The sequence below is a fragment of the Carcharhinus amblyrhynchos genome, chromosome 19 (assembly GCF_965287045.1).
Source record: "Carcharhinus amblyrhynchos chromosome 19, sCarAmb.v2.hapA, whole genome shotgun sequence".
NCBI lineage: Eukaryota > Metazoa > Chordata > Chondrichthyes > Carcharhiniformes > Carcharhinidae > Carcharhinus > Carcharhinus amblyrhynchos.
Window position 1 is genome coordinate 8,301,476 of NC_137342.1, and position 72,089 is coordinate 8,373,564.

General features: G+C 44.8%; 1 protein-coding gene across 6 annotated transcripts; it reads right to left on the reverse strand.

The window, feature by feature from the left end:
• Window positions 1-1,770: 1,770 nt before the first annotated feature.
• LOC145355298 (solute carrier organic anion transporter family member 1C1-like) lies at window positions 1,771-60,287 on the reverse strand. 6 transcript variants are annotated; one of them, XM_080207218.1, is made up of 15 exons: window positions 60,188-60,287; window positions 58,858-59,016; window positions 51,241-51,382; window positions 50,990-51,122; window positions 41,835-41,962; window positions 41,592-41,738; window positions 41,319-41,417; window positions 35,525-35,767; window positions 31,903-32,067; window positions 29,120-29,315; window positions 25,734-25,899; window positions 23,943-24,121; window positions 15,602-15,666; window positions 9,806-9,923; window positions 1,771-3,068 (listed from the first exon to the last, which is right to left on the reverse strand). In XM_080207218.1, the coding sequence occupies exons 2-15, from the start codon at window positions 58,924-58,926 to the stop codon at window positions 2,843-2,845; spliced, it is 2,076 nt and encodes a 691-aa protein (XP_080063344.1). In that variant the 5' UTR covers window positions 58,927-59,016; window positions 60,188-60,287; the 3' UTR covers window positions 1,771-2,842. The 6 variants fall into 6 exon arrangements, with proteins under 6 accessions (XP_080063344.1, XP_080063339.1, XP_080063342.1 ...); XM_080207213.1 differs by having other exon boundaries at window positions 59,981-60,287; XM_080207216.1 differs by having other exon boundaries at window positions 60,124-60,286.
• Window positions 60,288-72,089: the final 11,802 nt, after the last annotated feature.

The window sequence follows — 72,089 nt, forward strand, 5'->3', positions numbered from 1 at the left end:
TGGGTGACTGTTTAGAGTTTGTATGTTCTCCTTGTATCTGATTAGGTTTAATGTGTGGGTTAGGTTGATTGGCTATGCTACATTGCCTTTTTGTGTCAGGGGGATTAGCAGGGTAAATACATGGCTTTCCAGAAATAGGGCCTGGATGGGATTGTTGTCAGTACAGATTCAATAGGCTGAATGGTCTCCTTTTACACTGTCAGGATTCTATGATATCACATGCCTGTACTGGGCATGAGACCATTCTTTTGACAATATTTTTTCTTTAATATTTCATTTCTGTTGGACTATATTTCCCACAGAGTTTGTATTTCTTAAGGAAATATATATATATATCCATTTAAATTTATGATTGCTTTAAACGTTCACTATTGCTCAACTATCACAAGTCTCATTCCAGTGCTCCAGTTGATTTTAACAAATTTGTCTCTTGTGCCTATGCAGTTGGCTTTGCCCAGGCATTCAGCAGTGAGTTCAGGATGCATTTATAAAAGAAATTCAGGTATGGATAAATCCTGTCACAACAGCTGACAGAATTAGAATTCAATAAAAAAAATCTGGAATTAAGAATGACCATAAAATCATTGTCGATTGTCAGAAAAAATCTATGTGGTTTCACTAATGTCCCAGCTCTGGTCATCCAGATTTGAAACATTGGCTCTATTCTCTCTCCACAGATGCTGTCAGATCTGCTGGGATCTTCCAGCATATTCTGTTTTTGTTTCAGAATCTAGCACCTGCAGTATTATGCGTTCATCCATGGATCAATGGAGTCAAAATAAAGATGTTGAATGTTATGGCGTGTCAATGGTGGAATGAGCTAAATGGCCTTGTCTCATGATTTTTCCTAAATTGCAGATTTAGGGAACTTGTTTATGCTCTTTGGAAGGAGTAGTTTGACAAGGAGGAATACTAGAAAGGTCTGACGCTGGGAAGTTGTGAAGAACAAAGGGATCTTGGTGTATTTGTGCCCAGATCTCTGATTCCGTCTTTATCAATCGGGATATAGATTACAAAAGCAGAGAGGTCATGATGGAGTTGTATAGACTTCAGTGAGACCATAGTTGGAGTACTGTGTGCAGTTCTGGCCACCACATTATCGGAAGGATGTGAATGCACTGGAGGGGATGCAGAGGAGATTTACCAGGATGTTGCCTGCAATAGAACATTTAGTTACAAACCCAGAAAGATACACCAGCATGGAATGGGAGAGCAAGAGCAAGGTATTAATACTCTTGGGGCAGAAAATCCTTAATAGACAGCATGATGGCACAACACTTAGCATTGCTGCATCCGGGAAGCCGGGTTCAATTCCAGCCTTGGGCAACTGCCTCCGTAGAGTTTGCACTTTCTCTCTGGACCTGTGTGGGGGTTCCCCCGGATGCTCCAGTTTCCTCCAGTCCAAAGATCTGCTGGTTAGCTGGATCGACCATGCTAAATTGCCCCTCAGTTTCCCAATATGTGTTAGTTAGATGGCTAGCATATGAATGGGGTTATGGGCATAGGGGTTGTTTTCGTTGGAGCACAGGAGACTGAAATATGACCTGACTGAGGCGTTCGAGATGGAACGGCGGTGGAGGGGGGATACCTCATATCCTTTAAAAAGGACCTGGATGAGTACCTGGCACGTCATAATATTGAAGGCTATGAGCCAAGTGCTAGCAAGTGGGATTAGGTGGACAGGTCAGGGCATTTCATGCATCTGTGCAGACTCTGTGATTCTCTTTCAAACATGTTTTAAATAGAAATCAGTTTATTTGTTTAGGAAGCTGACAGGTAAATGATTTCAGGGAAAATACTTAGGTTCAAGAATTAAGAACAATGCAAAAGATAAATATTTCAAAAACAGATAGAAAGTAGTTTCGCCATTCACCCTTCCTCATTCTGCTTGAGAAATGGGGGGGATCTGGGGTGGGATTTTTCCACCCCGCTCGTCCCAAGACTGGAAATTGCCCCTTGCATGGCGCTATCCGTCCCGCTACAACTTCCATGGCCGGTGGGATGGGAACATTCTACCTCTGGTCTCTGTCACTAAGGCCTGTTATAAGGGTAGAACTTGCCTGCAAAAGAGTTGTCAATCATCGACGCTAGCCAAGTAAGTGTGCTGTTAATTCAGGTTTTAAAAAAGATATGTATAATAAATTGATCCGATTGTTGGAAGACCTTTCCAACTCAATGAAGAAATCAATACGTGAGCCAATCTTATTCTAACCCAAAGCACATCAAATTGTTAATAACACTTGGCTGGCATCAGTTGTCCTCTCGATGGCCAACAACGCCACTCTGGCCCAAGACACTAAAAAGGCACATTCTACATTTGCCGAAGATTGATTTGAAAACACCGTGGGAAAAAAAATTGGGGATCTTCAGCAATATCATAAGAAAATAGTTTTGTGGTGAATCCACTGTACAGTTTACTGCAGGCACCATTCTCCATGGAAATTTAAACTGTGTGCATGGTGTAGCAGAAGCAGGCAATTGATTAGACGACTACCTGACACTGCTGGCGAAAGGAAGATCCCAAATTTCACTTCCAACGTGTTTAGGCAAAAGGTAAAATAGTTTTCAGTTCACAGTTACAGTTCCCTCAGACACAACTCATTAAAAAAACATAATTGATGGAAAATGTCCTACCTCAGTGACAACTTTACTCCGTCCTCAAGACATTTATTTAAAAGCACAGATAATTAATATAAATCTGAGAAATTTTAAAAAAAGATTATTGCACTTAGATTTTATAATTAACAAAAATAAAATCTTTTGCTTTCTTTTACTAAAATGTTTGCCTCAAAATTTGCAGCATGGTTATATTTTATTTTACACTTGGCTTTGAAGTCCTTGTTCAAACATTGGATTCTTTGTCTGAGTCATTGGTGGGTATTTTGATGGAAAGATCTCCATTGTCTGGCCCATGTTCCTTGTCCTGATCCAGGGCCATTTCAGTCCCACGATTAGCTTCTGCGCAGTGGCCCTTGGCAGGAAAGCGTTTCAGCAGTTGCATAAAAATAAAACAAAACACCAGCAGGCCAGCTCCACGCAGTGACATTTGTAAGCCCAGAAAGATATACCTGCATGGGATGGGAGAACAAGAAGAAGGCATTAATACTCCTGGGGCAGAAAATCCTTAATGGACAGCAGGAGGGCACAGCACTTAGCACTGCTGCATCTAGGCAGCTGGGTTCAATTCCAGCCTTGGGCAACTGCCTCTGTGGAGTTTGCACTTTCTCCCTATACCTGTGTGGATTTCCTCCGGATGCTCCGGTTTCCTCCAGTCCAAAGATCTGCAGATTAGCTGGATCGACCATGCTAAATTGCCCCTTAGTTTCCCAATATGTGTCAGTTAGATGGCTGGCATATGAGTGGGGTTATGGGGATAGGATTGGGCTAAAGTACCTACTAACCCTGCATCCAGGGATCACAGCATCATGGAATGAACCCTGATGACTCAAAAGTTACTGCAATGGGGCAAAAATACAGCCATACTTTAGAACATAGAACAGTGTACCACAGTACAGGCCCTTTGGTCCTCGATGTTGTGCTGAGTTATGTCCGAAGCTATCCCACTCCCTATCATTCTGGTCTGCTCCATATGCCTTTCCAATAACCGCTTGAAAGTTCCTAAAGTGTCCAACTCCACTATCATAGCAGACAATGCATTCCACACCCCAACCACTCTCTGAGTAAATAATCTTCCTCGGACATCACTCCTATATCTCCCACCATGAACCTTATAGTTATGCCCCCTAGTAACAGCTACATCCACCTGAGGAAATAGTCTCTGCATGTCTATCTATCCCCCTCATCGTCTTATAAACCTCTATGATGTCGCCTCTCATCCTCCTGCGCTCTAGAGAGAAAAGCCCCAGCTCCCTCAACCTTTCCTCATAAGGTCTACCCTCCAAACCAGGCAGCATCCTGGAAATCTCCTCTGCACTCTCTCCAATGCTTCCACATCCTTCTTATAGTGAGGTGAACAGAACTGCACACAATATTCCAAATGCGGTCTCACCAAGGTCCGGTATAGTTGCAGCATAACCCCACGGCTCTTAAACTCAAAACCCCTATTAATAAACGCTAACACACTATAAGCCTTCTTCACAGCTCTATCCACTCGAGTGGCAACCTTCAGAAATCTGTGGATATGAACCCCAAGATCTCTCTGTTCCTCCACATTCCTTTGAATCCTGCCATTGACCCTGTAATCTGCATTCAAGTTTGTCCTACCAAAATAAATCACCTCACACTTATCAGGGTTAAACTCCATTTGCCACTTTTCAGCCCAGCTCTGCATCCTATCAATATCTCTTTGCAGCCTACAAGAGCCCTCCACCTCATCCACTACTCTGCCAACTTGGGTGTCATCAGCAAATTTACTAACCCACCCTTCAGCCCACTCTTCCACGTTATTGATAAAAATCACAAATAGCAAAGGACCCAGCACTGATTCTGCTGGTAACTGGCCCCCAGTCTGAAAATTTTCCCTCCACCACCACTCTCTATAAGACAGCCAGTTACTTATTCAATTGACCAAATTTTCCTCTATCCCACACCTCCTCACATTCTTCATGAGCCTACCATGGGGAACCTTATCAAACGTCTTACTAAAATCCATGTATACCACATCAACTGCTCGACCTTCATCTACACACTTAGTTACCTCCTCAAAGAATTCAATCAAATTTGAGAGGCAGGACTTATCCCTCACGAAACTGTGCTGACTATCCCGGATTAAGCTGCATCTTTCCAAATGGTCATAAATCCTATCCCTCAGGACGCTTTCCATTAACTTACCAACCACCAAAGTAAGTCTAACTGGCCTTTAATTATCAGGATCATTCCTATTTCCTTTCTTGAAGAGATGAACAACATTTGCCACTCTCCAGTCCTCTGGCACTATCCCCGTGGACAGTGAGGACCCGAAGGTCAAAGATAAAGACTCTGCAATCTCATCCCTTGCCTCCCAAAGTATCCCAGGATGTATCCCATCTGGTCCAGGGGACCTATCCGCCCTCAGGTTTTTCAAAATTGCTAATATATCTTCCCTCAGAATATCTACCTCCTCCATCCTATCAGCCTGTATCACACTCTTATCCTCAAAACCATGGTCCTTCTCCTTCGTGAAGGCTGAAGAAAAGTATTCATTCAACGCCTCACCTATCTCTTCTGACTCCATGTACAAGTTCCCACTACTATCCTTGGCTGGCCCTAACCTCACCCTGGTCATTCTTTTACTTCTCACGTGAGAGTAAAAAGCCTTGGGGCTTTCCTTTATCCGACCCGCCAAGGAGTTCTCATGCCCCTTCCTAAGCTCTCCTAAGCCCTTTTTTCAAACTCATTCCTAGCTACCTTGTAACCCTCAAGCGACCCAACCTTACATACACTTCCTTTTTCCTCTTGACAAGACATTCAACCTCCTTTGTGAACCATGGATCCCTCACTCGGCCATTCCCTCCCTGCCTGACAGGGACATACCTATCAAGGACACGCAGCTCCACTTTTCATTTGTGTCCATACCTGACAGTTTCTGTTTCCATCTTATGCTTCCTAATTCTTGCCTAATCGCATCATAATTACCTCTGCCCCAATTATAAACCTTGCCCTGTCATGTGGCCCTATCCCACTCCATTGCAATAACGTAGGACACCGAATTGTGGTCACTATCTCCAAAGCGCTCTCCCACAAACAAATCTAACACTTGGCCTGGTTCATTACCCAGTACCAAGTCCAATGTGGCCTCACCTCTTGTCAGCTTATCCACATATTGTGTCAGGAAACCCTTCTGCACACACTGTACAAAAAGTGCCCCATCCGATCTATTCTACCTATAAACTTTCCAATCAATATTTGGAAAGTTAAAGCCACCCATGATAACTACCCTGTGACCTCCACACCTATCCATAATCTGCTTTGCCATTTCCTCCTCCACATCTCTATTACTATTTGGGGGCCAGTAGAAAACTCCTAACAACGTGACCAATCCTTTCCTATTTCTAACTTCAGCCCATATTATCTCAGTAGACAGATCCCCCTCGAAATACCTTTCTGCAGCCGTTAAACTATCCTTGATTAACAATGCTACTCCGCCACCTCTTTTACTGCCTTCCCTACTCTTACTGAAAGATCTATATCCTGGAACTGCCAACAATCATTCCTGGCCCCGTTCTAACCACGTCTCTGTAACGGCCCAAGTACCAATCCACGCTCCAAGTTCACCTACCTTATTCCAGAAGCTCCTTGCCTTGAAGTAGATACACTTCAACCCACCATCCTATCTGCCTGTACACTCCTGCGATCTTGATCCCTTCCTCAGTACCTCACAACCCTCAACACCGGCTTCTGGACTACAGCTCATTTTTCCATCCCCCTGACAAATTAGTTTAAACCCACCCCGAAGAGCCGTAGCAAATGCCCCTCCCAGGATATTGGTGCCCCTCTGGTTCAGGTGCAAATCGTGCTGTTGTACAGGTCCCACCTTCCCCAGAATGTGCTCCAAATGTCCGTGTAAATGAAACCCTCTCTCCTACACCATCCCTGCAGACACATGTTAAGCTGCACTCTCTCCCTGTTCCTCAACTCACTAGCACAAGGCATTGGCAACAAACCAGAGATGATAGCACACTTTGTCCTGTCTCTCAGTTTCCATCCCAGCTCCCTAAATCCCCATCCCTTCTTCTACCTATGTCGTTGGTACTGATGTGCAGTACGACCTGCAATTGATCCCCCTCCCCCTTAAGGATCATGAAAACACAGTCCGAGATGTCATGGACCCTTGCACCCGGGAGACAACATACCATCCGCGGGTCTCTTTTGCTGCCGCAGAACCTCCCATCTGTCCCTGTAACGTCCCCAATTACTAGTGCTCTCCCCGCTTCCCTTCTGAGGCACAGGGACGGACTCAGTGCTGGAGATCCGGTCACCCTGGCTTACCCCTGGTAGGTCATCCCCCCTCAACAGTATCCAACACGGTATACTTGTTGCTGAGGGGAATGATCACAAGGGATCCCCTGCACTGGCTCCTTCCTCCCAGCCCATCTAGTTTCATTCTTTGGAGTATCTCAATCCTTGAAGCTTTTATCTACGATCACTTCTGCCTCCCCAAGTTCATCCCGCTCCAGCTCCAGCAGTTTTTGAGGAGCTGGAGATGGGTGCACTTCCCACAGGCAAAATCAGCAGGGACCCTGATGGTATCCCTCACCGCAGACATTCTGCAGGAATAACATTGCACTGCCTTTGCTGTCATTCCCCTAGATAAAAAAAGATCTTGCCTGATATTCCCTCACCGTCCTCCCCAACCCCCCTTAGGTTAGAGGAATAAGTGAAAAAAAAGAGAAAGCTTACCTGCTCTCACTCCAAGTCTTTTTTTTTAAGGTTAGAGGAGGGGGGAGGGTGGGAGGCTCCACAATGTGTAGAGTTTCAGGTTTCCTCCCCGTTCAAAATCACTGGGCGAAAAAAAAACTACCCAGGTCTCACTGGGGCCTATTTCCGGTTTTACATTCCTGGCTGCCTTAGGGAAAAGAACTCCCAAAAAAAAAGTAAGGTGAAAGTCCCTCTTACCGACGAGCTCTCTTCACTGAATCACCACTCCAACTGCTCCTCTGGAACAATGAGGTCGAACTTTATTCAATAAATGTACTCAGGTCAGGTTGGGTCTTAGCATAATTAAGTGCCTCACAGTTTATTTGTGGAGAGGAGCATAAAGAATTTGAATGTCATAAGAACATAAGAAATAGGAGCAGGAGTAGGCCATCTAGCCCTTCGAGCCTGCCCCGCCATTCAATAAGATCATGGCTGATCTGTCGTGGCTCAGTTCCACTTTCCCGCCCTCTCCCCATAACCCTTAATCCCCTCTCTTATCAAGAACCCATCAACCCGCTTCTTAAAAATATTTAGTGAGGCAGCCTCCACCACTTCAACGGGCAGAGAATTCCAGAGATTCACCACCCTTTGAGTGAAGAAGTTCCTCCTCAACTCCGTTCTAAACCGCCCCCCTTTATCTTGAGGCTGTGCCCCCTAGTCCTACTGTCTTTTTTGAGCGGGAAGAGTCTCTCCACCTCTATCCTATCCATCCCATTCATCATCTTATACGTCTCAATGAGATCTCCCCTCATTCTTCTAAACTCTAACGAGTACAAGCCTAGTTTATTCAGCCTCTCATCATAGCTCAACCCCCTCAACTCCGGTATCAGCCTAGTAAACCTCCTCTGCACTCCCTCCAAGGCCAAAATATCCTTGCGTAAGTACGGCGCCCAAAACTGCACACAGTACTCCAGCTGCGGCCTCACCAATGCCCTATACAGCTGCAGCAAGACCTCCCTACTTTTATATTCAATCCCCTTCGCGATGAAGGCCAGCATCCCATTCGCCTTCCTGACCACCTGCTGCACCTGCAAGCTGGGTTTTTGTGACTCATGCACAAGGACCCCGAGGTCCCTCTGCACCGTCGCCTGCTGCAGTTTTTCGCCTCGTAAGTAATAGTCCTTCCTACCATTTTTCCTACCAAAGTGGACCACCTCACACTTGCCAACATTAAATTCCATTTGCCAGTTCCTGGCCCATTCGCCCAGCCTATCTAGATCCTTCTGCCAACCTTAGCCCAGACGTTAGCAAACCTCTAGTTTAAATCACACGCCAATTTTGTGTACATTTTGTAGGCTAACACTTCGAGGGATGTGCTGCATTGTCTTTCAGATGACGTGCGTCACTGAGGCCATACCTGCCTTCAGTAAATTGAAAGGTGTCCTGGCACTGTTCTAAAATATAATCCAGGGAAGTTATCCAGGGTGTCTGGGCCAATGTTTATCCCTACTGTAATAACTGAACATCTTGCTTCTTGACCTTTTGGCTGAGATCAAGTGTAGTATCGACATGCTGCACTTGGTTGAAGTCATTAGGTTACATTTTAGCTTCATTTGAAGCAATTTTTTCAAGTGGCTTCTCGGCCTTTTGGCTAAGATGCAAATGAGATCAAGCCTTGGAGGGGGAGCTATACCTACTCCAATCAGCTTGGATCATGTAGATCAAGCCCAAGACAGGAGGTGAGAGCCCTGTCTTGTCAGCTTGGATTGGGAATGTCTCAACTCGTTGGGACTCTGAATTGGATTTGATTTGATTGGACTGAATTGGAATAAAGAATAAAACGAAGCTGAAACAGATTGGTCATTATGAATGGGATGGATAGGATAGAGGTGGAGAGACTCTTCCCGCTCAAAAAAGACACTAGGACTAGGGGGCACAGCCTCAAGATAAAGGGGGGGCGGTTTAGAACGGAGTTGAGGAGGAACTTCTTCACTCAAAGGGTGGTGAATCTCTGGAATTCTCTACCCGTTGAAGTGGTGGAGGCTGCCTCGCTAAATATTTTCAAGAAGCAGGTTGATGGGTTTTTGATAAGAGAGGGGATTAAGGGTTATGGGGAGAGGGCGGGAAAGTGGAACTGAGCCACGACAGATCAGCCATGATCTTATTGAATGGCGGGGCAGGCTCGAAGGGCCAGATGGCCTACTCCTGCTCCTATTTCTTATGTTCTTATGTTTTTATTATCACACTGCTGTTTGTGGGAGTTTGCTACGTGTACTTAGGTGCTTGTAAAGTGATTCTGGGCATTCTGCATTCAGGAAAGGGGAATGATACGTAAACGGCAGTCTTTCTTTCTATCTAATAACCCAGTTGGAGGGCAGATTTTTCCTGCTGGTTTCACTTATTGAATTTATAAGCCAAACTCTTAATTTCTCCCTTTAAAGACAGTCTGGATCATTGCACCTTGGACCTCAATCACATCCATTGCATTGAGCCAGCAACCCATTCTTACCTGAAAACATCAGAGTTGTAAATCCTGCAGGCTCCTCGCTCCCCACACCTGTTAGTTCCCCATTTCAGGCATGTTTTGTCAATCAAAGCTCCAAAGTAAATCGGAGCAGGGATTCCAGCTGTAACAGGGAGGAGGAGGCAGTTATCAATCACTATTCCAGCCGTACCCTGTGACCATTTACACAATTACGCTGAACTGCTTCATTTCCCCAAGCGCAGATTGCCATTTTCCCAGCTCATATTTCCGTTCAGTCCAACCATTGGCTATTTTCAGTTTAAAATGTATTATGCACAGGATGCTGGAGCCTTCAAACCTTTTCTTGTCTGGTTGATTTTTTTTCCCTACCTAATGGAATAGTTTTGCTGTTGAACACAATTCATTTTTCACCAAGGCAATGGGAACATTCAACCCTGTCAATTTCATTCAGTGCCACTTTTGTTCTCCCACTCCAGCAACCTTGGGAGACGCAGAGCACAAACATAATCATCCCTGCGAGCACGTTGTTTTGCTTATGAATGATGTTAACCAAGTTTAAGGCTTCTTAGTGTCTTGAAAGTTCTACGCGGGAAATGGATTGGTGTCCAGGGGTCACAGCTGCTGGTTGTGTCAAGTTTGAAGCCCAATGTAGTAGCATGGCCCTTTAAGTGGTTGGGGGGGGGGGTCATTTCCCGAGAATCACATGACCAGACCAGATACGATGGAAGGTGAGCCAATCAGCAGAACGACAGATACCACAAGGCAAGAAGAGACTTGCATTTAGAGCTGGAGAGTTAAGTGAAGCAGTCACATTGTAATTTAGTCTGACCTTGTTTAGTTTATAAAAATTTATTTATTTATTAGTCACAAGTAAGCTTACATTAACACGTCAATGAAGTCACTGTGAATATCCCATGGTCGCCACACTCTGGCGCCTGTTGGGGGTTCACTGAGTGAGAATTCAGCATGGCCAAAGCACCTAACCAGCACGTCTTTCTGGCTGGGGGAGGAAACTGGAGCACCCGGAGGAAACCCATGCAAACACGAGGAGAACTGCAAACTCACCCAAGCTAGGAATCGAACCCAGATCCCTGGCAGCAATGCTAACCACTGTGCCATCATATATTGAATATATGTGGTACATATTTTGCTCTTTGTTTGGTAACAAAGCTTATTGTTAATTCAAGTCACATCTGACTGACCATTTCCCATGTTGTGTTTTCTATGTATCTGCACCGAGCTATACTACTGGCTCTGCATCCTAATTAAAAGCAGAGCTCAGATAATGCCTGTGACCACGGGGTGCAGAGCTCTGCTTTACCAGCATTCAATTTTTGAACAGGATTGTGGGTGTTTTGCCAAAGTTGCAAAGGACAGGTTATCTATAATAGAAAAAAGTTTCTAAGGGGGGTCAAACAACTGCAAGGTTGAATATTGCTGGAAAGGAAGATGTGTTAAAGGGTTTTGTCTCACACTCATTAGGACAAACACAAGAATGCCAAATTTCAAACCATCACTATAACTTGAACATAGAACATAGAACATTACAGCGCAGAACAGGCCCTTCGGCCCATGATGTTGCGCCGACCAGTTAAAAAACAATGACCCTCTAACCTAAACCAAACCCTTTCCATCCATAAACCTATCCACGGATCTCTTAAACGCCCCCAAAGTACAGCAGGATCAAAGGACACCAGAGGCTTGGGGAGCCTATAGTTCCCTGCTGTTTTCTCCAGAAACACCTCAGCTAATTACAACCAATCAATACCCTTTTCTCCTGTAGTGTAAATTGTTGTGATTGTTCAAAATTTGGCATTCTTGTGCTTGACCTGTTGAGTGCAAGATAAAAACTTCAGCAACATGTTTCCCTATTTAGTGCTAATATTCAAGTTCTATCCTTCAAAGCAACAATTTCAAAGTTACTGCTTTGGATATATAGGGGAGTCGATGAGTGGTATTATCACTAGGCTATTAATCTAAACACTCAGCTCGTGCTTTGGGGGCCTGGGTTCGAACCCTGCCACGGCAGATGGTGGAATTTGAATTCAATAAAAATATTAGGAATTAAGAGTCTACTGATGACTATGGAACGATTACCAATTGTCAGGAAAGCCCATCTGGTTAATTAATGCCCGTTTTAAAGTAGGCCTGGCCTATGTGTGACCCCAGAGCCACAGCAGACTCTCAGCTGCCCTCTGGAATGGCCTAGCAAGCCACTTAGTTCAAAGTCGGCTAAAGATGGGCAATAAATGTTGGCCAGCCAGTGATGCCCGTATTCCACGAATGAATAAAAAATATAATTGTGCTGAGATCAACACAAGGCGGAAGTGTGTACTTTACAATTACCACTGTCAGATGGAATCAGGCTGCACGGTTTCAAGTTTCCCCGATGGTACCTCATGGATACAGGTTGAACCATTAAAAAAAAGCCTGCACTACTACTGATTTATAACCTTCACACACCAACTCATCAGACATTGCCAAGTGAAATATACCATACATTGATCTTATTGAGCTACGGACCAACCATGGACAGAAACTTATCAAACTAATTTAAAATGTCATCATCAGGGCTGATGACACACTCCAGCTCCAGTGGTGTCCACCAGTCACAAAACCCCTCAAGATCTTGCCAGGGGTACCCAGGCCTGAACTCAGCCACAGAGGAAAGGCAGGCAGTTGGGTTGAACGTGAATTTGGCCCTCGAGCCCCTGCTGTTACAGGCCCCCTTAGCAAGGCGTGGGAGCAGGCGAATGAGGATGCCTTCCTGACTGCCTGCTCCATTCTATACTCAATGGCCAAGATCAGAAGCTTGGAGCTGAAATGCTTCTGTTGATTCATTATGAATGCCTGGCTGAGCTCCAAGGGTGACTATTGCACTCAGCTCAGCAAGCACTGTTTTTATAACTTGCAGGGCAGTTTCAGCTTGGTTTAATACCTTGTGAATAAATTAATTCTTTCTTTGATGTGGCTTGTGTGTTGACACAAGGTTAAGAAATTCTATAATTACTAATAATAAATAATAATTCATTATTATTTACAGCAGATAAAAGCTTTTTGAAATTGATACAATGAATGACTGTGGTTGATTGTCATTTTATACTCAGGATGTGATCTCCTCAATGTCTTGCACAATTATAGCAAAACCTTTCCTACTTTATTTTGCATTCCCCTTGGAATGCTATCCTTTATTGCATGGAATACAAAAGTAAGAAAGTTTTCTAAGAGATGCATAGGGCATTAGTGAGACTACATTTGGAGCACTGTGCTTTATTCTTACCTTAAGCATATGATTGCATTAGGAGCAGTACAGAGAAGGTTCACTGAACAGATTCTTAGATGAGAAGCTTATCTTATGAAGAATTGTTGAACAGGTTGGACCTGTAACCACCAGAGTTTAGAAGAATGAAGGGGTGATTTTATTGAAACATGCAAGACCCTAAAGAGGGCTTGATAGATGAATGCTGAAAGGATATTTCTTCTCGTGGGGGGGACTAAAACAGTTTAAAAATAAAGGTCATCCCATTTAAGATTGAGATGAGAATGTTTTTTTCTTAGAGGGTTGTTAGTCAGCTGAATGCTTTTCACTAGAGAACAGTGGACGCAGAGTGAATGGGTACTTTAAGACCAAATTAGATGGATTCGTGACTGACAAGGGAGTGCTATGGTGAAGGAGTAGACAGGAAAATAGAGTTGAGGCCATTGTCAGATCAGCCATGATCTTATCAAAAGACAAAGCAGGCTCAAGAGAAGTTGTAAAATTTATTTACAGATGTAGGCTTCGCTGGCTAGGCCAGCATTTATTGCCTATCCCCAGTTACTCTAGAGAATGTGGTAGTGAGCTGCCTTCATGAATCACTGTAGTCTTCGAGGTGCAAGTACATCCACAGTGTTGGTAAGGAGGGAGACCCAGCAACAATGAAGGAAGGGTGATATACTTCCAAGACATGTTGCTGGGTGACTTGGAGGAGAACCTCCAAGTGGTGGTGTTCCCAGATATCTGCTGCCCTTGCTCTTCTATATAGTGGTGGTTGTGGGTTTGGAATACACTGGTTAAGGAATGTTGGTGAGCTCCTGCAATGCATCTTGTAGATGGTACACACTGCTGCCACCGTTCATCAGTGGTGGAGGGAGTGGATATTTATGGCAGAGGTAACAAGTGGGCTGCTTTATCCTGGATAGTGTCAAACTTCTTGAATGTTGTTGGAGCTGCACCCATCCAGGCAAGTGAAGAGTATTCCATCTTATTGATCTTTCCCTAGCAGATGGTGGACAGGCTTTGGAGAGTCAGGAGGTGAGTTACTTGCCGTAGGATTCCTAGCCTTCGACCTATTCTGGAGGCCACAGTATTTATATGGCTAATCTAGTTCAGTTTCTGGTCAATGGCAACCCCAAGGATGTTGATAGTGGGAGATTCAGCAATGGGAATGCCCTTGAATGTGAAGAGGTGAGGTTAGATACATTCTTGTTGGAGATAGTCGTTGCCTGGCACTTGTGTGGCATGAATGTTCTTTGCTGCTTGTCAGCCCAAGTCTGAATATTGTCCAGTCTTGTTGCATTTATACATGGACTGCTTTAGTATCTGAGCAGTCGCGAATGGTGCTGAACATTGTGCAATCATCAGCAAACATGCCCATTCTGATCTTTATGATGGAAGGAAGGTCATTGATGAAGCAGCTGAAGATGGTTGGGTCTAGGGCACTATTCTGAGGAACTCCTGAATTGATGACCTGCAGCTGAGATGCTAACTTCTCCCTCGGTGTACCCAAACAGGCACTGGGAGTGTGGCAACTAGGGGATTTTCACAGTGACTTCATTGCAGTGTTAATGTAAGCTTGCTTGTGACACTAATAAATAAAGTTAAACTTAAGATCTCTTTTAGTTGTTTTGTATTAGTGATATCAGAAATGAACAAAGAACAACACAGCACAGGAAACAGGCCCTTCGGTCCAACAAGCCCGCGCCGCCATTTTAACATTCAGTCAGTCCTCATTCCAATCCTTCTTCTACCTGTGACTTTTGCCTACGCCTCTTGGACTCCACAATAAAGGTGTGCAAATGTAGAGAATTATACGTGTGCCAGATTGAGGGAGGTCTAATTTAGGGACAATTTGTTAACACTAATCAGCCTAAAAGCACGTTTTTGGGGTGTGGGAGGAAACCGGAGCACCCGGAGAAAACCCACGCAAGCACGGGGAGAATGTGCAAACTCCCACAGACACCGACCCAAGTCGGACATCCAACCCAGGTCCATGTATCTGCACAGCAAACAGTGATAGTCACTGAGCTGTCGTGTTGCCCGTCAGCTGGTCCAGTTTAAGCGTACACTAACGACGTGAAGCACTAGGCAACTCTCGAAGCGACATCCAAGAGCAGCCCTCGCACGGCCCACCGCGTGTATGCCCCTCGTTGGCCAACAAGGCGGACTGATGATGAGTTTCCATGGATGCTGGGGACAATTGGAGCTTTGTAGACCAAGTGCAATACAAGTCTGTAGAGCTATGGAACTTATGGAACTAAAACTAGTAAATGGAGTTGTGGAATGGATCAGCCATGTTTTAATTCAATATTGGAGCAGGTTTGAGGGGCTGTATGATATTTTGTTCCTCTGTTCCCATATCCTCAGTTGCTTTTTCTAGCAAAACCTTAAGAGTTAATGGATATAACATGAGGGGAGAAATTGTCTCATGACGTTTAAGATTCCAGCAATACTACCACGACTCCAACACCTCACCACCACCCCACCCACCCCCATTCTTCCAGATATCGAGACAAATGTTTCCGATTCATCAAAACAAAAAGGAAAATGAAGCATCTCACCAAGTGTTCTTACTAACAAGGTTTGTACACCTATCGCCAATGGTTTCAGCTCCGGCTCATTACTCCTGAGAATGAACAAGAGAAACATTGCTGTCAATATTGAAGCAAACACACACAAGGAATGCGTCTATGTAAGGTTGTACAGTAATGGACAAAGGTGGAGAATGGGCAAGTTGAATGTGGGCGCGTTATTTATACACCATTCTAAACAGGCTTAACTTAAGTCATCAAATATATTAATATTGGTGAATCATCACACTATAGATTGGTTGCAAAGAAAAAGCTCTACCAATAATAACTGGAGATGGGGAAGACAGTACAAGGTTCAAGAAAAAGAACATTCTACAATAAATAAGCTCAACGCAACATCTGCGATACTTTCTTTTATGGTAACCCCACAGTTAAAGTATCAGTAGACACACAGTAAGCAATTTACCAAGTAGTGCTCCTGGAATGGAGACTTGTTAGGGGCAGCACAGTGGTTAGCACTGCTGCCTCACCGCGCCAGGGACCTGGGTTCAATTCTCAGCTTGGGTCACTGTCTGTATGGAGTTTGCATACTCTCCCCCCCGTCTGCCTGAGTTTCCTCCGGGTGTTCCGGTTTCCCCCCAGTACTAAAGACGTGCTGGTCAGGTGCGTTGATCTGAACAGGTGCCAGAATGTGGCCACGAGGGGAATTTCACAGTAACTTCATTGCGGTGTCAATGTAAGCCTTACTTGTGACACTAACAAATAAAAAGATGGTAGCATGGCTCAGAAAACTGACTCTACACTATTTTTGCATTACTGCACCAGGTCTAATGACCTCCATCTGATCGAGTGGCAAAATCTGACAACATTTTTTTTGGAATATAAATCGTGACCATCAGAAGCTGCGACAAGATGAATTCAGAGAGCTTAAGGATCAGAGTTCACAATGGACAGCCTTAATAATAGAACACATCAAATTGAAATTCATGGAGCTTTCAAGCTCCCTTTTTTTCTTTGCAAACCAGTGAGTCAGGTGAACATTTAACATTGTGACTCAATATAAACAGAAACTTAAACCATCTTTTTTTCAATTTGTCATCAGGCACTGCGTATATGCCACAGAAGGCAAGGACAGTACCACTGAAGTGGGCTGTCTGAATAGATGAGGTTTACAGCCCATTATTAGAGTAACATATCACACCAGGTGCCCTTGACAATGGATGCGATCATTCCCAACTGCATGGAAACAAACTGGGTCCCAAATTAACAAGTTAATCAGAACTATTGATGTAACTTGGCTCCTTGCAGATGGCGAGGCAGGCAGGAATCAGGAAATCAAGTCAAATTTTTATTGAAGCGGGGAGGGAAATCTGGTGGAGACACTGCAGTTTGTAGCAATGGAAATAACAGCAGCAAAACAGGAGAAAGTGAAGAGGGTTCAGTAGCTGCCATTATTCGGTGTTCTCCTAGTGGCAGGAAAAGACAGCGTCAGCGCAAAAAATGCCCCTCTAAAAATGCAAATTGTCATTCCTGCAAGAAGGGCCATTTTAAATCAGTATGCCACAGCAAAAAGTAAAGTTTATTCTATTGAATAAATATAAGCTTAAAAATAAGCTCACATACTAAGCTAAATAAATATAAGCTTACCTTCATATTGCAATGAAGTTACTGTGAAATTCCCCTAGTTGCCACATTCAGGCACCTGCTCAGTTACACTGAGGGAGAGTTTAGCATGGTTCACCCACCTAATCTGCATATCTTTGGGCTGTGGGAGGAAACAGTAGCACCCAGAGGAAACCCGCACACGTACAGGGAGAACATGCAAACTCCACAATGACAGTGACCCAAGCTGGGAATTGAACCCAGGTCCCTGATGCTGTGAAGCAGCAGTGCTAACCACCGTGCCACCCAGAAACCTTCAAGAGAGACAATAGAGCTGGAGTTGCAACTCTTTTAGACACAGTAACGATAAACCTCCACCGTCCAGGGGATGTTCAGCTGAAGGAAGAGGGACAGTTGACTGCCAAACTCTCGTACAAAGGAAGGGAAATCACAGAAACTTTGCGTGTGATCCACAACCAAGAATGTCTGCTGTGACGTCAAGAAGCTTGCACAGATCTGCAACAAAAATCAACTGAATTCAGCATAGAATTCCCAACACAATTCAGAGCTCCATCGAGTAAGAGGGAAGCAATAGTGCAAACTTTCAAGTAACGTAGAACAGACTGTAAAAGCTCCAACAAGTATGTAAAAGGAAAGAGAGTAATGAAGACAAATGTAGGTCCCTTACATTCTGAAACAGGAGAATTTATAAATACAGAACAAGGAAATGGCAGAGAAATTAAACCACTACTTTAAGAGAAATAACTTTCCAGAAAGAGCTAAAGAACCAAAGAAAGGGAGAAGTGGGATGGAAGGAAATTAGTATTACTAAAACACAAAGTGCTACAGAAATTATTGGGATAGAAAGCTAATAAATTCGCACTGTGTGATGATCGATATCCCAGGGTACTAAAGAAGGTGGCTAAGGAAATAACAGATGTGTTGGTTGTCATCTTCCTAAGTTGTACATTTTGGGAAAAGTTCTGGCAGATTGGAGGGTGGCGAATGCAACCCCACTATTTAAAAAAAATGAGGGAGGAAGAAAACAGGGAATTACATATTGGCTAACCAAACATCAGCAGCAGAGAAAATACATGAGCCTATTACGAACGATATGAAAACAAGACACTTAGAAAAATATCAATGGGGTTAGACAAAGGATATTTGAAAGGGAAATCATGCTTGGCAAATCCACTGGATAATAGAAAAGTGGGTGCTAGTTATTTGGATTTTCAGAAAGCTTTTGATGAAGTCTCATATAAGAGGTCAGCGTGCAGAATTAAACTACATGGGATTGGGGATAATACATTCATATTGTTTGAGAACTGATTAGCAGACAGGAAACAGAGTAGGAATAAATGAGTCTTTTTCAAAGTGATAGGCAGTGACTAGTTGGGTACCGCAGAGATCAGTGGTTGGGCCCCATTGATTCACAATACAGGTCAATGATTTGGATGAAGGTACCAAGAGTAATATTTCAACGTTTGCTGGTGCTATGAAACTTGGTGGGAATGTGAGTGGTGAGGAGATTGTCAAGAAACTTCAAGGTGATTCAGACAAATTGATTGAGTGGGCATATACATGGCAAATACAGTATAGTGTGGATAAACGTGAGATTATCTACTTTGGACAGAGAAACAGAATGCAAAGAATTATTTAAATAGTGACAGGTTGGGAAATGTTGATGTACAAAAGGACCTAGATGTCCTCTTAGATCAGTCACTGAAAGCAAGCCTGCAGATTTGAGAACAGACACAAGGATGTCTTACTGCAACTGTTCAAGGCCTTGGTGACTCCACTCATGGAGGGTTGAGGCTGTTTTGGTCTCCTTATCTAAGAAAGGATATACTTACCAGAGAGAGAGTACAGCAAAGGTTGACCAAACTGATTCCAAGGATGGCAGGATTGTGGTACAAGGAGAGATTGAGTCAACTGGGCCTGTATTCACTGGAATTTAGTATGGGGGGGGCGCGGTTCTTATTGAAAGGTATAAAATTCTGTCAGGGCTGGTCAAGCTGTTTGCAGGGATGTTGTTTCCTCTGGCTGTGGATTCTGGATGTGGGGATGCCGGCATTGGACTGGGGTAAACACATTAAGAAGTCTGACAACACCAGGTTTAAGTCCAACCGATTTATTTGACAGTAAACTCACTAGCTTTCGAGGTTTCCCTCTTCGTCAGGCAAATGAAGACTCCTGGCCTCAGACAGAGCATACAAAGCACAGACAGTTTACAGATTACTGATTAGAATGCGAATCTTACACCTAACCTGCTGTTCAAGTCCTTAAAGTGGCCGACAATGTGAGTGGAAGGAGCACTGATCACAGGTTAAAGAGATGTGTATTGTCTCCAGACAGTACAGTAAGTGAGGTTTTGCAAACCCAGGCAAGTCACGGGGGTTACACTATCACTGTCACACTATCTGTAACCCCCTTGAGCTGCTGTTCCACATCACTTCAAAATGGTTTCACTCCTTCAGAACCTCTGATTGGAGACGACAGACACGATTTCCTGTTCTCCCAAATACACTCACGCAATGTCGAAAAAACAACTGATATAGAGTGCATAACAGAGAAAAGTATCGCGAAAATCGAAGGAAACTATAATCAATACCAGAGTGTATATAATGTACCACAACAGTCTGGATTAGAGACCAGAGATGAAAATGATGAAGGCCATTTGGCCCATCAAGCTTGCACTGACAACAACCCCACTCAGGCATTAGCCCCGAAACCCCACATATTTACCCCGCTAATCCCTCTAACCTACGCATCCCGGAACACCAAGGGGCAAATTTAGCATGGCCAATGCATCTAGCCCACACATCTTTGGATTGTGGAAGGGAAGCAGAGCACCCAGAGGAAACCCAGGCAGACATGGGGAGAAGGTGCAGACTCCACACAGACAGTGACCCAAACCGGGAATCGAACCAAGGTCCCTGGAGCTGCGAGGTAGCAGTGCTAACCACTGTGCTACGATGCCGCCCAGAAGGAAATGTACTGGAAACGACACAAAATGTGAGATTTTATCATGCAGAGACTGAAAATGGGTTCGTGCACTTATTTCTACAAGAAGACCACCATTAATGGAATTGGTTAGCTACTCATCTAATCAGAGACCTAATAATCTGTGATGATTCACATACTTCTTCACAGAGTTCGAGTGAGAATATGGGGAACTTATCCGATCCAACCTCTGACAGATGAGAGTAAGGTCAGAGAGACTGGGGACGTCACAGAGAATTTTTATCTCTGTGAACCAGATATGAAGCAGAGACTTCCGGGGTGGGGGGAAATGCGGATATCACATAGATAATGCTGGGATTCCCGTTTTGTGCTGGCAGGATCAGCGGAATGTAAAATCCGACAGAATTTGCCTCCACCACCACCGATGGCAGCCACTCACCCAGGGTGAAAAACTTACCCCTGACATCTCCTCTGTACCTACTCCCCAGCACCTTAAACCTGTGTCCTCTCGTAGCAACCATTCCAGCCCTGGGAAATAGCCTCTGGGAATACACCCAATCTATACCTCTCAACATCTTATACACTTCTAACAGGTCACCGCTCATCCTTCGTCTCTCTAAGGAGAAAAGAACAAGCTCCCTCAACCTATCCTCATAAGGCATGCCACCCAATCCAGGCAACATCCTTGTAAATCTCCTCTGCACCCTCTCAATAGCTTCCACATCCTTCCTGTGATAAGGCGACCAGAACTGAGCATGGTACTCCAAGGGAGGTCTGACTAGGGTCTTATAAAGCTGCAGCATTATCTCCCGACTCCTAAACTCAGTCCCTCGATTTGATGAAGGCCAGTACACCATACGCCTTCTTAACCACGTCCTCTACCTGCGAAGTCGATTTAACAGTCCTATGGACCCAGACCCCAAGGTCCTTCTGATCCTCTGCAACTGCTAACCTCATCGCTCCCAGTCACCTCATCTCAATTCCCTCCCAACCTTTCCAGTTTAAAGTCTCCCTAGTAGCCTTAGCTCACCTTCCCGCCAGGATATTGGTCCCCTTGCGATTCAAGTGCCACCCGTCTTTTTTGTACAGTTCACACCTGCCCAAAAGAGATCCCAGTGATCCAAGATCCAGAATCCCTGCCCCCCTGCTCCAGTCCCTCAGCCATGCATTCATCTTCACCTCATTCCATTCCTGCTCTCACTTTCCCGTGGCACAGGCAGCAATCCCGAGATTACTACCATCGCATTCCTCCTTCTGAACTGTCTACCTAACTCCCTACGTTCTCTTTTTATGACCCTTTCCCTCTTCCTACCTATGTCAGCGGTACCTATATGTACCACTACCTCTGGCTCCTCTCCCTCCCACCTCAGGGTTTCTGGGACGCGACCAGAGACATCCCGGATCCAGGCACCAGGGAGGGAAACCACCATTCGAGACTCCTGTCTGCCTCCGCAATATCGCCTGTCCGATCCCCTCACTGTCGAGTACCCGATTAATACTGCCTTCCCCCTCCTTTCCTTAGCCCTCTGAGTTACAGGGCCGGACTCTGCTCCAGAGACACAGCTGCTTCCCCAAGGTGAGCTGTCCCCCCCAAGCAGTACTCAGACAGGAGTATTTATTGTGAAGGGGCACGTCCACTGGGGTGCTCTCTATCGCCCGAGCTTTCCCCTTTCTGACCATTACCCACTTGTCTGCCTCCCATGGCCTTGGTGTGACCACCTGCTGGTAGCTCCTGTCTGTCACCTCCTCATTTTCCCCTAACCAGATGAAGATCCTCGAACTGCGGTTCCAGTTCTCTAACACAGTCCCTTAGGAACCGCAGCTCGACACACCCAGCACACCTCACACTCACAAATTTCTCTTTTCTATGGAACACAGAAAAAAGTCAGAATTAAACTCACCCTGTCTTGCCCTTTTCGCCAAAGCCCTTTAGCTCTCAATGCTCCCAGCCTGCTCTCAATGCTCCCAGCTCACTCTGTTGCCTGCTCTCAACACTGCCCGCTGTATACAGTGGCCTGCTCTTTAAACCTCCCGCTCACCACTGGCTGCCATTTGCACAGCCTCGAGAAAAAAAAAACTCAACCTCCCCTTGCGGCCGACTTCCGCTTCCCTCAGTTTAAAAGAAAAACCCACGAAAAAAAATGGAATAAGTAAATAGACACCAGTACAATGGATACTCTCAGCACTCCTGCTCAGAGTCTCTCCCGCTCTGTCCTGCTCCAGCCGTGATGTGGGTATGCCGGCGTTGGACTGGCGTAAACACAGTAAAAAGTCTGACAACACCAGGTTTTAGTCCAACCGATTTATTTGATAATATACTCACAAGCTTTCGAGGGGACTGCCTCTTCGTCAGGTGAATGGAGAGTTCTGGCCTCAGACAGAGCATATAAAGCACAGACAGTTTACAGATTACTGATTAAAATGCGAATCCTTACACCTAACCTGCTGTTCAAGACCTGAAGTGGCTGATAATGTGAGTGGAAGGAGCACTGATCACAGTTTAAAGAGATGTGTATTGTCTCCAGACAGTACAGTAAGTGAGGTTTTGCAAACCCAGGCAAGTCACGGGGGTTACAGATAGTGCGACATGAACCCAAGATCCCTGTTGAGACCGTCCTCATGTGTGCGGAACTTGGCTATCAGTCTCTGTTCAGCGACTCTGCGCTGTCGTGTGTCGTGAAGGCCGCCTTGGAGAATGCTTACCCGAAGGTCAGAGGATGAATGCCCGTGACCACTGAAGTGTTCGCCAACAGGAAGGGAACAGTCTTGCCTGGTGACTGTCGAGCGATGTTCATTCATCCGTTGTCATAGCGTCTGCGTGGTCTCCCCAATGTACCATGCTTTGGGACATCCTTTCTTGCAACGTATCAGGTAGACAATGTTGGCCGAGTTGCAAGAGTATTTACCATGTACCTGGTGGATGGTATTCTCACGTGTGATGATGGTATCCGTGTCGATGATCCGGCATGTCTTGCAGAGGTTGCTGTGACAGGGTTGTGTGGTCACAATACCACAATACCACACAACCCTGTCACAGCAACCTCTGCAAGACATGCCGGATCATCGACATGGATACCATCATCACACGTGAGAATACCGTCCACCAGGTACATGGTAAATACTCTTGCAACTCGGCCAACATTGTCTACCTGATACGTTGCAAGAAAGGACGTCCCGAAGCATGGTACATTGGGGAGACCATGCAGACGCTACGACAACGGATGAATGAACATCGCTCGACAGTCACCAGGCAAGACTGTTCCCTTCCTGTTGGCGAACACTTCAGTGGTCACGGGCATTCAGCCTCTGACCTTCGGGTAAGCATTCTCCAAGGCGGCCTTCACGACACACGACAGCGCAGAGTCGCTGAACAGAGACTGATAGCCAAGTTCCGCACACATGAGGACGGTCTCAACAGGGATCTTGGGTTCATGTCGCACTATCTGTAACCCCCGTGACTTGCCTGGGTTTGCAAAACCTCACTTACTGTACTGTCTGGAGACAATACACATCTCTTTAAACTGTGATCAGTGCTCCTTCCACTCACATTATCAGCCACTTCAGGTCTTGAACAGCAGGTTAGGTGTAAGGATTCGCATTTTAATCAGTAATCTCTAAACTGTCTGTGCTTTATATGCTCTGTCTGAGGCCAGAACTCTCCGTTCACCTGACGAAGAGGCAGTCCCCTCGAAAGCTTGTGAGTATATTATCAAATAAATAGGTTGGACTAAAACTTGGTGTTGTCAGACTTTTTACTCTGCTCCAGTCGAACAGAGAGAAGGGAGGACCTGCCAAGAAAACTCACCTGAGTAATATCATGAAACTGGGAACTGCTCCAAAGGAGAATGCGAAGGCACTTATCACGGTGATCACCATGAAGTAAATAAAAATCCGCCCACAGTCGTCCGTTCTTGGGCACTGCCCCAAGAGGGCTGAGGAATTGCCAGCTGTAAAAGCAGAAATGCAGCTGCAGTTGTGGAATATCTGCACAGGGAGAGGGAAAAAAAGAGAGAGAACCCCGGAAAAATTAGTCTGGATTCACAAGGAGAGTGCAACATTTCATAGAGCCCTTCAGTGCAGAAAGAGGCCCTTCGGCCCATCGAGTCTGCACCGACCACAATCCCACCCAGGCCCTGCCCCCATATCCCTACACATTTTACCCGCTAATCCCTCTAACCGAAGCATCCCAGGACACTAAGGGGCAATTTTAGCACGGCCAATCAACCTAACCCACACATCTTTGGACTGTGGGAGGAAACCGGAGTACCCGGAGGAAACCCACGCAGACACGAGGAGAACGTGCAAACTCCGCACAGACAGTGACCCGAGCCGGGAATCGAACCCAGGACCCTGGAGCTGTGGAGCAACAGTACTAACCACTGTGCCGCCCATTTTGTTATATTTGAACTGTTTATCGTGAATACTAGTTAAGCATCAAAGAACAAGAACAAAGAACAAAGAATAACACAGCACAGGAAACAGGCCCTTTGGCCCTACAAGCCCGCGCCGCCATTTTAACATTCAGTCAGTGCCTTATTCCAATCCTCCTCCTACCTATGACCTTTGACTACGCCTCTTGGGCTCCACAATAAAGGTGTACAAATGTAGACAATTATATGTGCATCAGATTAAGGGAGGTCTAATTTAGGGACAATTTGTTAACACCAATCAGACTAAAAGCACGTTTTTGGGGTGTGGGAGGAAACCGGAGCACCCGGAGAAAACCCACGCAAGCACGGGGAGAATGTGCAAGTACGAGTTTATTGTGAATACAACGGGCAGAATTCTTCAGCCCTTACCACCCCATTGAAGTTGACCCCCCCACCACTGGGGAATGAACAAGGAATGCAAATCACCATCGACTTTGGCAAGGCCAGCAGATCCCGCTGATAGCCACCAGCAAGCCCCCTGCACCAGGGGAAAACTTGTTGTGCAGTTGGGGACTGGAACACGAAGGGTGGAATTTTCCCAAAAAAGCCCCAAAGTGTCAAATGGGTGAGAGAATGGTAGGTCTTCTTGCTTTTTTTTTCCCCAGCGAGGCAATTTATGGCACTGTGTGCGCAAAACAGAAGCCAAAATGAGAATCTCACCAGTGGGGGAGGGGGGTGGAGATGGGCGGAGCCTCAGCTTGCCTATGAAGCCGGCTGCTGAGCTCTAGGGGCGCCATTGCGCAAGGCGCCCTGTCTTTCCAATATACCGTGTACACAGTGTTCACAGTGTACTGGGAGATCTGTTACCACCCTCACGGACATCAGTTCAATCCCCTGCACCCACAGAGTCTGATTGTTTCCAATAGTCAAGGGGACTTGAGCAAAACGCCATAGACAGGGTGAAATGGAAGTGACTGAGAACAGGTTTCGTCACAAAGAGAGGACCAAGAGAAATTCAGTTGCAGGATTCAGTGGTTGAGACAGAACTTCAAGACTAGAGAGGACAAGTGGATGGAGGAGGCAGTGTTGGAGGGGATATGGAACTAGGGCAGATTGACGTGATCAGAATTATTTATCAAGATGTTTGGGGTGCGATTGCAAACATCACCGGTTTGTCCAATGGGCCCATGTCTGTTTGATAGCCACAATACGGAAATAACTCTTACTGTATCTCTCCCTGTTCCAGTAGATGCTGTGCAACCAGCAAGACAGGGGGAAACATACGTGACCCCAGTTCCGGCACAAACGGGCTCCCACTGTGTCCGTGGGCAAAAGCAGCCAGCGTTACAATTGTGGTATAGAGCACTTCCGTCATAGGAGACCTGTGCAGCTCTGGGAAACAAAGACAAAAAGAGTTTATAGAATCAAACAATAGAGAATGAGGTTATTCAGCCCAGTGTACCAGTGCTGGCCCTTTCAAAGATCTATCTAATTAGCCTCACCAACACACCATCCCCAACCCCCCCCAAACTCCATCACATCCCCAATTCCTTCCACTTAATTTTACAAATTGTTTCTCTTCAGTTATCGGCCTAACTATCTATTAAATTCAGCATCACTTCAGGGATTTGTAATTGTATAGAGTGTTGATGTGACCACATGAGGAGCTGTGTCCAATTCTGGTCTCCTTACGTAAGGAAGGGTATGGTGGCACTGGAGTTCAGAGGAGGTTCACCAGATCGATTCCAGGGATGAAAGGGTTGATGTATGAGGCAAGATTAAACAGTTTGGGCTTACACTCGCTGGAGTTCAGAAGGATGAGTAGGTGGTGATCGAGGTATATAAAATTTTAAAAGGGATTGATAGAGTAAATGGAGACCAAATGATTCCTCTTACGGGGCAATTTAAAACTATAGATATAGGTTGAGAGGCGGTAGATTTAAAACTGAGATGGGGAGGACCTACTTCTTGCAGGGGGTGGTGAATTTGTAGAACTCACTGCGCCGTAGCGCAGTGGAGTCTGAATCATTGAATGGTTTCAAGAAGGAACTAGATATATTTCTAACAAAAAAAGAGAAAGAGGGACATGGGGAACAGGTGGGGAGGTGGATTTGAGCCCAGGAAGCGATCAGCCATGATCTGATTGAATGGCGGAGCAGGCTCGAAAGGCTGAACTTGCCTACTTCTCCTAATCCCAATGTTCCTATTGCTTTTCACACCATAGCAATTCAGTAAAAGGAAATGTCTCCTTGTTTGGGCGGCATGGTAGCACAGTGGTTAGCCCTGCTGCTTCACAGCTCCAGGATCCTGGGTTCGATTCTTGGCTTGGGTCACTGTCTGTGTGGAGTTTGCACATTCTCCTCGTGTCTGAGTGGGTTTCCTCCCAGAGTCCAAAGATGTGCAGGTTAGGTTGATTGGCCATGCTAAGAAATTGCCTCTTAGTGTCCTGAGATGCGTGGGTTCGAGAGATTAGTGGGTATAATATATGGGGGTAGGGCCTGGGTGGGATTGTGTTCGGTGCAGATTCGATGGGCCGAAGGGCCTCTTTCTGCAGTGTAGGGTCCTATGATTTCCCCTCTGGATCTTTTGAAGACTTACTTTAAAACTCTGTCCCCCAATTCCTAACCTTTCTGCCGTTGGAAACAGCTTCTACCAATTTACTCCACACAACCGCTGAATTTTGAGGCGGTTTAGTGAGGGGTGAACTGGATTGTTTTAATTCTTAACCATCTCTGACAGGGGTTGACACGCACAAAAACAATCGGCACCACAGGAGATAAAACAGAAAGCAAAGAAACATTAGCAAGGAAAAAATGGAGAGATATTGGATAGTATTTCTTCCTTCAGCCCCCATCAATTGCCTGACATTTGGACACACTTTGCCCACTAAAATAAAAGATGTGTAGCATTTTCCTGCCCTGTATTACTTGCACAGTCCAAGGTGCTGACTCAACCAAAGGCAAGGATCAGATACAAGTAGAGGGATGTAATGCAAATGATCATTTTCTCGCTTGGTATAGGAGCCTAGATAGGTTGATAGAACACACAACCATAGGTTTTAGAACACTAGCACAATACTGACTGAAGATTGAATGATCTTGGACTCTGGGAACGCTGACAAGGGCTGCTGCAATTGAAGGCAGCGCACTTTGACTAACGAGTATTTTTCATTTAAAAAAAAACATTATTTTGCATCTACGAAATGAATGTAGTTTGCTTTTAGGATTTCGTCCAACTTCAGTCAATACCATGATACAGCCGGGCTTAATGGGGCGAGGTGTCAACATTGCCTGCGTTCCAAGGGACAATGGTTTCACTGAATGCAGTGACTTTATCAGCAGTGGTCGGGAGCAAGATGGCGACCGATGCCAATTTGATGAACAGAGCTGGACAGCTCGGAGCTGGTAACACAGGTGTCAGGGATTTCTCAGGGTCGGATGAGTGTCACGCGGATTCGAGTCGGTGGGAATCATTCTCCCATCTCACTTTCCAGTGCCCCGCGTCACTGGGCAACAGGAGGGAGGTAACGTCCATAATTTATGACGAATGAAATCCCATGAGGTCAAAATGCGAAGTTGGCTGGAGTTAATTATGGACTGACTTATATGAATGTTTACTGGGTTATGCCCACTACAAAGTTGGGAGAAATGATTTTGTAACTATACAATTGTCCTGGCAAGGGCTTCGTATCTCAGAGGGATGTCAAGCTGCCTACATCCTCTATCTGGAGTGTTGGGCTACTTTATACCATTCTCCCATTCGATCGCTTGGTTAAATAAAGTGATGTCTTAAAATCAATACACTGCATATCATAAGCCTTTGTATTAGCTTGAAGTTTAGCAATACATTGAAAATCCCCATCAACAGTGCCCCTATCTCAGGAACCATGGATAGAAAGAGTGGTGAGGGTTACAAGTTGCCAGAATTGGAAATGGCAGTATCGTGAAGGTCCAGGGACCGAGAGGATCATTCTTGGTGACAGTGAGAAGTGGGTGCAGGGGAGGATGAGGGGAGTGAAGTGAAAAAATAAATAGCTTCCCTGCCCTCTTTTCTCTTCAGGATACCTTTGGGATTCCTGCAGACTCTCCATGTCTAGGGAGGCTGGGAAGAGGGGGAGTGGTGGCTCGGGGCAGGAAAGGAGGAACACTCCTGGTGTAAAACCCTCCACTCAAAAGCATAGAATGTCCTTTGCTGTTGACAGCAAGCTCAGTCCCACTGGGAACATTTCTGAGGCAGCCCGGGGGAAAAGGGAAAGGATGTGAAGTCTCTGATTCCCTCTTCACTCCACCTGGAAGCTGAGCATGTTGCCGTGATAACAAAGAGGAAAATCTTTCAGCTTGGAAAATTTGCCACTGCTTACCATGGTAACAGTGCCAGAGGGCATCTTGGCAAAGGCAAAGGTCAGATACAAGTAGGAGGGAAGAGATCTAATCTCATGGAGTCTTCTATTTCAACAGGGGGTCCCAATCAAATGGAGAATTATCAATACACGCGCGCAATATACAACATTCGCCAAATAATAAACAGATTCCTCCACCAACATTGCTGTATTTTTTAAATATAGGGTACAGCCCAAGAGATTCTGAACGATTGAGTAAAATAACAAACTTACCCCTCGTAGGAGATGGTTAAACCAGCCACACGGGAGTTCTCACAGCCCATTGCAAAATAGGAAAAGGATAATAACCAACCCAGGGTTACACTTCCAATGCTCAACTTGGCAGCTTGAATAATATTTAACTTGAACCTTTTCATCACATACCCTCCCAAGAAAAATCCAAGGCACACGGCAGGGATGTTTATGAGACCTGGAGAAGCAAAGACAGAGAATTGCCAACTCACTTCAGCTCAAGTGAGGAAAATACAGAATCGTACACTACAGAATAAGGCCACTTGGCCCATCGTGCATATGCTGGCCCAGTGACAGAGCTATTCGATTCACTTCACTCTCTACCCACTCTTTCTCCATAGCTCTGAATATTGCTCCCATCAAGAATTTCTCCAATTCCCTCTTGAAAGTGACCAATGAACATGCTTTCAGACAGAATATTCTGATCCATAATAAGAACATAAGAAATAGGAGCAGGAGTAGGCCATCTAGCCCTTCGAGCCTGCCCCGCCATTCAATAAGATCATGGCTGATCTGAAGTGGATCAGTTCCATTTACCCGCCTGCTCCCCATAACCCTTAATCCCCTTATCGATCAGAATTCTATCTACCCGTGACTTAAGCATAATCAACGAGGTAGCCTCCGCTGCTTCAAGGGGCAGAGAATTCCAGAGATTCACCACCCTCTAAGAGAAGAAGTTCCTCCTCAACTCTGTTAACTCACCCTTTTATTAAAAACGTGTCTCCTTCTATAGGCATTTTGTCAGTAGAGCGAGAGTTCTCATTCATTTCGCAGCAGAGTCATAAAAACAGTGCAGGAGAGGCCCTCCAGCCCATTGAGTGCACGCTGGCACGTGAGAAATACCTGAACTCCACTTAATCCCATTCACCAGCACTTGAATGTTATGATGTGCCAAGTGTTCATCCAGGGTGTGAGGCAACTGGCCTCTACCACCCTCCCAGGCAGCACATTCCAGACTGCCACCACTCTCTGGATAAAAAACATTTTTTCCTCACAGTTACAACGCGGAAGGTAATCCCTTCTACCTCGCTTTATAACCTGGTTAAAGTGTTTGGGAAGCTGTTAACTGGTCTACATTAACACTGAGAGGTTCATTAATATAAAGACCTGGCACTTGCTTTTAGCGAATAATTAACAAGTTATCTTATTTACGTTCACTAGCTAACTGTGGTACTTATTACAAAATCCCCTTTTCCCTTTGTCTCATTGCGTATCTCTGGTCTCTAAACCATTTGCATCTTCCTCAGTCTTCTACTTCACTTTCTTCTCCTTTCTCCCTCATGGTTCATCAGTCTTCTTGCCTAACCTTCCTCCCTCCTCATTCCATGCATCTTTCCTTTTCTCTGCCTTGACAAAGCCCAGAGGTTGACCCCACACTTAGGCAGCACCTGCCTCCGCCACCTTCAAACCTAATAGCTTCCTCCCCCCTTCCCCCTCCCCAACATTCCTTCCTCACCTCTGTCAAATTATCAGCAATTGTATCCTTAGGCAAGGATGTTGTTGAGCTAACTGCATTGTTAAAGACAGATGATGACCATTGACAGAACCGCCAGGAACAGTCGGAGTTGGTGGGGGGAACAATGAATTTGAATCTCTCCTAAGCTGCAAGCAGAATAAACTTGTTGAAGGTATAAAACAAGCTGCTGTATTATTTTCCATGTACTCTGTTACCGATCTTAACAACCTGTTGCCCCAACTTGCTTCCCAGCAAAAGCCCCCTTGTAACCTGTCCTGGCCTCACACTCCCAGCACCTCACCTGAGCCGTGTGAGGGGATAATTAACGCATGAATGCAAAATCAAAGAAAGAAATCCTTCAATGATACAAACACCTATAATTTTTACACACCATCTTTTTGCCTGTACATTTTCATTGTCATTTCTGATGTTCATATGTGTACTTGAGGCTCAAAGCTGCACATAGATGTTACTGTACTGTCACCTAGTGTTTAACACTAGCACTCTCAGTATCTTGGACATGAATCCTGTCATGTTATTTAGGCGTGTGAATGCGTAAAGATTGATGCTTGAGATGCAAACTCAAAAATACCTTCACAACTATTAAAGAAATCAGCATACATCTAAATCCCAGCTAAATATGCATTTTCCTGAACGTTATCATGTACAAATTAGGGGGATCGTGCTTTAAAATGTGTATTTTTGTTTGTAAAGGAGATGGATTGCTTTCTCTTCCTCTCTCCCACACACACTGGTTGGCACTGCTGCCTCACGGCGCTAGGGACCCAGGTTCGATTCCCAGCCTGGGTTGCTATCTGGAGCTTGCACATTTCCCGTGTCTGCGTGGGTTTCCTCCGGGTGCTCCGGTTTCCTCCCACAGCTCAAAGACGTCTGGTTAGGTGCACTGGCCAGCTCCGCTGGTGCACTGGGCTGGGACTCATCAGCAGAGACCATTTTTCAGGTTTTGTCTGGGTGTCACAGCCTCCGCAAGTCTCCCAGGCAAAGATTTTCAGAGTAATCAGCTCCGGCGTGGAGCTGATCACAAGATGGAAATCAGGATGATTTCCATCTCCCCTGACCCTCCAGTTAGAAATCTCTCAACAGCTGGTTAAACCTGTAGGACTTTGACCTGGTGTTGCGAGAGTTCTTATCATGACTACGATGGCAAGTGTCTGCTACTAAGTGGTTTAGAGAAACGTAGCGACTGGCTCAAGAACATATCTTGGACCTTGGCCACTCTTGTTCCGTGCCAAAATAAAAGGAAAGCAATGGCTCAACATAGAGATATACAGACAATGCAAGTACAAACCGATGATGAAGTTGGCTCTGGATGCTGACTGTCCGTACTGCTGCTCAATGAACTTGGGTTTAAAGGTCAACATGCCAATTAGAGCATTCAGCTGTAAGACCAGAGACACCAAATACAGTACGTAGACGCTGTTCGAAAACAGAGCTTTCAATGATGAAAAGAAACCTGGAAAACCAAACAAAAAACAAACATTATTTCAGGTAACCTGATCGGTAACTTTGTTTTGGATGAATTCTACATAATTTAACAAAGGACATCTCAAATCTTATTGCCAATTTCCAATTTTGGAAGTTAATGCAATATCTTGTGGCCAACCTTAGTGGAGAGAGAGTCATAGAATCCTTACCGTGCATTTGGCCCAGCGAGTCTGCAACGAGTACAATCCCACCTCAGCCCTACTCCCACAACCCCACATATTTACCCTGCTAATCCCCCGAACACTAAGGGACAATTTAGCATGGCCAAGCCACCTAACCCACACATCTTTGGACTGTGGGATAAAACCGGAGCACCCGGAGGAAACCCACGCACACACGGAGACAATGTGCAAACTCCGCACAGACAATGGCCCGAGGCCGGACTTCAGATTTTGGGAAGTTACCCGGCGCTTCCTCTCCTATTTCATGAGCATCCGTACGATTAGTAATGGGATATTCCTCAGACTTGCTCTGAACGGGAAGGGAATCAAGAAATATGTTCCGCACACAGCCCTTTCTCTTTTGTTTTAAAATGATAGAAAGCCAAATTACCCTTCAAATGATTCCAACAAATATAATAATTCCCGGTTTCAAGCGAAGAAATTCCCACCTTTTACCATCAGAATCCTGAATCCATGTTGTAAGATTCGGTGGAATTTTCCCAAAACATCTTTAAGTGTCAGTTCCCCGCCCTCTTCCCCCACCCCTTCGCCCTCCCCCTCCCCCCCTCCCCCACCTTCCCCCTCTCCTCCACCTTCCCCCTCTCCCCTCCCCCCCACCTGCCCCCTCTCCCCTCCCCCTCCCCTCCCCCTCCCCTTCCCCCCACCTTTCCCCCTCCCCTTCCTCCCTCCCCTCCCCCCTCCCCTCCCCCTCCCCCCCACCTTTCCCCCTCCACTCTCCCCTCCCCCCCCACCTCCCCCCTCTCCCCTCCCCCCTCCCCTTCCCCCCCTCCTCCTCCCTCTCCCCTCCCCCCTCCCCTTCCCCCCCTCCTCCTCCCCCTCCCCCCCTCCTCCCCCTCCCCTTCCCCCCACCTTTCCCCCTCCCCTTCCCCCCCTCCCCTCCCCCTCCCCCCACCTTTCCCCTCTCCCCTTCCCCCCCCGTTCTCTCCCCCACCCCTTCCCCCCCACCCTCTCCCCCCGTCTCCTCCCCACCTCGCCCCCCTCCTTCTCCTCCCCCCTCCCCGCCCTCTCCCCCCCCCCCCCCCCGCCCTCCCTCTCCCCCCCGCTCCCCACCCCCACTGGGGCTTGACCCTCTTGTTCCAGGTCTCCACTTGTAGAGACCAGTCGAAATTCTTGCCGTTATTGTGTCACACCCCCCCAGGCTGGTGAATTCCATGCATTGCGATTTGAATGGGCTATGCAGATTTTAATACTTTAAATATGCTAATCAGACTCATGTCCTTTCTGGGTGCAATCTGCTTCGCTTCGGTAGAATCGGGAGACTTGCAAACCGTTTGGCACCGAGTGTGGAATGGAATTTTAGGCCCACACTCTATTCACCAGGGTTGGTACATTCCACTAACGGTGCAGTGAGGTCGGACAATTCTCCCCATTGTTTCCAATTATTTGCTTTTTGAGTTTATTCCTTTCTTGCGTGGAACCTAATTAAGTGTCTCTCAAAGTCCAAACAGACAACATTCATAGGCATTCTGCTAACCATTGTCAGCGATGTCCTTCACAAAACCCAATTAGATTAATCACTAATGGCCTTTCTTTGTTAATCCCTCACACATTCCTCATTAATAGCCTCCTTTTAGCCTGAGAAGTTCCTGTGCTTGGGTCCACGTATTGAAATCAATTTTCCAACCAGTGTTTCCTTACCCTTTTAATCCCTAACTCCTTATTTTGACCGTTGATCAGCAATGTGAATGCTATCAAAAGCTCTCTGACAATACAATTAACCAGATATTGTATCAACATTTTCCCCAGAGATCTGGTCAATAGCATTAAAGACTTCAGCAAATTAAATGTGATCCCCCCTTCAGGATGTTGCCTGGTCTGGAGGGCAGTAGCTATGAGGAGAGGTTGGATAAACTCAGTTTGTTCTCACTGGAATGATGGAGGTTGAGGGGTGACCTGATAGAGGTCTACAAGATTACGGGTGGCATGGACAGAGTTGATAGTCAGATGCTCCTTCTTAGGGTAGAAAAGTCAAGTACTGGGGACATAGGTTTAAAGTGTGCGGAGGAAAGTTTAGAGAAGAAGTGCAAGGCAAGGTTTTAACACAGAGGGTGGTGAATGCCTGGAACGCGCTGTGTGGGGAGGTAGTGGGAGCAGATACAATAGCAGCAGTTTAGAGCATCTAGATGAATACATGAATAGGATGGGAATGGAAAGATATGGACTCTGTAAGTGCGTGTGGATTTTCTTTAGGCACGCATCATGATCGACTTGGAGGCCTGTTCCTGTGCTGTACTATTTTTTGTTCTTCGAAACCTACACAGAAACGGGGAGAATGGAACAACTTCACACAGACAGTCACCCAATGCCAGAATTGAACGTGGGTCCCTGGTGCTGCGATGCAGCAGTGTTAACCATTGTGCCATCCTGCTGCCCTATCTGCACTGTCAGGGGCACTGTCCCTTAGATGAGTTGTTAAACTGATGACCAATTTGACTCCTCGGAAGGACATAGCAGATCTTCAAGCTCTATCGAAACAAAAGCAATCAAGTTCTCAAGGTATCCTGGTTAACATTTCGCCCCCCTCAACCAACATCTAAAACAACTGATCTAATCTTTACCTCGTTACTCGTTCATGGGTCAAAGTAGGGTGAAAATTGGCTTTTGCATTCCTTTACATTGCAACCGGATCTACAGTTGGAAAGCCTCAATTCTCAAAATAGCAGCTCATGATTAAGACACCAAATCTCTGGATATTTAGGCGACACAGTGGCTCAGTGGTTAGCACTGCTGCCTCAGAGTGCCAGGGACTTGGGTTCAATTCTGGCCTTGGGTCACTGTTTGTGTGGAGTTTGCACATTCTCCCCGTGTCTGCGTGAATCTCCTCCGGGTGCTCCAGTTTCCTCCCATACTCCAAAAATGTGCAGCTTAAGTGGATTGGCCATGATAAATTGCCCTTGGTGTTCCAAAATGTGTAGGTGAGGGAATTAGCCGTGGTAAATGCACGGAGTTGTGGGGATGGGGGAGGGAGGGGGAAGGCCCTGGGTAAGATGCTCTTTTGTAGAGTCAGTACTCGATGGGCCAAATAGCCTCTCTTTGCACTGTAGGGATTCTATGGTACTATGTTGGCTGTAAAGTGCCATGGGACATTTGGAATTGGTGAATGGCATTGTAGAAACATATTCATTCATTAGGAAGAATGAAGTCTGTTGTAATGAAGAAAAGACCCCAAGGAAGCTTACTTAATGCAGCAATTGATAAATTCTTGATAGGTTTGTGCAGAATGGTAGAATTGATAATACTTGCCCCTGTCCACTGCTGAAATCTTTGATTCAGGATTATTTTTGACAAATTCACTTTGCTCCTGCACGATGAACTCCATCTTCTCCAAGGGCTTGTCGACTTCTTCCTTTTTTGCCTCATTGGTAAGAGACTTTGGAAAAAACCAGAACGGTATGGCAAAAAGAACGGAAAATACCCCGCCAATTAAAAAGCCGAGCCACCAAGCACCGACCCATCTTGCATCCTTCGAAGTAATTGTGACCGTCTCTGGAAAACAAACGACCAACAGTAATGTTAAATTGGAGGCGGTCACTATTACATGGCTACATTGCTCAAGAAGAGTAAGGAGATATGTTGGTGTGTGTATGGTGGCAGTGACTGGCACAGTGGCTGGCACTGCTGTCTGTGTGGAGTTTGCACATTCTCCTCATGTCTGTGTGGGTTTCCTCCGGGTGCTCCGTTTTCCTCCCAAAGTCCAAAGGCGCACAGGTTGAAGAGAATGACTATGATACATTGCTCCTCAGGTGTCCAAAGATGTGTAGGTTAGATGGATTTGCCATGGAGAATGCGTGAGGTATGGGGATAGGGTAAGGCAGAGGACCTGTATAAAATACTCTGTCAGAGAGTCGGTGTATGCTGTATGGCCTCTTCCGCTCTGGATTCCATACATTTATAATCAGAATGTCACATTACTCACTATTACTATGTAAGTCCTCAGAGGCGGAAGTCCCTTTACCAAAATTCCTTTATTTACAGGATCCGACAGCACTATACAGAGTGCTCTCGGTGCGCAGTTTACATCCAGAGTGCCAAAGGAACTGACACTTCTGTTTAATTACATGGGGTTCTCTGACTGGACCATCAAGTTGGCCCTTGGAGACAGAGTTCATATATAAGCAGGTCAACCTCAACTGCCTGATTAAAATTGTTACAACTGCACGACAGTCAGTTCACCAAAACAACAATGTCTTATAGCGTGGCACATAGGGAGGGGGAGGGCGATTTTACCACAGCATCGTGCCCTTTTTCAGGCACAAAAACTTGTTAAAGTCGGGTGTGAGCTAGAGTGACGTGATCCACACTTGCCTCAGCGCCGGTTCCGTCTTTACCAAGGCCTGAAAATGGCCGCAATCGGGACGGTGCCCGAACGAGGCGCAGCGGCCATTTCAACGCATTTGCAAATCTGTTTCAATCCACTTAATGGGCAGCACGCCCAACTTTATCAGTATTTCCCCCCTTGACCATGGTGTTCACCAATCCAGAATCGGATTTGGGCGCTCCATCAGTGAGGGTTGGTGAGGAGGTAAGTGACTTGCGTCTGACAGCTCTATGCTGCCTTCCAGACCATGCTCTGTCTTCGCCCCTCTCCTGTGTGGACAGAGGAGCAATGAAAGAAATAATGGCGTGAATCCTGCAGATCAGGTGGTGCCCCTTAGAGGGCAAGTGCAGTGCTACTCTTGAAGGGAAAGGGGGCGGGGGGGGGGGGTGGTGGTGGCGATGGGGGGGGAAGGACTTAGAAAGGAGGAGCTTGGTGGGTCAGGATCTGGAAGGTTGCTGGGGACGGGAAGATCTGGGGGACGATGCGAGCTGGGGTTAAGCACTCGCCTTTGAGGTCATTGACCCTCTCGCGGCACCGCTTTCCCCTTCTGAGTGCACGGCACTTCAGTGAGTCGGGGAGCTGGTCATGTGGTCATCTTTTCCCTGCATTGTCCATTCTTGAGTTTTGAATGGAGCTGCCCCTCATTAGGGTGCGGATCAGCTGCGGGCGGTTTGGCAGAACGTTCTAGCAAGTTCCATGCAGTTTGTTTGTTTGCATTGAGGGGAGGGCAAGTGAGCAGGCGTGCTGATGAGGGGGTGATGGATCAGGACCTCTACGATAATTGGGGAGGGGGAGAGAGAGGGGAGTGTCTCACAGCCGTCGGACTCTGGAGGAGATGGGGGCCTTGTGCAGGAGAGTCTAAGATAGGGGGTAGGGGGATCTCACTACTTGAGATCAGTGGGGGGGGGTCTGCTGCCACTCTGCCTGACATTTGCGGAGGAGGGGGGGGAGGATGCCGCTGCCACTCTGCCTCAGATTGTTGGGAGGAGGAAGGGGGCCACGATTGGACTGGGTGGTGGGGAGGTAGGGGGGGTCAGTAATGTTGAGGGGGTGGAGCAATGTCTGCGGGGGCCCGAGGGAGGCATTATCCAGCCCGGGAGGGACGTGGCAGGGGAGCCGCATTCTGTCTTTTTTTTGCGCGCATGCGCAGTTGGGGTCTCCAATCGGAGCTGCAGGCTTTTCAGGCACCTTAACTCCTGCCCCCAGGCTTGTGCGGGCGCCATTCAGAATCGCTGATATTTTTTCGGGCAGAGTGGGTATGGGGGTGCCTGAGAACGGGTCGAAAAGTCGGATCTGACACATTCCCGGATTCAAGCCCGCTCAGCACTTAGAATCAACATGGTGAAACAGGGCCCATGGAGATCGATAGTTTGTCTCGAAGTGTGATTATTTTGAACTTCAAGAAACCACAATTATTAACTTGATTTAAACTGAACGACTTCTTTGCCATTAAAGAGTTTAAAGTTAGCGTTAAAAAAAGGGGGTCAACAGATATTCAGAACTGCAGTCCGTGACTGGAATTAGTTAAATTTGGCAATGTCCCAATACTAATCCACACTCTTTCTCTCTCCCTTTTTCATGCCTCTTAATTGACATGCTGGGGAGAGAAGCTTCATGCCTGCTGAATATTTCATTTTATTTTCACAAATAAGGCACAAAGTATGCTGTCCAAACTAGCCGGTAGCTCATTGCTACCCAACCTGCATACAACTGAATCTCCTCCCGTCTCAGGCCCAGACTTCTCAAAACAAATCCTCCAGCTCAATCAAGCCACTGGAAACCTGTAACTGGATGTGACACAGAAGTTGCAACTCTATCGCAAATCTCCGTGAACCAGGTCAGAATTGACAGAATAGATTTCATTGGGAAAAGAAAATTGGAAAGAAAACCTGGCAAGCTACTCGCAATGATTAAATACAACTGCGTGCCTTGTTGTGCAGTGGGTAGCATCCCTGCCTCTGAGCCAGAAGCTTTGGGTTCGAGTCCCACCCCAGGACGTGATGATCAAGGAAGATGCGTCCGTAACCCAGTCAAACAGGTTGAGTGTCAACCTGCAAATTCTTCCAAACATGCCAACGGTTGGGTGATAAGAGCGGGCGAGACTCCTGGTCAGCCATACTTGATGTGGAGTGGCGTCCCTCCAGCTATAAGCCTCTGGTGACAGAACAGTGACCTGTTCCAGGAATGACTAGCTACGGAAATGGATGAAAGTCAGCCTTAGTGTGAGGTTGGATGCAGGGAGAGAATTGGACTGGCAATACTACACATGCTGTTTTGTGGATGGCGGTTAACAAGAATGAAGAACAGATTAAACGGTGCAACCCACTGGCATAATATTCCAGCAAATACAACAAAACCTAATGCCTTTTAAACACAATAAGATGACCCAAGGTGCCTCACCAAAGCTGGATTTGATGCGAAGCCACATAAAGAGATATTAGAGTGAATGGCCAATAACTTATCAAAAGAGGTAATTTCAGCAGCGACTGAACAATAGATGTGGAAATGCTGGTGTTGGACTGAGGTAGGCACAGTAAGAAGTCTCACAACACCTGGTTAAAGTTTATTTGGAATCACAAGCTTTTGTGACTCACCTGCTGAAGGAGCGGCACTCCAAAAACTTTTAATTCCAAATAAACCTGTTGGACTTTAACCTGGTGTTGTGAGACTTCTAACTGTATTAAACGAAAGAAAGCCAGAGACTTGGGAGGTGAGATTTATGGGGATTATTCTAGAGCATGGGGCCACAGCACATGAAGGTGCTGTGATGACTTTAATGCGGCCCATGATGTGGACCTCTTAGAATACGAGTTCCCTAATTAAGGCAGTAATGGCTTGTCCCATCAGGAAGCCTTCCCTGGGTATATAATGTGGAGTCTCAGGGTTACTGGCACTCTGGGACTATACTCTGTTCGGGGAAGTACCTGTCTGAGTGAATTTCACCAGTACGTCTGCCCGAGGTTCGTACCATCCCACCCCAGGCCCATGGAAAATGCCATTCTCTGAGCCTCGCCCAGCCCCGATTCTGGGGCGGGCATGCCGGTTACATCCTGGCCAGTGTCTGACTTCAACAGCAATGGAAACTGTTCAAGTTCTAAAGGTTAATGTCAAAGCAAAAAGAGAATAGAGAATTTGATCGCTCCACTATTATAAATTGTAAACTGGAATTTGAGTCTAGACCAAACTACAGATTACATTCTAAGGGGCTTATTGGTAAAATAGGCCTCTCCAAGCATTAATATCTCCCATTTGCGCAGCCATGGCTGCATGCAGTGTATTTCTGATCAGTCATTCATAATAAACAGCTATAAAGAGACTTAATCAATGGAAACAAGCACCCACTTCACTTTCTGGATAAATAGTCATGTAGAACCAGTTTCCTACTTGCAATAAATGAAATGAGGCCTGTAATAGCATTTGGGTAGTCAGACAAACTTGCCCAGATTCGCACTGGAGTATTCTGATTCATAAACTTGTCCCGATAACAATCAGAATCCTTGGTTGGAATGCAATATTTCGTGTAAATCTTTTGATGCTCCTGTTTCTTTTTACAATGCAAGCTGGCAAGGTTGGTAGAATGACATGGGAAGGTGTCAGGAGGGTGCCCAGTGTCTTCCCGCTGCTACGCCACTTTGGCAGGATCAAGGAAAATGTGGGCACCTTGCCGGTCTACTGAGAGCCAAATAAAGCCACTTCAGTCACCAACTGAGGGCCCCTTCCCTCAACTCTTGGCACCTTCCTTTCAGGCATTCCATGCCCATGGGTGATCAAGACCATTCTCCTGCTTCCCTCCCCCTGGGGCCACCTTGCCCTCAGTGATCCCTATCCAAGGCCTGGGTGACACAGACCTGTCCTTAAGATTGCACAGCCATCAATGTCTCCTCCAGCTACAGCCCCAGTAATGCTAGTGATGACATTGTTGAGTTGCAGATTCTCTGAAGTGTCTGACCGATGCTGAGGGTGATATATTTTGGGTGGCTATTTCATTGCCCCAGGGTCCTACCACATGCCAATGCAGGCTTTATTCCTGCCTTAGCAGTGGGACTTCCACCATCTCTGCTAAATTCTGGCCAACATTTCCACCTATCCAGGTATAAGGCAATACACCATTTCAATTCTTAGCCAAATATTGTGCCATCCAGTTTTCCTTAACTCAAACCAACCTTTACAACTTTTATCCTCGTGCAACCGCCTACTATTGAGTGGCAACATCCCTTCAAATTTCCTCTTGGAAGCAGCTTGCAATGAATTTCACGCTCTCTCAGCCGAGGTCTCAAAACCAGCATCAATATGGACCATGCATATGGTCATATGGGACATAGCATTAAATTGAGGGGTAATAAATATAGGACGGATGTCAGAGGTAGGTTCTTTACTCAGAAGGTAGTAAGGCCGTGGAATGCCCTGCCTACAGCAGCTGTGGACTCGCCAACTTTAAGGGCGTTCAAATGGTCATTGGATAGGCATATGGATAATATTGGAATAGTTTAGGTTAGAGGGTCATTAGATTGGTTCCACTGGTCGGCGCAACATCGAGGGCAGAAGGGCCTGTACTGCGCTGTAATGTTCTATGCATTACACACATAAAGCAAACCCCACAAAGGAATGTGAGGCTTGTACAGTAAGAGTCAGAGAGGCACTTGGGGAAAGGATGCACTGTTACCCAACTCACGTCCAACTGCAATAGCTAGAAAAGAAAATGCTTTAAAATTTTCTTACCCATGTCAACAAATCCAATGTCAACAAATAGCTTGGCGCAGAACGATCCCAGTAAGTATCCGAACAGTGGGCCTATGAGGGCCACTGTGTACAAAATTCCTATAATACAGAAAGTAGTTTGTCAAGATGCTGACCAAACAATTCAGAACATAAGAACATAAGAAATAGGAGCAGGAGTAGGCCATCTAACCCTTCGAGCCTGCCCCGCCATTCAATAAGATCATGGCTGATCTGGAATAGTGACATATTTTCACGTCAACCTCTTTATATTACCTAAATAGAAAGAAGTATTTTCGTTTCTAGCATAATCGTCCAGATAGGATACCCCCAGAGGTCCAGTCGGTGTTTCGCCAATTCCTCGCAAAATATTTCCAAGGAATATATATATCCACTTGGAGGAGCCTGCTCCTTTCTCACAACCTGGGCAAAATACAAGGCGTGATCAGGGAAAAAAAATCCTGTTTGTAATATTATTCAAGTTAGATCAGAGACGTTTAAATCCATTGACGTACTTACCAGGAAGCTGTCTGTCTGAGGTAGTCTCCTCAGCTCCATGGGTTAATGTACTGTTTGTCGTGTTTGAACATTGGGAGGTACTTGTAGTCAAATTGTTTGAAAATGTGAGTGCCGTTTCATAGTTGTAACTAGAGCAAAAAAACTACTGTTAACAACTTGTATATATTACAAATAAGAACACGAGAACATGTGAACTAGGAGCAGGAGTAGGTCATCTGGACCCTCGACCCTGTTCTACCATTCAATAAGATCATGGCTGACCTTTTCATGGACTCAGCTCCACTTACCCACCCATTCACCATAACCCTTAATTCCTTTACTGTTCAAAAATGTATCTATCCTTGCCTTAAACAAAAACAATGAGGTAGCCTCAACTGCTTCACTGGACAGGGACTTTCACAACCCTTTGGGTGAAGAAGTTCCTTCTCAACTCAGTTCTAAATCTGCTCCCCCTTATTGTGAGGCCATGCCCCCTAGTTATACTTCCATCTACCAGTGGAAACAATTTCCCTGCTTCTATCTTATCTATTCCCTTTATATTTCTATAAGCTCTCCCCTCATTCTTCTGAATTCCAATGAGTATGGCCCCAGTCTACTCAGTCTCTCCTCATAAGCCAACTCCAGAATCAACCTAGTGAATCTCCTCTGCACCCCCTCCAGTGCCAGTATATCCTTTCCCAAGTAAGGAGACCAAAACTGTACACAGCACTCCAGGGGTGGCCTCACCAGCACCTTATACAACTGCAACATAACCTCTCTGTTTTTAAACTCCATCCCTCTAGCAATGAAGGACAAAATTCCATTTGCCTTCTGCACCTGCAAACCAACTTTTTGTGTGATTAATATAGCATACATCCAGTGGGAGTAAGACCAGCATTAATTTTATATTCCCAGCAGAATGCTGTGTTCGAAGGGAATAGGATGCATGGTGTCAATATAACACTTGTACCCACACATACAAAGAGAGAATTAATACATTACATTTTGCGCACACATGAGCCCAAATACCTCCAACCTCTTCAGTAGCTGGAATTCTCTGCTGCCACTGCAGGAAATGGAGTTTTGGCTGGAATGCCAATTTCTCCATTCTTGCTGACTATGTGCTGGGTACAGACAAGATCAGACAATCCCGCCCATGAAATGTGTTACTGTGATGGAGAGGGGAGTTGATGGCAGTGCGGTTGGGAGGCAATGGCCTAATGGTATTATCGGTGGACGATGAACCTAGAAACTCAGCTAATATTCTGGGGACCTGGGTTTGAATCCCGTCATGGGAGCTGGTGGAATTTGAATTCAGTGAAAAAATATCTGGAATTAAGAATATAATGATGACCATGAAATCATTGTTGGAAAAACCTATCTGAGTTCACGAATGTCCTTTAGAGGAGGAAATCTGCCGTCCTTACTTGATCTGGCCTACTCCAGAGCCACAGCAACTCTCAACTGCCCTCTGAAATGGCCTAGCAAGCCATTCGGTATAAGGGCAACTAGGAATGGGCAATAAATGTCAGACAGCCAGTGACACGCATGTCCTACAAATGAATAAACAAAAATGTATGCACTTTCAAAAGATGGGTACAACCTAATAGAATTATTATTATAATCATGGAGGACTTCAATATACAGTGGACTGGGAAAGTCAGGTTGGTGGTGGATCCCAAGAAAAGGAATTTGTGGAATATCTAAGAGATGGTTTTTCGGAGCAGCTTGTGACAGAGCCTACTAGGGAACAAGCAATTCTGGATTTGGTGACGTGTAATGAGACAGACTTGATTAGGGAACTGAAGGTGAAGGAACCCTTCGGGAGCAGTGACCACAATATGATAGAATTTACTCTGCAGTTTGAGTGAGAAGCTGGAATCAGACGTAATGGTATTACAATTATATAAAGGTAAGCACATGGATATGAGGGGAGAGCTGGCCAGAGTTGATTAGAAAGGGAGCCGAGCAGGGGAGACAGTGAAACAGCAATGGGAGGAGATTTTGGGGGGTTATTCGTGAGGCACAACAGAAATTCGTCCCAAGGAGGAGGAAACATGCTAAGGGAAGGACGAGGCATCCATGGCTGACGAGGGAAGTCAAGGACAGCATAAAAGCAAAAGAAAAAGCATACAAAGTGGCAAGGATTAGTGGGAAGCCAGAGGAGTGGGAAACCTTTAAAAGTGAGCAGAGAACAACTAAAAAAGCAATATGGGGGGAGAAGATGAAATATGATTCTAAGCTAGCTAGTAATATAAAAGATAGAAAGAACTTTTTTCAATATATGAAAGGTAAGAGAGAGGCAAAAATTGGACCGCTAGAAAATTAGGTTAGAAAAGTAATAACAGGAAACAAAGAAATGGCAGAGGAACTGAGTAATTACTTTGCATCAGTCTTCACGGTGGAATTCACCAGTGGGATGCCAGAGCTCCAGGAGAATCAGGGGGCTCAGGTGAGTGTAGTAGCCATCACTAAGGGGAAGGTTCTGGGGAAACTGAAAAGGCTGAAGGTGGATAAATCACCTGGACCGGATGGGCTACATCCCAGGATTCTAAAAAGAGATAGCTGAGAAAATTGCGGAGGCATTAGTGGTGATCTTTCAGGAATCACTGGAGGCAGGGAAGGTCCCAGAGGACTGGAAAGTAGCTAATGTAACATCGCTGTTTAAGGGAGGGGGGGGGAAGCAGACAGGAAATTACAGGCCGGTTAGCCTGACTTTGGTCATTGGCAAGATTTTACAGTCTCCACTATTAAAGATGAGGTCACAGAGTACTTGGAAGTGCTTGATAAAATAGGACTGAGTCAACATAGCTTCATGAGGGGAGGTCACGTCTGACAAATCTGTTAGAGTTCTTTGAGGCTGTAACAAGGAAGTTAGATAAAGGAGAACCAGTGGATGTGATATATTTGGATTTCCAAAAGGCCTTTGACAAGATGCTGCATAAGAGATTGTTAAATAAGTTAAGAGCCCATGGTTTAAAGGTAAGATCCTGGCATGGATAAAGGATTGGCTGACTGGCAGAAGGCAGAGAGCGGTGATAAAGGGGTCTTTCTCAGGATGGCAGCCGGTGACTAGTGGTGTGCCTCAGGGATCGGTGCTGGGATCACAACTTTTCATAACGTACATTAATGATTTAGAGGAAGGAACTAAAGCACTGTTGCTAAATTTGCAGATGATACAAAGATATGAAGAGGAACAGATAGTATCAAGGAATCAGGAGGGTTGCAGAAGGACTTGGACAGGTTAAGAGAATGGGCAAAGAAGTGGCAGATGGAATACAATGTGGAAAAGTGTGAGGTTATGCACTTTGGAAGGAGGAATGGAGGCATAGAGTATTTTCTATTTGGGGAAATGCTTTGGAAATCAGAAACACAAGGGACTTGGGAATCATTGTTCAAGATTCTCTTAAGATTAACGTTCAGGTTCAGTTCACAGTTAGGAAGACAAATGCAATGTTAACATTCATGTCAAGAGGCCTAGAATACAAGAACAGAGATGTACTTCTGAGACCATGTAAGGCTCTGGTCAGACCCCATTTGGAGTATTGTGAGCAGTTTTAGGCCCCGTATCTAAGGAAGGATGTGTTGGCCTTGGAAAGGGTCCAGAAGAGGTTCACAAGAATGATCCCTAGAATGAAGAGCTTGTCGTATGAGGAACAGTTGAGGACTCTGGGTCTGTACTCGTTGGAGTTTAGAAAGATGAGTCGGGGGGGTGGATCTTGTTGAAACTTACAGGATACTGCGAGGCCTGGATAGGGTGGACATGGACAGGACGTTTCCACCAGTAGGAAAAACTAGAACCAGAGGGTACAACCTCAGGCTAAAGGGACAATCCTTTAAAACAGAGACGAGGAGGAATTTCCTCAGTCAGAAAGTGGTGATTTTATGCAACCCTTTGCCACAGAAGGCTGTGGAGACCAGGTCATTGAGTGTCTTTAAGACTGAGATAGATAGATTCTTGATTTAATAAGGGGATCTGGGTGATGGGGAAAAGGCAGGAGAATGGAGATGAGAAAAATATCAACCATGATTGAATGGTGGAGCAGACTCGATGGGCCAAGCGGTCTAATTCTGCTCCTATGTCTTATGGTCTAATTGTCTAGCAAAATTAGTGCACACGGAATTATAGGGACTGTGGCTACGGGACAAAGTAGAGAGAAGGGTAGCAAATAGTTGTTTTTCAGACTCAAGGATGTGTGAGTAGGGGATTCCCATTTTTGAACATGCTTAGAACATGTCACAGACTTGTACATACAAGACATCATTTCGAAGTGTTAACGATGATACTCTGCAACTAAAGTTTTTTTCAAAGTTTATTTATTACTGTCACAGTAGACTTACATTAACACTGCAATGAAGTTACTGTGAAAATCCCCTAGCCGCCACATTCCGGTGCCTGTTCGGGTACACCAAGCAAGAATTTAGCATGGCCGATGCTCCTAATCAGCACATCTGTCAGGCTGTAGGAGGAAACCCATGCAGACACGGGGAGAACATGCAAACTCCACACACACAATGACCCAGGCCAGGAATTGGACCAGTGCTAACCGCTGTGCCACTGTGCTGTTACAAGGAAGACAATCAGACGCCTTAGGAAGAACAGACAGGGTTGTTGAAATGGGCAGATGTGTGATCGATGAAACCTAATGCAAGTGGTACATTTTGATGCGGGTGGTATAAACTAACTGAAACAAGAAGGGAGAGACCTGAGGATTTATGTATACTGGTCACTGAAGATGATCAGGCAAGCTGAGAAGACAAATGGGATCCTTACCTTTATAAACAGAGGCACAGTACAAAAAGAAAGAAATTATGTTAATGATTTATAAAATATTGGTTAGGCCCCAGCTATTAAAACAACCTCCGTCTCAATGTTGTAAAGTAAATATTGTTCTTATTCATTCATAAGATGTGGGTGTCGCTGGCATGGTCAGTTCATCTCTAATTGCCCTTGAACTGGCTAAGCCTATTAAGCGTTGACCACACTGCTGTGGTTCTGGAGTCACGTGTGGGCCAGACCAGGTAGAGGTGGCAGATTTCCTTCCCTAAAGGACATTATTGAACCAGATGAGTTTTCTTAGCCACAATCGACAATGGTTTCATGGTCATAATTAATCTTTTAATTCGAGATTGTTAATGAATTCAAATTCCACCGTCTGCCCCGGTGGGACTGGAACCCGGGACCTCTGAGCAGTCCTAGTCCAGTGACAATATCACCTCCAAAATGTTCCAAGACATTTCTTAGGATTCTAATCAAAATTTCTGGCATCAGCTCGAGTATTGTGGCCAATTTTGGGCAGCACAAGTTTGAAAGGTTATCAAAGATCTTTAACAGTGCAGATGGGGGTTTAAAATTTATTTATTAGTGTCACAAGTAAGCTAACATTAACAAAATCAGCTGCCCATCTATTGACTCTGTCTACATTTCCCACTGCCTCAGCAAAACAGCCAGCATAATTAAGGACCCCACACATTCTCTCTCCTACCTTTCTCCGTCAGGAAGAAGATACAAAAGTCTGAGATCATCTACCAACCGACTCAAGAACAGTTTCTTCCCTGCTGCCATCAGACTTTTGAATGAATCTACCTTGCATTAAGTTGATCTTTCTCTACACCCTAGCTATGATCGTAACACTACATTTTACCCTCTTTCTTTTCCTTCACTATGAACCGTATGCTTTGTCTGTATAGCGTACAAGAAACAATACTTCTCACTGCATGTTAACACGTGATAATAATAAATCAAATCAAATGGGAATTACAGGCCAGTGAGCCTCACATCTGTGGTGGGTAAATTGTTGGAAGGTATTTTGAGTGACAGGATCTACAAGCATTTAGAAACTCAAGGACTGATTCGGCACAGTCAGCATGGGTACAGAGGGATATGGGCCAAATGCGGGCGATTGGGATTAGCTTAGGGGTTTGAAAAAAAGAGGGGTGGCATGGACAGGTTGGGCTGAAGGGCCTGTTTCCATGCTGTAAACCTCTATGACTCTAAATCAAATGCAATGAAGTTACTGCGAAAATCCCTTAGTCTCCACAATCCAGCACCTGTTCGGCTACACTGAGGGAGAATTTACCATGGCCAATGCACCTAACCAGTGTGTCTTTTGGGCTGAGTGAGTGGAAAATCTCTCTCACAAATTTGATTGAGCTTTTTGAAAGGGTAACCAAGGTAGATGAGGGCAGTGCAGTTGATGTTGTCTATATGGACTTTCGCATGGCCATTGACAAGGTACCGAATGGTAAGTTGTTGCATAAGTTTAAATCTCGTGGGATCCAGGGTGAGATATCTAAATGGATACAAAATTGGCTTCTTCAGAGAAGCCAAAGGGTGGTTGTAGAGAATTGTTTTTCAAACTGGAGGCCTGTGACCAGCGGTGTGCCTCAGGAATCAGTGCTGGGCCCACTGTTACTTGTCATTTATATTAATGAGTTGGATGAGAATATAGGAGGCATGGTTAGTAAGTTTGCAGATCACACTAAGACTGGTGGTGCAGTGGACAGTGAAGAAAGTTATCTCCAATGGCAATGGGATTTTGATCAATTGGGTTGACAAATGGCAGATGGAGTTTAATTTAGACAAATGCGAGGTGATGCATTTTGGTAGATTGAACCAGGGCAAGACTTGCTTAGTTAATGGTAGGGCACTGGGGAGAGTTACAGATCAAAGAGATCTAAGGACATATGTTTATAGCTCCTTGAAAGTGGAGTCACAGGTGGACAGAGTAGTGAAAAAGTCATTCGGCATGCTTGGTTTAAGCGGTCAGAACATTGAATACAGGAGTTGTTGAAGTTGTTCAAGACATTGGTAAGGCCACACTTGGAATACTGTGTTCAGTTCTGGTCGTCCTATTATAGAAAGGATATTATTAAACTAGAAAAAGTGCAGAAAAGATTTACTAGGATTCTACCTGGACTTGATGGATTGAGTTATAAGGAGAGGCTGGATAGACTGGGACTTTTTTCGCTGGAGCGTAGGAGGCTGAGGGGTGATCTTATAGAGGTCTATAAAATAATGAGGGGCACAGATCAGGTAGATAATCAATATCTTTTCCCAAAGATAGGGGAGTCTAAAACTAGAGCGCACAGGTTGAAGGTGAGAGGGAAGAGATACAATAGTGTCCAGAGGAGCAACTTTTTCACACAGAGGGTGATGAGTGTCTGGAACAAGCTGCCAGAGGTAGTAGTAGAGGTACAATTTTGGCTTTTAAAAAGCAGTTAGGTAGTTACATGGGTACAGAGGGATATGGGCCAAATGCGGGCGATTGGGATTAGCTTAGGGGTTTGAAAAAAGAGGGGCGGCATGGACAGGTTGGGCTGAAGGGCCTGTTTCCATGCTGTAAACCTCTATGACTCGAAATCAAATACAATGAAGTTACTGCAAAAATCCCTTAGTCACCGCAATCCAGCACCTGTTCGGCTACACTGAGGGAGAACTTACCATGGCCAATGCACCTAACCAGCGTGTCTTTTGGACTGAGTGGAAACTAAAGCACGCAGAAGGAAACCCACGCAGACACAGGGAGAATGTGCAGACTCCACACAGACTGTGACCCGAGCTGGGAATTGACCCCGGGTCCCTGGCACCGTGAGGCTAATCACTGTGCCACCATTACCACCTGTTTAGATTGAAATTAAGGATTAAAAAGAGTTCAGCCGTGTAAAAAAACCAGAGAAACTACGGGCAGTACGGTGGCACAGTGGTTAGCACTGCTGCCTCACAGCACTAGGGACCTGAGTTTGATTCCCTGCTTGGGTCACTGTCTGTGTGGAGTTTGCACATCCTCCTCGTGTCTGTGTGGGTTTCCTCCGGGTGCTCTGGTTTCCTCTCACGGTCCAAAGATGTGCTGGTTAGGTGCACTGACCCAAGCAAGCGCCGGAATGTGGCGACTAGGGAAGTTTCGCAGTAACTTCACTTCGTGTTAAATGTAAGCCTTACTTGTGACTAATAAATTAACTTTAACTTTGAAGAAACTGATGCTGGTGGTCCTGGAGCCAAGTAGGTAGGGGGAGATCTAGTAAATGAGCAAAAATCAGCAAACAAGGAGTAGCTACTACCACTGACAGAATGATCAGTAGTCATGATGTGGAGATGCTGGCGTTGGACTGGGGTAAACACAGTAAGAAGTCTCACAACACCAGTTACTTATATAAACGCACTTTATATAAGAGCAAACTGAGCGTGTGACTTTATATGCTCTGTTTGTGGTCAGAACTCCCCACTCACTTGATGAAGGAGCAAAGTCCCGAAAGCTAGTGATGTTTCCTACCAAATAAACCTGTTGGGCCTTAACCTGGTGTTGTGAGACTTCTTAGAATGATCAGTAAGCAGAGGACACAGATCTATAACAAGCAGAAACCGAACCAGAGGTATCAGGGAGGCAAAAAAAAAACACGTGTAGTGAGTTATGATCAGGAATGCACTGAAAAGGTGGTGCAAGCAGATTCAGTATTAATTTTTATAAGCAAATTGGATAAGTACTTGGAAAAAATTGGACCACGAGGAGATGCAATGGCTTAGTGGTATTATCTTTAGATTATTACTCCAGAAACTCAGCTCATGTTCTGGGGACCCAGGTTTGAATCCCACCGTGGTAGATGGTGGCTTGTGAATTCGAAGAGAAATTCTGGAATTAAGGATCTATTGATGCCCATGGGAACCACTGTCGATTGTCAGAAAAATCCATCCGGTTCATACATATCCTTCAGTCAAAGAACAAACAAAGAACAACACAGCACGGGAAACAGGCCCTTCGGCCCAATGAGCCCGCGCTGCCATTTTAACGTTGTGAGTGCCCTCTTCTACCTATGGCCTTTGTCTACGCCTATTGGGGAAGATTGAGGGAAGACTAATTGAGGGACAATTTAGTCCTTACCTGGTCTGACCTACATGCAACTCCAGAGCCACAGTAACGTGGTTGACTCTCAACTGCCCTGGGACAATTAGGGATGGGCAATAAATGCTGGCCATGTTCCATGATTAAAAAGAGCAGGGGAATTGATCACTTAGCTCTTCCAAGCTGGCACAGATACGAGAAGCTCCAGTGGCCTCCTCTGTACTGTATCATTCAACATAACTAGAAACATGTGCGTACAGATGAATGTGCATTGTGTACACGTGTGCAGGTTTTCAAATGTGCCTGTTCAATATGTATTATAATTTATTAACTCACCGTCCCATGAAGAAATGAGGCGAAGCTATTAAGAAGGTTCCAATAGCCATGATCATGCTTCCGATTGCTATTATCCTGGGCCTGTGAAATTTCGCTCCAAAGTAGCTCACAAATACAATCACAAGCAAATTGCCTTAACCACAAAAATAAAAAGGTGGGGGAGGAGGGGGAGGAAAAAAAAATAAGCAACTCATTAATCATGCACAATATTGCTTTCTGGCTTGGCACAGAATTTTCAGGTCCGTACGTACCGATTTCAAAGCTCCCATCCAGAACACCAATTAGTGAGCTTGGGATATCGAAGCGTCTCTCGAGTTGTGTGATAGTGCTCTTCATGTAGCTCCCAGATAACGTTTTCGCAAAGTACAAACAGGACAAGGCTGCCAGAAATAGCTTTGAAAATGCAAGGCGTCTGTTAATGGATGCTAATTGGAGGGTCGAACTTCTATTCAAAAAAATCATCAAAGATATCTCTACGTTAAAGTCTAACCACTGTGCCAGCACTGCTTCCTCACAGCACCAGGGACCTGGGTTTGATTCCAGGCTTGGATCACTGTGTGTGCGTGCGGAGTTTACACATTCTCCCCATGCCTGCGTGAGTTTTCTCCGGGTGCTCCGGTTTCCTCCCGCAGTCCAATGATGTGCAGGTTAGATGGATTGGCCATGCTAAATTGTTCCTTAGAGTCCCAAGATGTGTAGATTAGGGGGAATAGGTCAATTTGTGAGGTTATGGGGATAGGGTGGGCAAGTGGTTCTGGGAAAGGTGCTCTTTCAGAGAGTCAGTGCAGACACGATGGGCCAAGTGGCCTTTAGGGATTCTGTACATTTATACATAGAATGTCACATTACTCACAGCCAATGTAGTAAGTTCTTTCACCAAAATTCCTTTAGTTACAAGATCCAACATCACGACACAGAGTACTCTCAGTGTGCAGCCTGCATCCCGAGTGCCAGAGGAACTGACACTCCTGTTTCAGTACAGAGCATGGGGCTAGTATATTTGTACAGCCCAAAAGTAAGACTTAATGCCAGTTTTTTGAGGGAATTTCTCTATCTTTATTTTTTTTCTGTTTCTTCCCACTTGGGGTCTTTGTGCCATGAGCTTGGAGATCGGTATCTGTTTGATACATCTATAATGCTGGTTCCCAGGAAACTTTGAAAGGCAAAAGGGATTGTACCAGTCAGGCTTGAGTAGTTGAATAGTTAATTAGCTAACTGATTCAATATTGTTTCTGTAGCTGCAGTTCAGCATCATATAACTTCAGGACCCTTAATAGTTCAGCTTTGTAAATAAGTGCAGTTTGGAACAGAGTGTATACTTGAAGTTTGGTGAATGGGATTGATTCATGCTCTCCAGTCTGGCTGGGTGCATTTTCCATGCTAAGTTCTCCGAGAGTGTACCAAACAGGCACCACAGTGTGGCAACTAGAGGATTTTCACAGTAACTTCATTGCAGTGTACCCGAACAGATGCCAGGGTGTGGTGACGAGGGGATTTTCACAGTAAGTTAATTGCAGGGGGTAATATTACAATGGGGATTGACACTGCTTTCTGTAGCAAAGGGTGAGAGTCTAGATGGCCTGGTACTCTTGCTCAGAGTTGGAGAGGAACTTGCATTAGGAGGAGGAGGAGGATTCATATTGTGGTCCATGCTGTCAGGGGGGATTTAAACTTGGGTGGTAAGGGGAGGGGACGGTGGGAAGTTGAGCTGCCAGACACAAGAGAGGGAAACACAGATAGAAATAAAAGACAGAGAAGTAGACAGCAAAGTTGTAGTCAGAAGAAATAAAGGGCCTGCAACAAACGGATCCACAAAATGTGTAAAAATGTAAAAAGTCAAGTCTAAGAGCACAGTATCAAGGAACATTTGCAATAAAGTGGATGAATGAACCCAAACTGATCTGTATGGATCAATACAATATAGTTGAGGTTACAGGGACATGGTTACAGGATGACTAAAGCTAGGAACTGAACATCAAAAGATATTCAATATTTAGAAAGGACAGGAAAAAAGGGAAAAGGAGATGGGGGACGGTGTTGTTAGTTCAGGATCAAATCAGTACAGTAGAGAGGATATTGGCTCAGAATATCAAAGTGTAGAATCAGTCTGGGTAGAGCTAAGAAGCATCAAAGGGCATAAACTATGAGTGAGAGGTGTCTATAGGCTTCTAAGTACTAGTAGTGAAATGGGAGATGGCATTAAACAGGGAATTAGAAATGCATGTAACAAGTGTTCTACAGAATCGTGGGTGAATTTAATCTACATGCAAACTGAGCAAACCAAATCAGCAACAGTACTGTGGTAGATAAATTCCTGGTACGTGTACAAGATGGTTTTTTTTAGACCAGTATGTTGAGGATCCAACTAGGAAACATGCTATCCCAGATTTGGTATTATGGAATGAAAAAGGGTAAAATAATAATCTTGTTGTATGGGGCCCTTTCGGGAACAGTTACCGTAACATGATAGGATTCTTCATTAGATGGAAAGTGAATAAGTCAGATCTGAAACTAGGGTCCTAAACCTAAACAAACAATTCTATAAAGGTATGGGATATGAGTTGGCAAAGATAGATTGGGGAACTTTCTTAAAAGGCATAACAGTGTACAGGTAATGGCTAACATTTAAGGAACAAATGTACGCATTGTAACAGTTATACCCTTCCTTTTTGGAACAGAAACACAACAGAAAAAGTGACCCAACCATAGCTAACAAAAGAAATTAAAGATAGTATTGGATGAATATATTTGAGATTTCTAGACTCAAAAGGCATGAAGGTGTATAGAGAGAGTGTGGAAACATAACATTACATTGAGATAGAGGAAAAGCCACGATCATATTGACTAGTGGAACAGGCTTGAGAAGCTGAATGATCTACCTCTGTCCCTTCTTTCTATATTTCTATTTAGATACAATGACAAAGAGGCTTTGCAGAGAGGGTACAAGGAACTTGGCACTGTATTAAAAAATAGAACATCAAGTGTGATAATCTCTGGCATGTTACACGAGCCACGTGCAAATTGGCATGAAGTACAGTAAATTACAGAGATAAGTGCATGGCTCAAGGTCAAGTGAAGATAAGTGGATTCCAGTTCATGTGGAATTGGCACCAGTACGTTCTCCCCGTGTCTGCATGGGTTTCCTCTGGGTGCTCCGGTTTCCTCCCACAATCCAAAGATGTGCAGGTTAGAGTGATTGGCCATGCTGAACTATCCCTTAGTGTTAGGAGAATAACAGGGTAAATATGTGGGGTTACAGGAACAGGCCCTGGATAGGATTGTTGTTGGTGCAGACTCAATGGGCCGAATGGCCTCCTTCTGCACTGTAGGAATTCTATGATTCTATTTTATGGTTCCATGAATTGTCAGGGACAGCTGACTTTTATTATTCAAATGTTCAACATTGATCATGACCCAGATGTATACTCGGGCGGCATGGAGTGACAGGAAATAAGCCAAATATTTTCAATAACATGAATTAGGTCAGTGAAGGCATTGGGGTTTTAATTTTGTTTTAGTATTTTTCATGGCAAAACCATTGGGGGTAAATCCAAGATGGCGCCGGAACAAAGCTGTGCTTCTAATTCCTTTACTCTTGTTCTATGCTTCAAAAACTTGATTCTAACTCTTTTAAACTCTCTCTTTCTCTACGCCTGAGCTATGACTGTAATATTACATTCTGCACTCTCTCCTGTCCTTCTCTATGAATGTATAGTGCGCAAGAAATGATACTTTTCACTGTATACTAATACATGTGACGATAACAAATCAAATCAATTTTGTTTCTTGGAAAGTCCCATCATTTTATCAGACCCTCTCAGTCCACATTCTCTTCACGGCTAAAAGGTAGGAATGCAACACTTCAAACAAAATGTGAATCATCTTGCTAACAGAAATTGGCAAACTTGATTTCCAGGAAGCTGAAGTTCAGTCAACCCAGAGACAAGAGCCAGAACTCATGCCAGGGTAAACACATGAGTTTTTTCCTAGTGTAGAAACTTTCCCATTACTTTCCAGTGAAATTTCCTGCATTTAGGAAGAATTTCACACCACTGCTCCCTTCCATGAATTTCTGACTGAGACAAGTCAAATCAGGCAACAGTGTCCAGGCAGTTCCTGGAACTAAATGTGACCTTTTTTTTGCACCAAATTACAATTGAAATATTTACCCTGGGCAAATTCTACCGTAGGAGCTAACAACAGCTGCCTCACAGTGCCAGAGACTTGGGTTTGAATCCAGCCTTAGGTGACTGTCTGTGTGGAGTTTGCACATTCTCCCCCTGTCTGCGTGGGTTTCCTCCGGGTGCTCCGGTTTCCTCCCACGTTCCAAAAATGTGTAGGTTGGGGGGTTAGTCACGGTGAATGTGTGGGGTTACGAGGATAGGGCAGCGGTTGGGGTTGGGTGGTAAGATGTCGGGGAGTCGGTGCTGAATGTCCTTCTTCTGCACTGTAGGGCTTCTACGATTCGATGAACATCTCAAATGTAATCAGTCGGAGAAACGTTTATGTCTGGGTGTAAGCAGTTATTACATAATACGCTCCCAAGTAACTCTTTCAGAGTGGAATGTAATTAAATAATGGAGGGATATCAAAAAATATCTAACTTATCAAATCCGTGTGTTCATAATCAAATATATAACTCAAGATCGCCAGTTAACTTGCACCATTCCTTCTTTTACAACCATAAATGGTACTTAGTGTCACTAAAAGATAATGCTTAAAAATTCATTTAGATATATTTATTCCAGTTGTTATCCCAAATTAATGCCAGCTCAGGGGTTGGTTTTGCGCCCACTCAGACAGACGGCAATAAAACAAGATATCGAATTCAATGCCAAAAGTCATACCTGAAATTTCTTGTTGTTTTTGCCGCACCTTCATCTGGAATCACATACCACATCTACCAAATTGCCCCTATCATCAACTGAAGTTTGAACCTGAGGTGACCTGGAAACAGTGCGCATTTCCAAACAAAAGGGTTTAGGATTGAATGGAGTTCAGGGATGTGAGGATCCATAAAACTGGAAAATCCCTGTTGTCTTCCCACTGTCGTAGCATCTTGACAGCTGTGTGGAAGCTGTAGGGTGACCCTCCAACCCAGAAGTTAATTGAGCCATTTCAGCGACCAGTTAAGTCCATTCCTGCAGTTGCTGACATTTTCCCAGCAAGGGGAAGGGTGTCGTGTGGATAAAGGGAGGTGTTGGGGAGGGAAGGAATGAGAAAGAAGGTGGGGGTTGGGGGGGTGGCGGGGTGTTGTCATGTTGGAAAACTGCCAGATAAACCCAGGCAGCTTTCCAACGGGGTGCACCAGGCTGGTGCCGTTTTTGGGTAATTCTTTCCCACTCTGAATAGTTGGTTTTACAGCAATGGCTATCTCTGTGCGAAAGACACCAGCAATCCTCAAACCATCCCCCAATCTTGCAAGGACCCCCTCCCAAGGGAAGCTGATGAAGAAACAACATGTTTTGAAAACTTGGGCCCTTTGCTACAAATAAACTTGTTGGACTGGTGTTGTGAGATTCCTTTCAAGAAAGCATAACGCCAGAATTGATGTATACCTCTTACACCAAGGCTGTTCAATACAATTGATGACATTTTATTAATCCATCTGCACGACCCTGAGGTTGAATTAAGATAGCTAAACAATATAATCAGGCTTGAAAATGCAGCTCACTGCTGCAAGCACAGACACAGTGGATCGAATGGCTGCTCTCCACGCTGTATGTTTCCCCGCGATAGAACATGTAACAGCTGGAAGGAGTTCAATGGAATTTGTGTTGCCACATTCAGATTTGATCGCTCAATGTCAGATTTATTCTGGCCATAGAAAGAACTCTCAGTACAAACACATTTAACTTCTGGTTATGCAAGTGCTGAACTTTAACACTGAACAAACTGGAAGGGAGATGTGGTAACTGATTCGGCAACACACGCACACCTAACGCAAATGTCAGTTTGAAACAAAATATACAAATAAGTATATACAATATCTATCTCAATAAATACACACACTATAGTATATCTCCCCTCTCATACATATATACACAGACTATAGATGGATAGTATAGTGTGTACGTGTGTGTCGAGATAGATACAATAGTGTGAGCGTGTGTGTGTGTGTCTATAGAGATAGATATTTTATAGTGCGTGCGGGCAGGTGATTGCCTAATGGTATTATCGCTAGAGTATTAATCCAAAACCTCAGCTAATGAATCCTGTCACGGCAGATGGTGGAATTTGAATTCAATAAGAAAAAAATCTGGAAATCTACTGATGATCATGAAACCATTGTTGAAAAAGCCCAGTATATTATGTCTATCTCGAGTTCTTTTTATTCATTCGTGGAACATGGGTGTCGCTGGCTAACTAGCATTTATTGCCCACCCCTAGTTGCCCTTGTTCAAAGGGCAGTTGAGAGTTAACCCCATTGCTGTGGCTGAGTGGTCACATGTTGGCCAGACTGGGTAAGAATGGCAGATTTTCGTCCCTAAAGGACATTAGTGAATCAGATGGGTTTTATCAACAATGGTTTCATGGTCATCGATAGATGCTTAATTCCAGACTTTTTTTTTAATTATTGAATTCAAATTTCACCATCTGCTGTGGCAGGATTCAAACACAGGTCCTCAGAGCTGTGTTGAGTTTCTGGATTAATAGTTTAGCGATAATACCATTAAGCCATCACTGCCCACACAAACACACACACACACACACACACAATAAAATATCTATCTCCATGAATACACACACTATATCCCTCTCAATACACACACACACGCATACTATACTGTATCTATCTCTACGCACACTATATTGTATCTATCTACGCGCGCGCACACACAAAAGAAAAAAATAATAAACTACAGCACAGGAACAGGCCCTTCAGCCTTACAAGCCTGCACCGACCATGTTGCCCACCTGAATTAAAACCCCCTCTCTTTCCAAGGACAATATCTCTCTATTCCCATCCTATTCATGTGCATCAGGTATCTCTCTCTCTCTATTATAGTAACATAATACATATATATATATACACACACACTACATTATATCTATCTCTATATACACACACACATACATTATATTTTACGTATATGTACACACACTCATTATTATATATCTATACACACAGTATAGTATATATATCGATCTGTGGACACACACTGGCATAATGGTTAGCACTGCTGCCTCACAGCGCTAGGGACCTGTGTTCAATTCCAGCCTCAGGTCATTGTTTGTGTGGAGTTTGCACATTCTCCCCATGTCTGCATGGGTTTCCTTCAGTGCTCAGATTTCCTCCCACAGTCCAAAGATGTGAAGGTTTGGCGGATTGGCCATGCTAAATTGCTTCTTTGTGTCAGGGGCATTAGTGGAGTAAATACGTGGGGTTCCAGGGATAGGGCCTGGGTGAGATTGATGTTGGTTCAGGCTTGATGGGCAAATGGCCTTATACATACATACACACAATATTATATCTCTATATATATATACACACACACTATATCATATAAATTTCTTTATAAATATAAACGTGATATTATTGTACCTATATACATACTATACTTAATCCGTTTCTATATATACACACTATTTTATATCCATGTATGCACACATTCACATATACACGCATACACATTATAGAACATAGAAAAACTACAGCACAAATCTTCTCCGTACCTACTCCCCAGCCCCTTAAAACCTGTGTCCTCTCGTATATATAAATATATTTGCTTGAAGCATTGTATAAAGATGAGAGATATTATGGCACTTGATGTTCATTGTATAAAGACCTGTCTCTTATCTTGAGACTTAGTGAACCCAGGTAACAGTTGAGGTTCCAAGTGACAGTGAATTCGATGTCCTCATACCTTTACATTATTGAATCGTTCCTGCTTGACGGGCGAGGAAGCCACGCTTTCCTTGAGTGGATGTTCCATGGTATTGACCCTGCTGCAAGCGGCGGGCAGTCCACACAGCTCCTGATACTTTCGTGAAAGGTAGTACAGCGGCCGCTGAAAGAGCAATTCCTAAAAATGGAAGTGACCAGGGCACAGATCTCAGTTTAAAGTAACGGGTGGGTTTGAAAACAAAAGGCAGCGAGAAGTGATTCAATCTAACTTTGAGGGAACGAAGAACTCACTTGAAGTCCTGATCAGAGAGAGAAAGAAAGCGACAGAGGCTGAAGAGCTATTTGTGATGACACAGGGTCGCCCTCCTCTCCTCCCTCCTCTCCCGAAACCAATCCAATTGTCATTAATGATCAACATACCGAACCCTTCCTACCTTTAACTCCTGGAAAGCACATTCTGGTCTTAATTCTTGCCAGAATTGGATGAGAACTCAATTTTGCCCGGATTTAAGTGCGGGTTAGTCTCAGGGTTCTCCAAACCCAAAGAGATCGCATCTGATCTCCCACTGCTTAGAAAATAAGGCAGAATCCACAAGAAATCTCGCGAAAGCGGTACCCTGGCTTTACTCCCTGATAAAAATTAAAAAAACTAACACGCGACAAGGCTCCCCCCCCCCCTCAAACTTGATCTCTTTACACAATGGTCCTTTCATCCAGTTCGTTAAATAATGGAAACGCAGTGTAATGGTGCAGATTATGTCTGTTCCTTTGGAACATTAATCTGCAACATTATTTCACGATTTGGAAGTTCCAGTACATTTTCCCAAGTCTCAGAATCAGAAAAGTTTCAATGTTGCAACGAAATATCACAGGGAGTTTCACAAAAATACTAATAAACGAGCAGCCGGACTATTGCCAATAAATAAACAAAATAATAATTAGACACAGGATTTCTGCAATTCTCCCCTCCCTGTGTCTCTGATAATGTAGCATTCCATGCATATTCCAAACTGCCTTCAGTTTAAATGTCTCAAACGTACGGAAAATATAACCAATTAACACTTAAAAAAAGTCTTTTTATCGCCTTCGAAGCAAATGTGGCCACAGCTCAGGGAAACAAGAGTTACAAAATCTGTACTCACCTTATTAGGGGAGACCAGAAAACATGTGCGGCCAACGGACTGATAGAAAAGTGCAATATTTAACTTGAACATTAAATGAACGGCAGTCACCCAATGCTGTTTTCAATCCACATGGGGTGGCCCGAGGGATTAAAAAAACGAACCTGTTTAATCTCAGTCTCTCCCCGCACCCCATTCAAATATTTTCTTACAAAAAACAAAACATACAATTCGGAGTCTTCTGTTTGTTCTCTCCACAGATGCCGCCAGTATTGTCGGCACTTTCCGCTGTTTGAGTTACACTCTGTGCTCGCCGTTTCAATCCCTTTTTGTGGATTTCCTTGCACGTTTCTGTAATCCCCCTGCAATTGTCCTCTGCAGTTCTCTCCAGCCCAATGGAAGTTCTTTCGGTGTCGCGGGGAATGGTGTCCGCAAGTTGTTCGGTTTCCTCTCGGGAGCATCTTTTGAATTGAAGTGCCCGACCTGTCAAACATGAACCTGGAAGAAATTGAGGAAGGGGTGAATGGAGCGACTGAGTATTGCTCCGGATTTTGGCGGGATCACTCCCCACACCACCCACCCCATAATACTGTTAATGTTGACTCTCAATTGGATGCTAGTTGACGTTATTGGTACCATTATAACCACAGCAATTTTTTTCATTCATTCTTGGGACATGGGTGTTGCTGGCTGGCCAGCATTTGTTGCCCATTCTTAGTTACCCTTGTGAAGGTGGTGGTGAGCTGCCTTCTTCAAACATTGCAGTCCAAGTGTTGCCTGTTGACCCATCATGCCATTAGGGAGGGAATTTCAGGATTTTGACCCAGCGGCTGCAAAGGAACAACGATATATTTCTAAATCAGGGCAGTGAGGGTGGCTTGGAGGGGGACCTCACAGGTGGTGGTGTTCCTTTGTATCTGCTGCCCTTGTCCTCCTAGATGGAAATGGTGGTGTGTTTGGAAGGTGCTGTCTAAGCATCTTTGGTGAGTTGCTGCAGTTCATCTTGTCGATAGTACACACTGCTGCTACTTAGCGTCGGTGGTGGAGGGACTGGATGTTTGTAGATGTGTTGCCAATCAAGGGCACTGCTTTATCCTGGATGGTACCAAGCTTCTTGAGTGTTGTTGGAGCTGCACCCATCCAAGCAAGTGGGGAGTATTCCATCACACTTGTGCCTTGTAGATGGTGGATGGGCTTTGGGGAGTCAGGAGGTGAGTTACTCGCCACAGTATTCCGAGCCTCTGACTTGCTCATGTAACCACTGTGTTGCGAGTCCAGTTGAATTTCTGGTTAATGGTAACCCCAAGTCCCATTTCGCATAGTGATAGTGCCATACAACAAACTGGAGGTTATTCTCAATGTGAAGGCGGGACTTTGTCTCCACAGGGACTGTACGGTGGTCACTCTTATCAATACTGTCATGGACAGATGCATCTGCAGCCGGCAGATTGGTAAGAATGAGGTCAAGTATGTTTTTCCCTCTTGTTGGTTTTTTTCACCATCATCTGCAGACCCAGTCTAGCAGTTATGTTCCTTAAGACCTGATCAGCTCAATCAGCAGTTCTGCTGCCAAGCCACTCTTGCTGATGGATATTAAAATCCCCCATCCAGAGTACATTTTGCGCCCTTGCCAACATCAGTGCTTCCTAGGATAATAGCATCTTAGAATCCTTACAGTGAAGAAGGAGACCATTCAGCCCATCAAGCCTGCACCGACAACAATTCCACCCAGACCCTACCCCTGTAACCCCATGTATTTACCCTGCTCATCCCCTTGACACTAAGGAGCAATTTATCATGGCCAATCAACCTAACTTGCACATCTTTGGACTGTGGAGAGAAACTGGAGCACATGGAAGAAACCCACGTAGACATAAGAAGAATGTGCAAACTCCACACAGACAGTGGCCTAAGTCCGGAATCGAACCTGGGACCCTGGCGCTGTGAGGCGGCAGTGCCAACCGCTGTGACGCCATGCTGCCCTTTGATATGGCATCTTACCTATAAAAGAATGTGTCAATGAATTTCATGATTGCACATCCCTAGTTGCCTTTGAAAGGGTGATGATGTGACCTGAACTGTGTTTGTGTGGTGAAGGCACACCCATAGCTGTGATATGTTCTGAGTTTCTGGATTTTGATCAGCAACACAACATGAAATGTATAATTTATGTTACGATTTGGGGAGATTACATGTTCCCTCCTGTCACCTCGTTATGTGGTGGAGGTCAGAGGTTTGGGAGGGGCCGTCAAAGAAACCTTGGTGAGTTACGCCTGTGCATTCTGTAGATAGTAAACATTTTGCATCTGTGATATGCTGAGGACAGAGAGTCTGGATTTTTATAAGTAGCTGATGTACTGATTAAGCTTATTGGTTTCCTGGATAGCATTGAGCATCCTGCCTGCGGTAACAACGGCATCGTTTCAGGCAATGGGGAGTGTCCCAGCCACTCTTGGCTTATGCCTTGTAGGTGTTGGCGTGGCTCTGGGGAATGAGGAAGCGATTCCCTCGCTGCAGAATGCCTCCCAGCAGTGAAATGAATGGCAAACATTGGGTGTCAGGAATGACTCCAGCTTTTTCCTTCCTGGTCTTCATCACCTACAGTGTTTGGCTAATGCCCGTTTCCAAGGAAATACATCTGAACTGCCGAATCTTAGTGAGAAAATGAATGAATTCTGGGTTGCCACCCAGATCCTCGAGGTGAAAAGTCATTGTGCTTATGCTGGAGGTACACACATGAATGCAAAATGCAAAGCTGAAGTGCTGGGTGGGTGATCCATCTCAGTCTCCTCCTGCAATCCCCACAACCAACAGACGCCAATCTTCAGCCAATTCAATGCATTTCAGGTGATATCAAGAAATGGCAAAGGGCACGAAATATGTGAAGGCTATGAGTCCCAACAAAATCCTTTTTCTAGTGCTGATGGACTGAAAAGTGATCAGTTTTATTTGCACTGTACAAATGCTAGAGAATGACCATCTTCAACATGAAGGTGTTTAACTAACTTGAGCATCAATATCCTGTAAATCACTATTGACCAGAAATTTATTTGGCCCAGCCATATAAATTCTGTGGTCCCAAAGACAGGTCAAAGAGGCTGGAAATTCTCATGACTCCCAAAGCCGCTCCATCATCTACACAGCACATATCAAGAGGCACAAATCTCTTGAGCCCTCTGCATCCAAGAGCCTGGGAGACCCCCATGCCCCATCCCACAGAAGCTCTAAAGCACATAGAGGATAGTTGGTCACCCGGGTGCAGGCTTGGGAAATATGTGCAATCTGAGAACACAGAAGTACTGAACCAAATTCAACAGCCAAGAGATGGACACACACAAGAATGGGGAATACAAGTCTGATATGAGACATATGTGACGTAGAGAAAGCAGCTCACCATGGAGAGAATATCTAGACTTCATAAGAACATAAGAAATAGGAGCAGGAGTGGGCCATCTAGCCCTTCGAGCCTGCCCCACCATTCAATAAGATCATGGCTGATCTGAAGTGGATCAGTTCCACTTTTCCGCTTTCTCCCCATAACCCTTAATTCCCTTGTCTATCAGAAATTTATGTACCCGTGACTTAAATATATTCAACGAGGTAGCCTCCACCACTTCAACGGGCAGAGAATTCCAGAGATTCACCACCCTTTGAGTGAAGAAGTTCTTCCTCAACTCTGTTCTAAACTGCACACCATCCCACCCCGCCCTCCTATTTTGAGGCTGTGCCCTCTAGTTCTGTTTTCCTTTCTAATCGGAAAGAATCTCTCTACCTCTACCCTATCTAGCCCCTTCATTATCTTGTAAGTGTCTATAAGATCCTCCCTCAGCCTTCTAAACTCCAACGATTACAGGCCCAGTCTATTCAATCTCTCCTCATAAGCTAACCCCCTCATCTCCGGTATCAGCCTGGTGAACCTTCTCTGTACTCCCTCCAAGGCCAATATATCCTTTCGCAAATAAGGGGACCAAAAATGCACACAGTACTCCAGTTGCAGCCTCACCAGTGCCCTGTACAGTTGCAGCAAGACCTCCCTGCTTTTATATTCTATCCCCCTCGCTATAAAGGCCAACATTCCGTTCACCTTCTTGATCACCTGCTGCACCTGCAGACTGGGTTTTTGCGATTCGTGCACAAGGACCCCCAGGTCCCTCTGCACCATAGCATGCTGCAGCTTTTCGCCTTTTAAATAATAATCCCTCCTACTATTATTTCTACTAAAGTGGATAACCTCACATTTGATAACGTTATACTCCATCTGCCAGGTCCTCACCCACTCGCTCAGCCTATCCAGACCTCTGCAAACTTTCCGCGCCCGCCACGTAATTCGCTTTTCCACTCATCTTCGTGTCATCAGCAAATTTTGTTACCCTACACTCAGCCCCTTCCTCCAGATCGTCTATGTAAATGGTAAACAGTTGAGGCCCCAGCACTGATCCCTGTGGCACTCCACCAACTGCCAATCAGAAAAGCATCCATTGATTCCAACTCTCTGCTTCCTGTTAGGTAACCAATCCTCAATCCAGGCTAACACCTTACCCCCAACTCCATGTACCCTAACCTTCTGCAGCAACCTTTTGTGAGGCACCTTATCGAACGCCTTCTGGAAATCTAAAAACACCACATCCACCGGTTCCCCTCTGTCTACCGCACTAGTCACATCCTCATAGAAATCCAGTAAATTCATTAAACACAACTTCCCCTTCACAAATCCGTGCTGCGTCTGCTTGATCAAACCGTTCTTTTCTAGGTGCCTCGCTATTTCTTCTTTGATGATGGATTCTAGCATTTTTCCAACTACAGACATTAAGCTAACTGGCCTATAATTCCCTGCCTTTTGTCTGCTACCTTTTTTAAACAGCGGCGTAACATTAGCTGTTTTCCAATTTTCCAGCACATCCCCAGAGTCCAGTGAATTTTGATAAATAATTACTAAGACATTAATTCAACCAGTTCCAGTTAATAGTTCCAACTATTGCCAGTGAATCATAATAGGTCACACCCAGTGTTGGCTGACAAAAATCAGACAACAACTGATTTCAAGTTGGATTTCCCAGTTGCTTTGGCTCTCTCCAGTGCATACCAGTCATTCCTGTTGAAGACCAGTCAGGCGCTGTACTGTTGCAGTTTTCAACCTGTACTCTTCGCTTGTCTGGATAAATGCAACTCTAAAAACATTCAAGAAGTTTGATACCTGAACACATGATTTGTGAATCACCCACCACCTTCAACATTCATTCCCTCTATCAGTGTAGTGCAGTGGCTGTAGTGTTTACCATCTCCAACTTTCACAGCAACAATTCAACTAAGATTGCTTTGATAGCACCTTGAAAACATGCAACTTTTACCACCTGGAATGGTAAAGAGCAGTAGATACGTGGGGACATCACTACCTACAAATTTACCTCAAAGTTGTTCACGGTATGTTAATTACATTGTTAGGATACATAGCTGAAGGGCATTGTTTAAATAAGCACTTTGAGCACACATAATTAGAGGATGGCTGGGACACTGGGTCTGTGGGAGGAAAGTCATGAGACTGCACAAAGTTAATAAACTCCATAATAGGAAAGCTCTGCATCTTGGTTTTGACTTGCCCAATGTTCAGCACCATTTGCGACTCTTCAATTCATTTCCAAATGGCTTGCGCTGACAAGTGGCAAGGAACTTTCATGCTACACAAGTGCCAGGCAATGAAATGGACTAGCCATATAAATTCTGTGGCTACCAGAGTAGGTCAAAGGCTATGAATCTTGCAGCAAGTAACTCACATTGTGATGTCCCCCAAAGCCTGTCTACCATATACAAGGTCAGGAGTGTCATGGAATTTGCCAAGATGAGTCCAGCTCCAACAACACTCAGGAAACTCAACACCGTCTAGGACAAAGCAGCACACAATAAGCATGCCGACAGCGCATAGACCGCAGTGATTCGGGAAGGCAGCTCACCATCATCTTTCCAAGGTTAATTAGGAATGGGCAATAAATGATGGCCTAGATCGCAGCGCCCATTTTAAAAACTTCACCAACTAGCTGGGATCCCATTAACCTTATTAGCAGAGGATTGAAAATTGTATAGAAGGTTGTTTTGGAGTTACCTTGGAGAAGAATGGCTCAAAGCAAGTGTGAAATAACAGAGTATGATTGTCCATTGTTCGCTGAAGTTAAATCTTTGAAATGAAGGAATAGTGAAGTGGATGTATGGACACACATTAGCAGAAAGTTCCCATCTTTCCTTCCCACTAGAAGCTGGATCAGACGCAAAGTATTTTAGGAACTAGAGGCTTATCCATTTGGATTCCGAGGAAGGTTTGGAATATTTCTTACAGGTCATGGACAAAATTAGAAAGGTGATCTATTCAATGCATATGAGTTATGGTCAGATTTTGATAAATTTAGACAGGTTGTGGTTATTCCATAATATATATCATGGAATTTAAAAGGTGTGATGTCTGATTGCAAAAATTTTATTTGACAATCCTTAACTCAATGCTTGCCCTCAAATTGTTGGATTGTGTCAAAGGATCTGACATGGATAGGTTCTTGGTCTTGCCTGGAGTTACACATTCAGAAAGAGATACACTTTTGGAACAGATGTCTGAAGCCTTAAATGTATTTCTGGGGAAATATTCATTTCCAACCATTTTTATGTCAGAAATAGGCAACACAAAATGAGGATTCAATGCTGGCATCATTTTGGGACCACTTAGATATGGGGCATTAATGTCAAAACGAGGGAAGAATCACACAGAAAGGGAATGAAGATAGATAGAGATCCTTTTGGCACCTCGAATGGACAACATGATTTGAGTAACTGTAGCAAGAGAATGAAGCCCAGGAATAACCAAGAAATGGTTAAGTGGTGTTTCAGATATGATGTGAAATGTCACAATGTGATGAATTGTCCTAATGGAACAACAGAAGTTTTTGAAATGACACGTGACGTGGGAGGAGAAGATGGTGATGGTGATCAGGCAGAAGGAATTGTACTGGTCACCAGAAGTTTTAGTCCAGTAATGGGTGTACTAGTTGCAGACTCATTTAATTCCCATGTGTTTGACTGACAATGCACTTCCACTGTATCTTGACTAGATTTGCCTGGGCTCGCTAAAATATCAAGATCCAGGTAAGTTTAAGGAATATGAAAGTTCTACTCACTTCCGGTTACAGACAACATGTTAAAGTCACCTAAAGAGGTTGGTGTGTCACTGTGGAACGGATGGAGTAAATTATTTTATCAGCATAGATGCAGAATCCAGGGAAACTGGAGTGGAAGCCATCTATGAAAAAGATTCAAATGACATTCAATATGTGTTATGGACAGTAGGGGAGGATTAATTTAACCACACCAAGTTTCTTCTCTCACCACCTGCCTCTAAACAGAGATGGGTCGGGAGAGAAGACTTGCTTCCCTCTTTATAGGTTGTGGCATATTTTCCAACCTCTTGGTTTTGGTGTGATCCAATATCTATTTCTAACACCAAAGCAAACTTGAGGTAGGATAAGTTCAAAGGGTTGGTTCCTTCACGCGCACTCAAATGTAGGAGGGAGTTTGCATTCAAGCAATAAAAGGGGGATGGAGAAATGAAAGATTTGCACAGCAAAGACAACGCTGAAAATCCATTGGAGGCAGTTCAGAGAAGGTTCATTAGATTGTGTGCAGTTTTGGTCTGAGTGAGGAAGGATGTTCTTGCTCTCGAGGGAGAGCAGCGAAGATTTACCAGGCTGATTCTGGGGATGGTGAAACTGATGTATGAGGAGAGATTGACTAGGTTAGGATTATTTTTGCCGGAGCTCAGATGAATGAGGGGGATCTCACAGAGGCTTATAAAATTCTAACAGGGCCAGACAAGATAGATGCAGGGAGGATGTTCCCAATGGTGGGGGAATCCAAAACTAAGGGTCACAGCCTGAGGATTTGGGGTAGACCATTTAGGACAGAGGTCAGAAGACATTTCTTCATGCAAAGAGTGGTGAGCCCTGTAGAATTCATTACCACAGGAAGTAATTGATGATAAAACATTGAATGTATTCAAGAATCCTGCAAAAGGAAGCGAGAAGAATGGACGATGAATTGCTGTGTAAGTGCTTACCTGGGAAGTTGCGGGCAGATTCCACAGCACGCCTTTGCGGCCCCCACCAAATCCAGGAAGATCAGAAGTTGCGAGCAACCAAATTAGTCATTTTTAGCAATGCTTCACACGCCAATCTTGCAGATGGATATTCTAGTACAGCAATTTTTATTATATTCTTGGCTGAAAAGAAGAATAAATGTTGTCTGTTGGCCAGGGAAGCAAAGAAAATAAGAATAGTCGAAAAGCACCTTAGTTCCAGAAACACTTGCTCTTTTAGATGTAGTGGTGAACATGCCTCTGTCTACATCAATGAGGACAAAGTAGAAATGATTGAGAACTTCCAGCTTTTAGGGGTCCAGGTCACCAACAATATATCTTAGTTCCCCCATGTTAACATCATACTTAAGAAAGCACATCCTCTACTTTCTCATAAGACTAAAGATATTTGGTATGTCAGCTGTAACTCTCACCAACTTTTACACATGCACCATAGAAAGCATTCTTTCTGGTTGTGTCACAGCTTGGTATGGCTTCTGCTCTGCCCAAGAATTCAAGGAACAACAAAAGGTCTTGAATGTAGTCCAATCCATCACACAAGCCTCCCATCCATTGACACTGCCTACACTTCTGGCTGCCTTGGAAAAGCAACCAACATAATTAAAGACCCCACCCACTCTGGACAATCTCTCTTCCACTTTCTTCCATCGGGAAGAAGATACAAAAGTCTGAGGTCACATACCAATCGACTCAAGAACAGCTTTCTCCCTGCTGCTGTCAGACTTTTGAATGGACCTACCCCCCATTAAGTTGGTCTTTCTCCACACCCGAGCTATGATTGTAACATAAGAACATAAGAAATAAGAGCAGGAGTAGGCCATCTAGCCCCTCGAGCCTGCCCCGCCATTCAATAAGATCATGGCTGATCTGAAGTGGATCAGTTCCACTTTCCTGCTTTCTCCCCATAACCCTTAATCCTCTTGCCTACCAAAAACCTATCTACCCGTGACTTAAATATATTTAGGGAGGTAGCCTCCACCACTTCAACGGGCAGAGAATTCCAGAGATTCACCACCTTTGAGTGAAGAAGTTCCTCCTCAACTCCGTTCTAAACTGCCCCCCTTTATCTTGAGGCTGTGACCTCTAGTCCTGCTGTCCTTTCTGAGCGGGAAGAGTCTCTCCACCTCTATCCTATCCATCCCCTTCATCATCTTATACATCTCAATGAGATCTCCCCTCATCCTTCTAAACTCCAACGAGTACAAGCCCAGTCTATTCAGCCTCTCTTCATAGTTCAACTCCCTCAGCTCCAGTATCAGCCTAGTGAACCTCCTCTGCACTCCCTCCAAGGCCAAAATATCCTTGCGCAAGTGCGGCGACCAAAACTGCACACAGTACTCCAGCTGCGGCCTCACCAGTGCCCTGTACAGTTGCAGCAAGACCTCCCTACTTTTATATTCAATCCCCCTCGCTATGAAGGCCAGCATCCCATTTGCCTTCCTGATCACCTGCTGCACCTGCAAGCTGGGTTTTTGCGACTCATGCACAAGGACCCCCCAGGTCCCTCTGCACCGTAGCATGCTGCAGCTTTTCGCCCTTTAGATAGTAGTCCCTCCTACTATTATTCCTGCCAAAGTGGATAACCTCACGCTTGCCAACATTGTATTCCATCTGCCAGGTCCTCGCCCACTCGCTCAGCCTATCTAGATCCCTCTGCAGACTTTCTATACCCTCTGCACAATTTGCTTTTCCACTTATCTTTGTGTCATCAGCAAATTATATTTTGCACTCTCTTGTTTCCTTTTCTGTGAATGGTATGCTTTGTCTATGCAAGAAACAATACTTTTCACTGAATACTAATACATGTGACAATAATAAATCAAATCAAAATAGATATAGGATTTTAGTTATTAAACATTTTGAGGGAAATCCTGTAAACAGATCATTTTGAGAAAAGTTTATACATTGAATGTTACTTGGATAATCATTCTCTATGGGATGCTGCGCATTTAACAAAGCAAATGATTAAGAAAAGGATTGACTTTATCAGTGTAAGCGAAATGTTAAGAGAAACAAGATCGCCAAAGTAAAATAATTTATTGCAAGGCACCAATTATCAGTATTTTACAAAAGGAATGCATGCTTGGAGAAATAGTAGAAGTTCCTAAAGGGGTCTAGACCTGTGACGGATTATAAGAGTAGGGAAGGTGAAGGCCCAGTGGTATTATAAGAACATAAGAAATAGGAGCAGGAGTAGGCCATCTAGCCCTTCGAGCCTGCCCCGCCATTCAATAAGATCATGGCTGATCTGAAGTGAATCAGTTCCACTTTCCCACTTTCTAACCCTTCATTCCCTCGTCTATCAGAAATCTATCTACCCGTGACTTAAATATATTCAATGAGGTAGCCCCCACCATTTCAACGGGTGCTAGACTATTAATCCAGAAACTCAACCAATGTTGCAACTTTATAAGACCCTTGTCAGGCCTCACTTGGAGTACTGTGCGCAGTTCTGGTCGCCTCACTATAGGAAGGACGTAGAAGCTATTGAAAGGGTACAGAGGAGATTTACAAAGATGTTGCCTGGATTGGGAGGCATGCCTTATGAAGATAAGTTGAGGGAGCTGGGACTCTTCTCCCTGGAGAGACGAAGGTTGAGAGGCGACCTGATAGAGGTTTATAAAATGTTGAGAGGAATAGATAGGGTGGATTCTCAGAGGCTATTTCCCCGGGTGGAAATGGTCGCTACGAGAGGACACAGATTTAAGGTGCAGGGAGGCAAGTTCAGAAGTGATGTTAGGGGTAAGTTTTTCACTCAGAGGGTGGTGAGTGAATGGAATCGGCTGCCGTCAGTGGTGGTGGAGGCGAACTCGCTGGGGTCTTTTAAAAGACTTCTGGATGAGTATATAGGATTTAATGGGATTGGGGGTTATAGATAGGTCTATGGATTGGTAGGTATTGATGTGATTGGTGCAACTTGTGGGCCGAAGGGCCTGTTTGTGCTGTAGTGTTCTATGTTCTGTGTTCAATGTTCTGGGAACCCGGGTTCAAATCCCACCATGGCAGATGGCGAATCTGAATTCAATACAAAATATCTGGAGTTAGGAATCTACGGACGACCATGACACCTTTGTCATAAAAACCCGTCTGGTTCACTAATGCCCTTAGGGAAGGAAATCTGCTGTCCTTACCTGGTCTGGCCTACATGTGACTCCAGAGCCACAGCAATGTGATTGAGTCTCAACTGCCCTCTAAATTGGTCTAGCAAGCCACTCAGTTGTATCAGCGTTTCCAGAGGCCAGCTCACCACAACCTTCCCAAGGGCAATTAGGGATGGCCAATAAATACTGGCCCAGCCAGCGATGCCCATATCTCAGGAATGAATAAAAATAATGCGAAAAATCGTTTTCTTTCTCTTTGATTTGTTCGGAAATTATTTGAGTTATTATTTAAAGGAAGAGATGTGAATGGCACGTTAATTATATTGTTAGGATACACAGGAGAAAGGCATTGTTTAATCAAATACTTTGAGCAGGTATCTATGGGGAACAACTGGGTATGTGGGAGGAGAGATGTGTGACTTTACAAAGTCAGTACACTCTCTCCATAAAGAAATATTCCTTGTTTCAGCTTCACCAATTGGCTTTTTTTTTCTTCGTGTATTGGGCTATGGGCATTGCTGGCTGGCCAGTTTTTGTTGCCCATTCTTAGTTGCCCTTGGAGGTCAGTTGAGAGTCAACCACATTGCTGTGGTTGTGGTGTCACATGTAGGACAGCAGATTCCCTTTCCTAAAGGACCTTAGTGAACCAGATAGTTTGGATCCTATTAATAGAGGACACACACCATCCTAGTAGGGGACTATACTGATATTCATTAATCATTGCTGGCAAAAAATGGAACTTTGTCCCTAATTAACGCTGTTGAAGAAATCATGTTTTCAGTTTATTTATTAGTGTTGCAAACATTAACACTGCAATGAAGTTACTGGAAAAATCCCCCAGTCGACACATTCCGGCACTTATTTGGGTAAACTGAGGGAGAATTTAGCATGGCCAATG

Coding starts and splice junctions, on each gene's coding strand:
- LOC145355298 (XM_080207213.1), bottom strand. CDS start 60,052: ATGTTCAAGTTAAATATTGCACTTTTCTATCAGTCCGTTGGCCGCACA. Junction 29,316..31,902: donor CAGAGCCAACTTCATCATCG/GTTTGTACTTGC, acceptor TTGCTTCTCCAG/GTCTCATAAACATCCCTGCC. Junction 9,924..15,601: donor CTTGTTAGTAAGAACACTTG/GTGAGATGCTTC, acceptor TCCCTGTTACAG/CTGGAATCCCTGCTCCGATT.